Source organism: Desmodus rotundus, chromosome 4, assembly GCF_022682495.2.
Source record: "Desmodus rotundus isolate HL8 chromosome 4, HLdesRot8A.1, whole genome shotgun sequence".
NCBI lineage: Eukaryota > Metazoa > Chordata > Mammalia > Chiroptera > Phyllostomidae > Desmodus > Desmodus rotundus.
This window is the reverse complement of record NC_071390.1, coordinates 144,758,485-144,830,573: the sequence shown is the minus strand read 5'-3', so window position 1 is coordinate 144,830,573 and position 72,089 is coordinate 144,758,485. Positions and strand designations below refer to the sequence as shown.

The 72,089-nt window shown below is 41.3% G+C and overlaps 1 pseudogene; it reads left to right on the top strand.

Annotated features, from left to right (window-relative positions):
* The first annotated feature begins 38,404 nt into the window (after positions 1–38,404).
* LOC112319614 (cyclin-dependent kinase 2-associated protein 1 pseudogene) lies at positions 38,405–56,457 on the top strand (annotated as a pseudogene).
* The last annotated feature ends 15,632 nt before the right edge of the window (positions 56,458–72,089 follow it).

Here is a 72,089-nt window from a genome sequence, read left to right as displayed (position 1 = left end):
GAGTGCACATTGCACATGGCAAAATACAGTAGACACAGTCTAGTAAAAGAAGAGAATAGGACCCTGGGTCAAGCTTTGATAAATGTGCACACATAAATAGAATGAAAATAAGAACACATCAGAAAAGGAACAGAATCTTCATCTGTCAAATTTATGACAACAATTACATAGCTTCAGATTGCCACCACCTCAACGTATTCAAAATCCATCTCAGAGAGGTGGGCACAATGATAAAAAGCAAGAGCTCTTACTCCCTTCACACCCCATTTCTACCATCTATTAGCTGATGACCAGAGCAAGGCACTTCACCTCTCTGTGCTTCAGTTTCCCCGTTTGTAAAATGGGGAAATGACAAGACCAGTGTCAGAAGGCTGTTGAGATTAAGTGAAATGATATGTAAAGTGCCAATAAGTCCTGGCACATAATACGCATTCTTTAAATTTTATATAAAAAAAATAAAACTTGTCCCCAGTCTGGTTCTGCTTCCTGTATCTCTGATCTGGGCTAAGAGCATTTCCCCTCATGTAGGCAATCTTTCTAGAAACCTGAGTCATTTTTTATTCCTTCTTCTTTCTCTTTCCCCACATCCAGTAATTCACCGAATGTTATTGATTCTAACTCCACAGCGTCCTTCAAATACAACCACCTCTCTCTGTGACCTCTACTGCTGCTCTCCAGTCCTCAGCACTTTGCTTTCACTTGGACCATGGTCATGTTGGACTTTCTGTCAGAAGTGTCTGCCCTTCCAATGTGTTTGCTACACCCACCCACTCTCTACACTGTCCCCATGGAGGTGCTTACAAACCCTAGGACATTTTTCACCTTCCCCTGGCAGTTTCTTTTTGCAGACAGGGTTAAGTTGATATTTCTTAGCATGGTATTCAAGGCTTTTCACAACCTGCCCCAATCTACCTCTCCATATGGAGTAAAAATATTTCACCTTTTTACTTTGAACCAAGAACACATCAGTATGGATCAGTGCATTTTAAAAAATTCAAATGAATAATTGTCTTGTGACTATGTATGGACCTGGAAGGAGGAAGCAGTGGTTTTTTTATCTGACTCCTAGAGAAAAATGCAATATAGTTCATTGAACCTTGCAGACAGATTGCTCACCAGGACCTCTTACAAATAGGGGGATCGTGTGTCCTCATTTGCCCGAACAATCTTTGTTTATTAACTGCTAATACTGTATAATTCTTAAGGGTTCCCCTGCTTTATTCTCAAAAGTGTCCTAGTTTGAGGAATAAGTTATGCGGTTACCTACAACTCACCTTGCCAAAATCAGTCAGTCCAAGAGATAATGGGCAAAAATGGAATGATCATCCCCTATGCTTCTCTGTTTTATTAGGCAGTTGACTTTGAAGGCCCTCTCACCTCTCTCAGCACCTCCTACTTCCTCCTGAACCACTTCAGGGCTGCTCAGTCCTTGCTGTCGCATCTCTCCCAGAGCACTGCTTCATAATCCCAACCCCTTTATTACAAGTCACCTCATGGCCCTGTGATCTGAACCTAGTTGATGGGAAAAACTAATAGCTAGAAAGTGGTTAGATGTACCACCTTCCCAGAGAGCATTTATGAATTTTAAAAAGACCTTAAGAGCCCTGAGCAAAGGAATGACTAATGGAGGGATTTCTGGAGAATTGTGTAGGTGTCAGCAATGTCATTAAAGTGATGCATCAGAGGCCAAGGATGGCATGAGGGGCCAAGAATGACGTGGGCTATTGCTCAGAGCCCAGAATGAGGAAGGAAGAGATGCGGGCAAGGGGCAGGGAAGCACATAAGTAATGAATGATCTTGGAAACTAAAAGCAATGTGAAAATTAAAGAAAAGAGTGACTCAAAGAAATGACAGCTGGTGACTCTCTGAGCATGTATTTTGAAACTGAACAAGAGAAAAAAATCAGAAATAGAGAATATCTAAGCTATTACAAAGAACCAGGAGTATTCCATCCAGGCCAAGTAAGGCAAGCAAAAGGCAGGATGCATGGGGTGACCAGGGGTCTGGCTTTTTGGGTTCCTCAAGTTCCCCTATGTTTGCTCAGGACTGAGGGATGCTCTAGCACTAGCTTCCCAAGTATTACTGGTCAAGAGAAATAGGTAGGAAAATCTTTCTCAAATGGGAAAGTGAAGAGCTGACTTTAATCAAGAGAATTCTTAAAGGGTCCAGAAACGGAAATGAGAAGACAGGATAAATCCTGTCTTGGGAAGACCTTACAGAGCGAACAAACACTTTTTAGAGTATTTTCAGCAATCTTTTTCTTTCCTTTCTCCGTTCCCTTTTTCTTCATCATCTCCTTCCCTCCACCCTTCACTTCCAGGTTTCCTATCTTCATAGTGTAGATGTAAACTTTTGGCTGGTGTGCCTTAGTCTGCAAACTGACTTGGGATGTAACATAGTATATGCAATGACTTCTAGCAAAGTGGGACTTTCTCAGGGAAGGGGGTCAGATAATAGAGAGGCTATTTCTAGAAGCCGAAGCTCAGTCTTAAATATGACCTTATTCATAGTTTAATTAAAAGATTTATTATATCTTTTTGAAGATCATATATAAATTGGCCAAAACTGGGTCATCTTCTGTGTAGAAGGTCCAGAGAGGCTGGGCTTTTTCAGTCTGGGAGGACTACTCTCAAAATAGTGCTAATTCATGGCTGATAACTCTATGGAAGAAAAACTCAATCTCATTTGTAATCAAGGGAGCAAAATAAAACAAAAATAAATGCTATTTTTGTGTTTATGTTAGTAAAGACTTAAAAATCAAAAAGGAAATACCAAGGTTTGTGAAGAAGGAGTAAAATAGATAATCATACACTATTTGTGGAATTATAACCATTTGGGGAAGATTAGGCACTAGATATCAAATCTCACAAAAGTTTATATAAAGAAAGCAATCATAAATATGTCAAAATAGTTTTATATGAATATATTTCTGTTAGTATTATTTATTATAGTAAAAAAATTTAAAAACCTAAATGTTCAACATAAAGGTTTTTTATCTTATTGAAATATACTTGACATATAATATTGTGTAAACTTAAGCTATACAACATGTTGGTGTGACACGTCTGTATTGTAACATGATTGCCACCATAGCAATAATTAGCACATTCTTGTTACAGAAAGCAAATCAAAACCACAATGAGTTATCACCCCACATCTGTTAGAATGGCTAGTATCAAGAAGACAGAAGATAAGTGTTGGTAGGATGTGGAGAAAAGGGAAACCATGTACACTTTTGGTGGGAATGTAAATTGGTTCAGGCATTCTGGAAAACAGTATGGAGATTCCTCAAAATAATTAAAAATAGACCTACCATATGATCCAGCAATTCCACCTCTGGGTATATACTTAAAGGATTTATTAAATAAATTATGGGGCATATCTAGAATATTCTATTAAAATCAGAAGAAATTAACATGAGGGATATTCACATTATATTTCATTTTAAAAAGCATTTTATATAGCAATATGAAATATAATTATATATGACATAATTTCAATTTGTGTCATATATGTACATAGTAAAAAGTGAGATATTATACATATATATGTATACATACATATGTATAATTTATAGGTAATTCTTTTTAAGAGTGAGCTCACTCCCTATGGCCAGGATTATGGTACAGGTCTTGATGTGCCACGTCTTGGCTCAGGACTTGGCACACACTGTTCCCTCTGACTAGCGGCCTAGAATGCTTTCCCCACCCGTCCCACCCTCCTTCCCCTGGTAAAGCTCTACTCATTCTTCATTAGACAGGTAAAAGATGCCCTTGTCCTAAAAGTCTTCCTTGACAACTGGCCCTGGTCTGATTCCTTTATTATGTGGTTTATAAGACTAGTTTTACTTTCTTCAGAGCAAGACCCTAATTTGTAGTAATTCACATGTTCATTAGTATAACTATTTTTTCAATGGCCATCACTCCCCCTTGAAGATAAGCTATACCAGCCCCCAAATCATATTGCCTTTTATTCACAATCATATCCTCATATTTAGTGAGTGCCTGCCATGTATCCTTATATTCAGTAAATAGCTGTTGAATAAAGGAATTAATATTTGAATATTCATATTTAAGTATAAATAACTAAATGAGTATCAAGGTTTACCCCAACTTGACCTCCTGAAAATCTTACAACTGAAATAATGCTCAAAACTGGTAAAAATCAATATGGCTCTTCCAGGTTTTTCTTTCTTACTAAAGGTTTTAATTTATCCTCATTGAGAGAGAAGGGGGAAGGGAGAGTGAGAGAGAGAGAAACATTGATATGAGAGAGAAACACCTGCCTCCAGCATGTGCCCCAATGTGCAGTCAAGCCTGCAACCTGGGCATGTACCCTGACCAGGAATCAAACCAGCAAGCTTTCGGTTACAGAACTACGTTTCAACCAACTGAGCCACGCCAGCCATGACAGTCCTGCAGGTTTGACGTGGTCTGAAGTCAAATAGTCTTTATCAGTCAAGGGTTACATACCTAACATTCAACACACACTTATTTATTCATCTTTTATATGGTCTGGATGTTAAGATCACAGGTTATAATGTCAATATCCTGGTCATATACTTGCTGTATAACAATTAGGAAGTGAATGAACAATTCTATGCCTTAATTTACTTATCCAATACCAGGAATTTCAATAGTACATATCTGAAGGGTTGTTGGGAAAATTAAGTTAATACAAACAAATCACAGAGTCTGGCACATGGCCTCAGTATATGGGCTCAATAAACGTTAATTATTGTCATCATTATTATTAATTTTTACATCTGCAAGCTCTGGTACTATAGGCTATAAAGGATGGGAAAATAAATCAGGCAAGTTAGTGCCCTTTAAACGCTTGTAGTTAAGTAGACAAGATAAAGAATGTATTAATGGAATGAGCACAGATTAAATGAAAGTGCTAAGAGCATTCAGTGGAAAATTCAATGCTAAGGATGCAGGGCGCATTCAAACTGGATTCTTCTCTGGGTATTAGATCAAAGACAAACTCTAATGCTGTTTAAACAGCAAGGTATATCTTGCTTATTTTTAAATTATCTCAAATAATTATTTTTAAATTATTTTTTAATTATCTCTTATTTTTTAATTATCTCAATATGTGTTCTTAACCAAGTTAGACAAACTCTCCATCAACCTAGTTAGTCACTCTAGCTCATTTGGGATGTAGTCACAGCAAAGGGCAACCACAGCTTTGTGCACATTTTGAAAGGATTCACACAAAGACACCTCCACTCGGGTTCTCCCAAAGACTAGCTGGCCAATGAACTTGAACATCAGACTCAAAATACACTTACAACTAGCCACCATGGTTCACTCTTCTACAGAATATATTCTCATTTTTGCAAAGAATCTTGAACAAGGAGCCTTCCCTGAACCTTTGTTATTCTGCTGCTCAGCCAGATAGAATAAGAAACTACTCTTTCTCTTGCTTAGCAATGCAAGTTCTCTGCCAAGGTAAGGTCTCACCACAGAAGATGATGATTACCTAATAAAATTATCTAACTCAATATTAATCATGACTAAAGTATCTTACAAACTGCTTAGAGAACTATAACTTCCTACACCCCAGTAAGATCCCTTGCATACATTTTCTCTTTCAGTAACGACAATCATCAACAATCAATGAAGAGCCATTTCCATGGGATATTGCTTGCAGGCAGATAGTCCCATCAAACCCTTCTCTGGATATTCCCTACTACCACCATCACCCTCACCCTTACCATCACCCTCACCCTCACCTTTTATACATCCTTCCCTCATTCTACAAACCACAAGGAAATAACACTTTACACTCATTAGGATGGCTATTATTTAAAAAGAAAAAGGAGGCCTGGCCAGTGTGGCTCAATTGGTTAGGCATTGTCCTGCAAACAGAAAGGTTGCTGGTTCAATTCCCAGCCTGGTCACATGCTTAGGTTGCAGGTTCTGTCCCCAGTCAGGACATGTGCAGAAAGCAACTGATGGACGTTTCTCTCTCACATCAATGATTCTCTCCTTCCCTTCTCCCCTCTCTAAAATCAAAAAAAGAAAAAAAATAAATAAATAAGAAAAAAAAAGAACAGATCTTGATAAGATATGGAAAAATTGGAACCCTGGTACATTGCTGATTGGAATATAAAACGGTGCAGTCACTATGAAAAACAGTATGGCAGTTCCTCAAAAAATTAAACATAGAATTACCCTATGATTCAGCATTTCACTTCTAGGCATATGCCCCAAATAATTGAAAATAGGGTCTCAAATAGGTATTTGTACACCAATAGTCTAACATTATTCATAATAGCCAAAAGGTGGAAACAACCCAAATGTTCAACAGAGAAATGGACAAACAAAATGTGCTGTATATACACAATGGAATATTATTCAACCTTAAAAAATGAAATTCTGACACATATGATGACATGGATGAGCCTGGAAACAGTATACTGAGTAAAATAAGCTAGACACAAATATTGTATGATTCCACTTATGTAAAGTACCTAGAATAATCAAATTAACAGACACAGAAAGTACAATAGTGGCTACCAGGGGCCAGGGGAAGAGGGAAATTGAGAGCTATTGTTTAATGAGGATAGAGTTTCAGTTTGGGATTATGAAAAAATTCTGGAAATGGATAGTGGTGATGGTTACACGATACTGTGAATGCTCTTAATGCCACTGAATTTTACACTTAAAATTGTTAAAATGATAAATTTTATATTTATATCTCTTACTACAATTAAAAAACATATTGGAAGGTATCAAAGAGCTTTAAACAGGAATTTTTGTGATCTCAATTACTATATTTTTTTAGAAATCATTTTGTTTGTTTTATAAAGGACACATTTTTGAAGAGTTGAAAAACAAGATAGAAATGCATGTGAAAGATGAAGGGTTAGTGACAGTAACAATGGAGTAAAATAGGTAGGTTTGAGATTTTAGAGAGAGAACCACAAAGTTAGGTAATGGCCTGGATGTGGAGGATAAGGAAATGGATAAATTAAGACTGACACCCAGGTTCTTGGCTTGGACAACTGAGTGGTAACATTAATAAGATACTGAAAACTTCAGAAATTACACATTTGGAATGAGGTAGAATCAAGAGTGCTGCTTTGACATAATTTCATGATGCTGTTGAGTAGAAAGTTAGATATGTGTGTCTGAGGGTGAAAGAAGTCCAGGCTCTCCCATCTCAGTGAGTCTCTTGATGATATTTAAAGCCACAATACTGGGTAAAATCAGAAAAAAAGGGAGAAGAAGAGGGAAAGGAAGGAATGGAGGGAGGGAAGAAGTGAAGGAAGAGGAGGAAGAGGAGGAGGTAGGGGACAGGAGAAGATAGAGAAATAGAGAACAGTTCTAAGGAATGAGTTCGGGTCCACTCTGACATTGGGAGGTTCCGTATAAAAGGAGTCAGCATAGAAGACTGAGATGGAGTGGCTAGGGAGGCAACACACACACCAGCAGAGGAAGATGCTTTCAGAAGAGAAGTGTTCATTTTCCCATGAAGGAAAAGCAGAGATAAGTCCTCTGTCCTACAGGACCCACCATCTGTGGACCTCATCTTCTACCATTCCTCTCACACTGTGCTCCAGTTCCCTTCCTCCTCCTACACCAAATCACATTTGTTCCACTTTGGAATCTTTATATTTGCTATTCCATCTTCCAGATTATTCTTTTCACAAATTGTAATATGGCTTTTCATTATTATTCAAATCCCTATTTAAATATTATATTACTTCTTCAAAGAGATTTTCCTTGATAATCCCCCCTCACACCACACTCCTCTCAGTCCCTATCCCAATATATTTTCCTCATAGTGCATCATCACTATGTGAAATTACACTTGTTGTTTATTTAATTATTCATATTCACTCTCCCCAATAGAATATACATGAAAGAAATTTGATTTGTCTTTTTTAACTCTGACAACCACAGGGCCTGGTTGTCAGAAATCTTCAATGAATATCTGTTACAAGGATGAATAAATGAGTGTGGATAGAGGGAGGTATGTAAGGATTTGCTGGTAGAAATGCAAAGAAGATTCACTTCTTTTTGGTCACTTTTGACTCAGAGTTATTGGCTGAGAATTAGTTTGTAAGAAAGGTACATTAAGAGAGAAAAAATGTTAAGGTATAAAATAAGATTTTGGAAAAATGGAAAAGTGGAATTGTTCAAAATTGTTAAGTGACCAGTTCGGTCTGTGGTTACAAAGTCAAAGCAAATTCATTCAACAAATATTTGACTGCTTGCTTTTAGCCAGACGCTGTGCTAGCTGCTGGTAATTTAACAGGGGAAGAGTCTGGCCTAGGGCAAGTACTTTATATCCCAAACCTTGACAGTGTTGTGGGAGTGTCCTTTCTCCCCAATTGCTAGAAGTTGTGCTGATGGCAGTGACAGGAGTTGAATTTACTTGAGTTCAACTCTCATTTTCTGAGTATTTATATGGTGCAAAACATTTTATTCATCCCTGGCTGCTGTGGCTCAGTGGATTGAATGCTGGCCTGTAAACCAAAGGGTCACCAGTTCAATTCCTAGGTTGTCCACCAGGTCCCCAGTAGGGGTGCGTGAGAGGCAACCACACATTGATGTTTCTGTCCCTCCTTTCCCCTCTGTCTAAAAATAAATAAAATCTTTAGTTAAAACAACAACAACAACAACACTCTATCGAGCACTGTAAGATTGAATTCAAGTCACGAAATACATTGCCGCCGCCCTCAAAGATACTACAAACTACTTAGAAAAGCTCCATATTTAGACAGGTCAACACACATGACCTAGAATTTGAGGCTTTGAACAACGGGTTAAGCTGAGTCAGAAGTATTGAGTAAATCCATTGATGGAGGGTCTTTAAGCTAGTCTTTTGAATTCTTCTTGGCAAGAGTTTTATATTCCATTTGAAACTGCTCCTTTTTAGGAAGGTCAAGATTAGGACTTCATAGGGGAGGTCCTGTGTAGAGGAATCAGCCTCTACAGGACATGTGTTTGATTGCAAGAAACAGAATTGTACAGGAAATACAACTCAAATTGTACAGTAAATAATAAATGTATATATGTATTGCATGTGTCACAGAAAACTCCAGACAGTGAAATGTAGCAATGCTGTTTGTTAGGACTCTTGCAGTCCTGGTAGTAGTCTCTGCTCTGCCCTCTTCTGTGTGCTGGCTTCATCCTTAGGCCTCCAATTTCAACACTGCATCATTTTGGAAGAGAGGGAACTTTTATTTCTCCAACCACCAAAAGTCTTCCATTTTAATTGACCCAACTTAGTTCTCATCATCCTACCCCAGGGAACTAATCACTGAGACTAGGACAATGTCAGGGCCTGACTGGCAGAAGTTTAGAAATAGGAAAGTCATAATTGCTAAGCCTGTCACCATGGTAACAGGAATGAGGTTGTGCTGATTGGTTTAGGCCAGTCAGGACCTCCCCCAACTTAGCTGAGGGTGGAGGTGGTCAGGAGTCAATCCCACTCATGAAAATTGTGTTAGAAAGCAGGAAGAGGGGATTTTGCCAGAAAGGAAAGCAAAATATAAACCACAGGTGGACCCTCCCAAACCAGAAAGATTCAGACCGATTCACTAAAAGAAGGCAGTGATATGGTGAGTGTCATCTGAGGATGTGAATCGGTGCCTGTAAAGCATTTTGGAAGAGTGATCCACTGAACAAGAATGTTGTCATTGGAATGCTTTCTGCACACCCTAACTCTGGATTGCCTGAGCTCAGGACTGTCTCACTGCTGCTTTCCTGGCAGCAGCCCTCCCAGCAAGACTTACTGTAGAACCAGCTGAGCTATAGAAGCCTGAGGACTTTAGCTCCTTATTTATCTCTGTAATATCTATTACCTATTGCATAGCCCCCTTAGCATCAAAAGAAAAAAATGGTAGGAAGGTCAGCAGTAATAGAATTCACACACCTCCTTTCACTTCCTCCTCAACACAAATAGAAACACTTTTCCAGGAATGGGCAGGCTCTTCATTGGCTCAATATCCTCATTACTCTCTTCTCGGAAGGGAACAAGTTGATTACCACCTGCTTATCAGTCACATCCCTCTCATCAGGGTGGCCACACCATGAGGACAAGGACCCAGGTTTAGGAGGCACCTCAGCTGGGTGCCAGACCTAGCCATACTGTGGTATCTACTGTGTGGCCTCAGTCCTTCCATCTCTCTGGGTCTCAGTTCCTCCCCTCTCAATTAGCTAATGTTGCCTTGTCAAGTTTTAAGATGCTAGATTTTTATGATCCAAGGTAAACTTTGCTGGTTCAAAATTTTTAAAAATGTTCCATCTTGATTCAAGTGCTCCAGAAAACAGCCTCCAACATGGAGATTTGTGTGAGGAAGTTTATGGGGAGTGCCCTGGGATCAACACTCGTGACGGAGGGACCAACTGATCCGCAGTGCAGGCTTATTGCAGGCTTCAGCCATCCTCACACAGGGAGCAGCAGAGCTGGGTGGCCCTTCAGAGCCCAAAATGGGGTCCAGGGCTGGGTTTCTATCATCAAGGAGTTGGATGCATCTCCCCCCAGAGAGAGGTCCTAGCCTTGGGCAAGGCAGTTCTCTTAAAGCTATTGGTAATTTCCTAGGAAGGACTCAGTAGTGAACTTTTAACAATCAACACTCCTGGACACCCAGGAACTGAGTGCTTGAGTCCTGATGGGAACTGGGGGATCTGAGTGATGGACCACAGCACCCACTACATATCCTACCACCACATCTTCAGAATATGGGGACAGAGCAACCAGGGGCTATGTCTCTTCCTTTCCAAGTCTCTGCCCCATGTGATAACCCAAGGTATCCAACATTTCCTCTAGTGATTTCTTTTTTTTAAAAAAAAAAAAGATTTTATTTATTTTTAGAAAGAGGGGAAGGGAGCAAGTCAGAAAGGGAGAGAAATATCAGTTGGTTGCCTCTCACATGCCCCCAACCAGCGACCCAGCCCACAACCCAGGCATGTGCCCAACCCGGTAATTGAACCAACGACCTTTTGGTTCACAGACCAGTCATTTCTTGAGGGGAGCACTAATCCTGGAATCCTCTTCACCTTACTTTCATCCGATGGTGTGACTGAACAAAACTCAATTATGCAAAGAGCCCTCAAAGGAAAGCCAGTCTCCCTGGCATTACAAAAAATAAAAAAAGTTATTTTGACCATTGTGAGGTAATGCACTGCTTTTTGAAGGGCATTCTAATTTATTCCTCTCCCCAAAAATCTGATGCATTGAATGTTTGAGAACAGCTCTATTCTTACATGCCCTTGTGATGGTTGATAGCACCTGTGTAATATTATTAACATTTCCTTAATTTATACCTGGGGAACTAGAGGTCAGCAACCTTTTTCTGGAGGGACCCTATATCTGAGGAGCTCTCTCCTTCCCAATGCTAAGAGTGAGAGAAAAACCTTATTTACAAACTGAGATGGCCTAGCTAATTTTAACATTTATTTTTCCCTTACCTGCTATTTTTCTCTGATTTAACCATTTTAGAAGGCACATCTTAAAAATGTCTAATCAATAAGAAAGATGCGATTCCATTATGCATCACTTCCCTTAATAGGACCTATTTTAAACTTGGACTTCCTGGAACTAAGATATCTAGTGGTTTATCAGAAATAATTAGACAGTTTGAATAAAGCATATTTGCAGGTCCATACTGCCTCTATGGATAAAAATTGATACAAAGCCATCATAAAAACTCTCTGGAAATGACATCCTCATTTAAGTAGAACGCTAGGGTGGCTGTTTGGGAAAAAGGATATAGAGACAAAACTCCTAAAATACTGGTTTTAGATTCAATCAGAAGTTTCAGGAATTCAACTTTCCAAATGTAACTCTATGTGTTAGAAGACATTTTCCTGGCTGAGGAAATTCTCACCATTATAAATCATTGTGATTTTTTTTGCTGAGAGTCTATACCCAACATTGCTGGTCAGAGTAGGGTATAACAAGAAGTATAAAAAAATATTCCTGCCCTTGAGACATCTCACTGGGGAGAACAGACTAACATGTGAAATAATTAAAGCCCAGTTAAATCTACAATGCTCTACGTCTGGTGGTAATTCAGGGAGGAGAGGGCTCAGTCACTGCAGGCCGGTGTAGATATAAAAGCTTTTACAAAACAGTTAGGAGTGAAGCTTTTGAAAGCCCCAGTTGAACTGCAAAATATTTTCTGGGAGGAGCAGTGTTTTGAGTGTTCATTACTCTTTAATGCCTTGTCTATAAATTATTGATTACAGTGCTGAACACTGAGTTATACTTGAAAGGAAGAGCCGGCTGTGGGTCAGGTAAGCATAGAGGAAGAAAGGGCCCAGAGAAGGTCAGAGAGTGGGTGCTACCACTTAAGGGAGGGCAGGCCTGGATGAGATTCCCTGGGGCTATTGACCCTCACTCAGTCAGTGTGGACAGAGAGACTTAAAGTAGGAAAGACTAGGAAACCAAGGGGACAGTTCCCCCAAACAATCTCTATCTACTTCAAAATTCAGGTCCAAGTGTAAAGTAGGTTGAGAAGTATGGTGGCTGCTCTGGTCATTTCAAATAACCCCTGGTCCCAGGCATAACTTCTATCTGCAGAGGAAACTTGATGGTACCTCCCTTCTTTGCTAATTCTCAGCCTTTAAAAGTGGTGGAAAGAAAAAAGAGGGAGATGTGAGTCACAGAAGCATGATTCAAGGCTTCCAAGGAGAGCCCTGGCTGGTGTGGCTCAGTGGATTGAGTGCCGGCCTGCGAACCAAAGGGTCATTGGTTTGATTTCCAGTCTGGGGCATATGCCTGGGTTGCAGGCCAGGTCCCTGGTAGGGGTCACGTGACAGGCAAACATACATTAATGTTTTTCTCCCTCTCTTTCTCCCTCCCTTCTCTGCTCTAAAACAAGTAAATAAAATCTTTAAATATTTCCAAGGAAAAACCCAGAAGTGTATGTAGTAGGTAATTGATAACAATAATTGTATTAATTGAGCAGATATTGTAACCTATATACATTTATAATCAGAACCTCATTTAATCTTCAAAATCATACTGTGAGTCTTTGGTTATCTCATTGCACAGATGAGGAAAATAACCCTACTGGAGGTTGTGTCACCTGCCTTAAAGGAAGCATTAGAATGAGCTCCATAATCCTTTCACTGAATGAATAATTGGATGAACCAACCAATTAAGAATACTCCATGAGAATGAAAATTACCAAAATTGTCAAGATTTGTAAAGTGCCTGAGTACTGAAAAACTGCTTTTACCCTTATTATCTCTCTCCATTCTCACAATTCTGAAAGGAAGACTTTACTTTTTCCTTCTGCAGATAAGAAAATAGACACCCAGAAAGGGTATGTGATATGCCTGTGATTTCTCAGCTAGTTAAGAATAGCGTGAAACAGGATTCAAACTCAGGTGTTTGAACACCAAAGCCACTTTCATTCCCATCAAAGGCTCCAAGTCCAGAAATAGGAAACTAATCTGAGGGCTGAAGGGAAAGGGTGCCCTCACATGGATAAACACAGTTACAACATATAGAATTGGTTGGACTTCCCCATGATTATTTTTCTTCTAGTTCCCCTCACTCCCTGTTATTTTGCATAAAATACCTACCTTTTTTCAAAGGAGAATTTGTGTGTGTGTGTGTGTGTGTGTGTGTGTGTGTGTGTGTGTGTGGCTCATTCTGGTAGACAGCAGCGAAGGTAAACAGAAGCAAAGACAGAATTCTACGCTGAAACCAGCAGAGGAAAAACGTAATCACAGTGGTCTCAAGAATTAGAAGAGGAGAGGCCTTGGGCCTTGTGAAAAAGAGGAAAGGGAGCAGAAAGGAGCAAGAACAGACTGGCATTGTGGCTTAATTGGTAAGAGGCCTTCCTGGGGCCATGCCACTGGGGATGTGACCACGGCAGCCCATCTATCCCGCAGCTGCCGCCCCACAAAGTCAATTTCTCCCTTGGAAAGACCACGCTGAAACCATTAAGATAATGCAGTTCCTTGCCGACTTTGCCATTGGGAGCACCGGGCCCATCCCTTGAGCCAGGCTTTCTTGGAATGGAAGAACCAGAGGAGTTGCTGCCATGGCAACACAGTTCCCCTGCCCATTTATACACCGTCTTCGAGCTAGGCAGGATCCCAGGAGAAAGTTCCCCACCGACTTCTCCAAAGCAGGGAAATCGCTGAAGTACACACAGATGAAGAAGGGTCTTAGGGAATGTTCCCGCTAGCCTGAAATGGCTGCTGGAAGTTACCATGGCAACCGGATTCCTCACCCACGAAACCGCGAAGGAGGGAGACCGCCTGCGGGAGAGCTGCAGGAGCCAGTGCAACTCTGGGCTCCCTCTCAGGCTCTGGTGGGAGGAGGGTCTGTCTTAGGTCAGGGGCATCCCTGGGAGCCCAGCCCTTTTCTGTGGTGTCTAGAAGAAATGAGTGGGTATTAATTGTTTTTGTTTTGTTTTGTTTTGTTTTTCATGAAAGGACAGTGTTAATGAAGCAGGAAAACAGAAACATGAAGAAAACAAATGTACAATGGCTGTCATTCTCAACAGCGACTGTGTCGTTGGGAGATGTTGATTTGCATGTGTCCTACATAGATTTCCTTATCATTGTCTCTCTTCTTGAGCTCCCACCAGTAAATCCCTTAAAGTAATGTATCTAATATTCAAACAGGTGAGTTTTGCTTCTTGGGGTCAAAATGAGTGGAAAGCAGAGTTGAGAGTGGTTATAGCAGAAACAGGTTTCGCGGGTTCAAATTTGAATATTCAAGTTATGTGATCTATATGATTGGAATTTAGTCTAAACCATGGAAGAAGTGGAAAATGAACAGAAAAGGAACTGTTTTAGGAGCTAAAAGGCATGAGTTCGAGAGTTCCAACACTGTTGATAACAGGATGTATGTGACTCAGTCAAAGCACAGCCTTTGGGGTTAGACACCCCTGGGTCTGCCTCCCTGCCATTTATACCATCTACTCATAAAACCCAAAGACAAAGATGAGTGAAAGATGAATAAAACACACTGATGTGTAATCAGTTGGGCTTTTAGGCAGCTTTATTGAGATATAATTGACATATAGTATATGTGACATTTAAAATATATCATTTGATAACTTGCAACATAGCCCTCTGGAAACTATCAATGCATAAGGAGAATATATCCATCACCCTCAGGTCTCCTCGTGCCTTTTTAATTTCTTCCTCCCATCCTTTCCTGCCCTCCCAAGGTCAGCAACTGCTGATCTACTTTCTGTCAGCATAGGTTCATTTGCATTTTCTAAAGTTTTATATAAATGGGATCAGACAGTATATTCTTTTTTGGAGAGTCTGATTTCTTTCATTCATTATAATTGCCATGACATTCAACCATGTTGTTTTGTGTTTCAACACCTTGTTCCTTTTTATTGCTGCATGTACTCTGTTGTGCGGATGTACTGAAATGTGTTTACCCATTTGTCTGTTGATGGAATTCGGGTTGTGTCTAGTTCTTGGCTACTACCAAGAAGCTGCTATGAACATTTGTATACAAATTTTTGTATTAACACATACTTCCTTTGTTCTTGGGCAAAATTCTAGAAGAGGAATGATTGGCTCACATAGTAGGTGAATGTTTAACCTTTTAAGTAACTGCTAATTTGTTTCCCAGAGTGACTCATTTCTTGATTGTACCATCAAGACAGTAGGGGAGCTTTATTTTCTCCACATCCTTGTCAACAGATGGTACGGTCAGTATTTTTTAATTTTGGCTCTTCTAATAGGTGTGCATGGTATCTTGTTGGGTGATTGGTCTTTTTTATTTCAATTTCTCTAGTCAGGTCATTTTTGTTGCCTTCTGGGTTCAGAAAAACAGTATCACTTGAAATATCATGGGAGTGTGTGGGGATTAAACCAGCTATCAGGCCACATGGCTAAATTTGCATTAATGAAAAGAATGAATTAGATTTACTTCACTATCACTTTGCTGTCCAGGAATGACATAGAGACATGCACAGTGACCTTTAGTATAAGATGCTGGTGGCAAATGATGACAGTTGTAGCTACTATTTATCAGCTTCAATTATATGTCAGACAGGGCTTACATAAATTCTTTCTTTTCATCTGCACAACAGCGGAGTGAAGTATGTAGGTATTCTTATCCTCTTATAGAAGTTGATGGAACTGAGGCTAAGCGTGGTTAGGCAATTGTTGCCCAAGGTCACTTCAGAATAAGTAAAAAATGCCTGGCCCAAAGCGAGCCTGGGCGCAAAGTCCATGCTCTTTCTTAGCTGCTCTGTTCTAACTTCCCAGGTGCTTATGTAAATAGAAGCTGCCTACCTCTTGAGAGCATCTGGATTCATTGGAATAGGATAATAAAAATTAAATTGAGGCAATTACTAATTTCCTTCTCACATTTGTCATTTAGAATTGAGTGCTCCGACAATACCATTGTTTCTTTACCAGTATCTGGCCCTCCCTCTCATCCTCCCCTTCTGCTGCTATGTCCTTTGCCGGTAATGGTCTGATTAGTTCTTAAATATCACAATGATTCTGTGATTTATATTTCATCTCAATATATGTATAGAGTACCTAGTCCTGTCTGTGCAAAGCTAGTTTTATATCAGCTGCTGTAAGAAAAACCATGAACACAAAAGATATATAAAATTTGGTTTTAATACCCTTACAAATCTGTTGGGAAAAATTAATATAATTCAGGTCAATATCTGATCATTTGATCTTTCTAAATATGTAAAAGTACTCAACCTTACTAGTTATAAAATACGCAAGTTGATATCTGACACCATGAATTCTATATCACTTATATCTCAATAAAGCTGGGGGGAAATTTTTCTAAAAAATCAGACACCATATATTTGTATGTATCTCATTTTATCTATTCACTGAAGTATGTTTACACGCACACACACATACACAGTGCAATGGAATTATCACACACCACAGGATTTTAAAAAATTGCAACCACCTTTCTCAATAGAAATATATATGTGTATGCGTGTATATATTTCTGTAATTTGGCCCAGTAGTTCTCCTTCTAAAAATTTATCTGACAGAATAAAACTGAAAGCATAAGATTTCCCTAAAGGCTATTAATCATTGCTCTGTAATGTTAAAAACTATATAAACAACTGAAATATTGACCAGTAGACCAGTTAAATAAATCTTAGTACAGTCTTATACTGCAGAGCATTTTACAGCTATTAAAAATTATGTTTTTGCAACATTTAAAGACTTCAGGCAATGCCAACTTATGCTAAGTGAAAACACGCAGTGTACAAAATTGTATGTAGAAGTCATACTACAGGATTCTAATCTTGTAGGATTCTAATCTGGTAATAGAAATTATATATATACATACATACACATATATATAATGAAACCTTGTCAAGTATTTATATATATTTTTTCAGATATTAAGGTATGGGAAGAAAGACACCAAAATTTAATAACAGCGATATTTTATGGAAGTTTAATTTTATTCCTTTTTATTGTTGTTCAAGCACAGTTGTCTCCATTTTCACCCCAACAGTCCCCCCCACCCCACCCATTCCTGCCTCCCACCCTTGAGACTAACCCCTTTGGCTTTGTCCTTTATACATGTTGCTTGATGGCCCTTCCCCTATTATTCCCCATTATCCCTCTCCCTCTCCTCTCTGGTTACTGTCAGATCATTCTTTATTTCAATGTCTCTGGTTGTATTTTGCTTGTTTGTTTGTTTTGTTGATTAGGTTCGACTTATAGGTGAGATCATATAGTATTTGTCTTTCACTGCCTGACTTATTTCACTTAGTGTAATGCTCTCTAGTTTCACTCATGCTGTTGTGTAGGGTAGGAGTTCCTTCTTTCTTTCTGCAGCATAGCATTCCATTATGTAAATGTACCACAGTTTTTTGACCCATTTATTTACTGATGGGCACTTAGGCTGTTTCCAACACTTGGCTATTATAAATTGTGCTTCTATGAACACTAGGGTGCACAGGTTCTTTTGAACTGGTGTTTCAGGATTCTTAGGGTATAATCCCAGCAGTGGAATTGCCAGGTCAAAAGGCAGTTCCATTTTTAGTTTTATGAGGAAATTCTGTACTGTTTTCCACAATGGCCGCACCAATCTGCATTCCCACCAACAGTTCACTAGGGTTCCCTTTTCTCCACAACCTCTCCAACATTTCTTGTTTGTTGATTTGTTTATGATGGCCATTGTCACCAGTGTGAAGTAGTATTTCACTGTGCTCCACTTTTACCACTTCTTTTCAATATAGTACTGGAAGTCCTAGCCACAGTGATCAGACAAGAAAGAGAAACAAAAGGCATCCAAATTGGAAAGGAGGAAGTAAAACTGTCACGGTTTGCAGATGATATGATAGTGTACATAGAAAACCCTATAGACTCCACCAAAAAAACATTGGACCTAATAAGCAAATTTGGCAAAACTACAGCGTTCAAAGTCAATATTCAGAAATCAAAGACATTTTTATACAACAACAATGAAAGATCAGAATCAGAAATCAAGGAAAAAATCTCATTCGCTATAGCAACAAAAAAATAAAGTACTTAGGAATAAATTCTACCAAGGAGATAAAAGACCTATACTTATAAAACTACACAAGACTGAAGAAAGAAATTAAGGAACACACAAATAAATGGAAGCATATACTGTGTTCATGGATTGGAAGAATTAACATAATCAAAATGTCCATATTACCCAAAGCAATTTACAAATACAACACAATCCCTATTAAAGTACCAATGACATATTTCACAGATATAGAACAAACATTTCAGGTATTTATATGGAACTGTAATTTTATTCTTTGTTTCACTTATATTTTTGACATTCAGAATCATTACTTTCACAGCCAAGAAAAAATGTTTATTTTTTAAAAAGCAAAATAGTAAATGAGGCAGGCTATGGCAATTCACTGCCTGATTTCCTACCTCACCTCATCCACGTTCGTGAGACTAACTGAGACTTGGAAGAATCACCCAGTTAGGAGTGCCATCATTATTGTGTTAAATGAATGACTTTTCTACCTGGGCTCAGTGGCATAGATTTTTGCCCTTTAGAATCTGTAAAAGAAAGACTTGTATAAAAGCACTCCAGCTTCATAAAAGCTGTATTGAATAAGGTTATTACCCCTTCAAAAGAAGAGGAAGTCTGTGTCATACCCTGAAGAACCTATTTGTAGCACTGTCTTTTGTGTGAGTACAGCATGACTAGATTATCAGCAAAAGAATCTTAGAAAGAGGCCCTACCAATAAGTAGTCAAAGTCCTGTGAAAGGGTCAGAGGAAGAAAGATGAAGGACTCTGTGTGGGAGGGACATCCCAGGCATATGGCACAACAGACAGAAAACAGGCATTTGCTTATCAACTGCATTCCCCACCATCATGGGGAGTAACTCATATCCTGTAACATTGCTCTCTGTCCTTCATTATCTCAAAAACATGAAAATATTATCAATCAGCCTTTCTGAAAAATACTAACTAATGAGCCACATTTCCTCTTCCTTCATTTGTCTGTGTTAGCAGTGTCAATGTAAACCTCCCTAAAATAGAAGCCAGCAAACTTCTTAAAACATTTGTTTGGTGAGTGGCCCTCCCCACTTTTCATTTCCTATTATTTTTCATGTCTCTCAGGAGAAAAATAAACAAATTAATCAAAATTCTTTCCAATTGATTATGCTTTGGTTACTTACTGTGTTGGGTTTTTTTTAAGCTACCTTCCTCAGTTGGGTTTATTTCTATAACAAACTAAAAATAACTTTATTGCCGATATTAAGTACTTGGATAAAAACACCCTCAATCTACTTTAATAACCTAGTCACAGGCATAAAGAAACAGTCAAAGAGGTTAATCATTGTCATGAGATCAGAAAGACTATCATTTTCAAATGCAGTATCTATTAAATACCCCCATGATTTAATCATCCCTCCTGCATTCAGGTTGGACAAATTTACTTTAGTCAGCGGGAGCATTTATGGAGCACCACAAGCAAAGCCTCTAAGAAACAGAGAGGCAATAGGGTGAAGGAGTTAGCTTTGTATGATATGCCAGCCCAGGCCTGCTGGTGGAAAGTCTGTAAAAGGACATAGTGGGAAATTCCTATGTCCTGAAATCCCAGCACAGGTAGAATTTGCATAGACTGCAATGCAGGTGCACAATAAGACAGGTTACATAGTAAAGCAAAGAAAGAATTCTGGAACCCATGCCCCAATAACCAGGCCTGGAAGAATGTGCTTTTGCTAAGCAGCAAAATTGATGCCTTATGCAGTAGGTAAAGTGTTTCTGGTTGCTGATGGAGCCTATTGGGGTGACTCTCACCCTGGACACGCTGCTGCCCATCACAGCTGACTTGAGCACAACCATATGCAAAAAGGATAAAACCAGGAAGTCTAGGCCTGTGTCTTTAGAAGGAAAACATTGGCCTTAGCCTGGTAGCTCAGTTGGTTAGAGCATCGTCCTGATATGCCAAAGTTGCGAGTTCAATCACTGGTCAGGGCACATATAAGAAACAACCAGTAAATGCATAAATAAGAGTAACAACAAATCAGTCTCTCTCTCACACACTCTCTCTCCCCCTCCCTCTTTACCCCCTCAAATCAATAAATAAAATTTTTAAAAAATAAAAGAAAGAAAAACATCATACACAGAGAGTCTGGGAAGCTATTATTAAGCAACAAATTTACAGGTATTGCTATAATCTAAAAGCCAATTTCATTTAAAATCTTCAACTGTAGGAAACCTTAGATATCACTTCCAGATCCTCACAAATCCACATACCTCAGAAATTATTCTAAAAATATTCTAGTTCTTTGGAAGAAATCTGGAAAATCCTTAATTACATTTTGGGATTTGGATGATGAAAGAATGCAGAATAAAGACAGACTCAGGAATCTTTAGGGTTCCTGAGGAACCCTAAAGTATGGAGGAAGTGGTTTAGAAATTATATTGTGAATGTGTTGGGAGCTTATTGGCAGAGAAAGATGAAGATGGCGTGGCTGTCTGTAGCTGCCATGGGCTGGAGTGATTGTACACACCTGGTGAGGCCACTTTACGCACAATTTGGGAAGGAAGCAGTTCTGCAGAGTTGCAGCCTTGGATTTGAAATCCTGGCTGCTCTCAGTCAGATTAGGGGTCCCCAGTCGTTCTGAGTTCAAATGAATTTCATTTCTGAAGCAGAGTCTGCCGCCTTCTAGGAACCTGAGCTCTCTCAGAGATAACAGTTGTTTAAGGGAGACCCTAGGATGACTGGGATTAGAGCATTTGGTCAATGGGTCTCAGTCTTTGCATTCATACTTGGATGGGAATTCAGTTCATCCAAAAGATGGGGATAGGAAGTCAAAGAACAAAATGAACAATTTGTAATGCTCATAAAAATATATGGAGATGGGGTGGGCAGGGAGGAAGCATGTGGCAGAGGAAAGCATCTGTGGAGGGGAGCAAAGGGGGAAATGGGGGACATCTGTAATAGTGTCAACAATAAAAAATAAATAAATATGAAGAGATGAAGGTAGAATAGTAGGATTTGGTTTATTATTTAAATTAAAGCCAGGCAATTAGAAATGAAGGGTAGAGTCCCTAGTCCTTCCTACCTGTATACATTCATAGGCACAGAGTAATAAAAAATGCACGTGTCCTCTCTTGTAGTTATCAGACTAAATAAATCTAAATGAAGAAGAAGTGCTGCCTGTCTGTGCAGATAAGGATGAAGAAAAGAAGATCAAGGCAAGCAAGATAGGGTTACCTACCCTTCCCAGAAAGGCAGCTTTATCGTGGCCCACCATTCAAGGTGGCTGATACAGACTAAAGGAGTTTAATTTAATAGACCAATATTTAGTGAGAGCCTACTAAGCACAAGAGCTAGACATGGAAAAATACCAATGAATAAGATGAAATTCCTCCCTTCTCCAGTTCACAACCATCTAGTAGGAACCAGATCAGACTAGGAAGCAGGTATAAGTAAACCCAGTCTTTAGGGTTACAATAAACCAATATTAGAGATGCCAAACCATTTGTTCAGGAGGAAAGCAATGTGTTCCAATGTAAGCCAAAGACAGTCTGCCAAGTAAACATCATTTGTGAATTTTGGGATCCCAGTTTACAAACACATCAAATCACAACCTCTTTGCCCTTTGGAAACATGCAGTCCAGTTTTGAGCATCTCTGAAGCTTTTTAGTATCTAAAGCAAAGTATAATACCTGAGAGTACAGGCTCCATGATAAAAATCTCCATCACCAACTAACTGTGTAGCCTTGGGAAAACGTCTTCATTGCCTTATCTGTAAGATAGATGCCTTCATCACAATATACCTGAGAGAAGCAAGTGGGCCAGTACTTGTAAAGCATTTAGAAGACTGCTTGGCACACAGTAAGGACTGACTAAATGTTAGCTACTTTTATTGTAGAAGCTCCTGGTTAAGAAGTCCTCACTAATCCTCATCCACCAATTAACAGGAATGAGCAAGAAGAGATATAGGTTTAGGAAGATGGAAGTAAAAATAAGTGGAATGAGAGGTTAAAAGAAAACAAATAGCTGGCTGTTTTTCAGTGCTGCTGGGTACCTCCCATATTCGCAATTCCAGGCTGGGACTAGGGAGCAGGAAGAGAGTTGGCTGGGGCCCAAAATGACAGGAGGCATCACTTGCTCTCAGGCTATGCAAGCATGGGGCTGCCTAGAGGCCTCACTCGCACCTTAGTTCTCGTTCTGCTTAGCAATCTTTCTGGTTTCCTCCTATGGTTGGTTCCTTGAGTTTACCTGTCATTATCTCTGATGGAACAGGAAAGGATATGGATAAATATGTGAGAGAAATAAAGAAAAGTTAGCCAACTTGGTATTCACCAAACATCCAGTGAAAGCTCCCAAAAGTGATGTCCACTCCCAACACCATTGCCCCACCAGTGATCCAGTAGACAGCAAGTAGGGACTCTGTTGGGACCCCTCAACCTCATCCATCCATGCCCAGCTAGAGAGCTCCCCATGGAAAGGTGAGTCTGAGGTTGAGCTTGGGAGGGACTGTTTGGTTGGCAGCAGTGTGAGGAAGAGAGTTGTTGAGTCTTTTGGAATGGATCAAGCTGACCTCACTTAATCCTGTAGGATTTCTTCCATGTTGATGCTTAGAATAGCTAGAACTATAACCTAAAGCTTATAAGCAGGAATCCATTCAATCAGAGAACACTGCACAAGCCCTGAAAGGGCGGGCCTCTTGCTTAGGAGCTATCTGAAATGTCTAGGCACCCCCTAGTGGAAAAGCTTTATTCCGTGTCTGCAGAGAGGACTCACCACTTGGAATGAATGATCCAGAAAGGTGATGGGAAGGATGTTGAGAAATGTGTCTTCTCCTCTCCCCAGTGCAAATGGACATGCCAAATACTTGCTATACCAAAGGCCACATCGCCTCATCTCTGCCAGGCAATACAGGGCAAGGATACGTTGCGTGCCAGGCAAAGAGACCATACTAATTTTTCTGCTTGTTTTCTCAAGTAAATTTCCTATCCCTTACCAAACCTTCTCCTTAAGCAGTTTCTGGGTCAGGGTAATAGAAACAGCCTCTATTAGTTATAACTGTAACTGTACTGATCACTTGAAGGAGTATTGCACAGTTTTTAAACACATGGTGTCTAATGCCAGACCCCCCAGAATCAAATTCCTTCTTTATCTTCCCAGCTCTTGGACCTTGGGAAAATTACTTTACCTCTCTGTGCTTCTGTTTTCTAATATATAAATAGGGATAATAAGAATAACTACTTAATAGTATAACCCAGAGGACTAAATGAGTTAACATCTGTAAAGCATTTAGAATAGAACCTGCTATGTTGTAAGTGCTGTGTTAGTTATTACTGTTGGTTTATTTTTCATTGTATGTGCTATGCATATAAATTATGATGATGACGATGATGATACATTATTACATGTATCCTTCTTTAATCTCTTCCACGATCCTATTATCATCTCCTTTATACAGGAAACTGAAGTAGAAAGTTGCCACACTGTAAGTAGTTATGCCAAATAGAGGCCTAGCACTGGGGCCTTGTGCATAACATACAAACACAGGATCTCAGAGATTTGTAGGGTAAACTAGTCATCGGAACCAATATGTATAAGAAAGTGCTATCAGTACTCAGGTAGAAATCCAAATAGGGTATTGTGTGATGGATAAAAAGGAAGATCAACTGGGCAAGAAGGTTTCAGGAAATACTTTATTGAAGAGGAAAGGCTGGAACTGGGTCATAAAGGATAGAAAGGAGGAGAAAAATATAAACACCTTGAGAAAAGGCAAAGATGGGTAAAGCAGCAAGACACGTTCAGAAGCCACAATGAGTGTGGGTTGGGATGAGGAGCAGGCTCAGGTGGGACTTGGAGAGGACAGGAGGCAGTGGGGGAGGCCCTGCCTGCCAGGCTGCACTCTGCTCTAACAGGCACAGGGAAGTGCAGAGCCATCAGAGGGGCTTAATCGGGGAGTGACATGAGAACCAGAAAATCCATCTGTCTGGTTCTTCTTTTCACAATAATTTTTAAAAATCCTGATGTGGATGAGTAGTTTTGGTTTCCTTTTTGGACTACCCTGGCCCTGAGATTCAGAAGTATGGGTGGTCAGCATCTCTGCACCACAGACCTGTTTTTCTAGTTGTTTCTGACCAGTTCCAGCCTGGCTAGAGATGAAAGTGGAAATAAAATAGAAAAGATCAACAAAATTACTAGCCTCCTTTTACTCTTCCCCCCACCAGACTGAATAAAAGCTACATAGTATAGCTGCCCTTTAAAGTTACTAAGGTCCTAGGTTAACAGTGGCTCGTGGCCTCTGTCACGTTTTCTGCTCAATACTATCACAACCTAACTTGTTCACTAGTACACGTGGGGAGGCCAATTCTAGGATCAAAGAATCTGCCCTTGAGGACTTTACAAACATACAAGTCCAGGTCAAAATTGAGGACAGAAGAGACCGGGACATCTACTGCTACACTGAAACTCAGCACGTCATCATCCGAAGGAAGGGAGCTTTGCCACCTGGTATCCTAAAAAGAGACATGAGCACAATTTAGAAGGTTTTCCAAAACTGTGTCTAGTTGTCACTAGCAAAAGAGTGGAGGTACCAATGACAGAGGCACTTAGGCTTCCAGACTGAGCCTGCCATACCACATCACATTCCAAAGCCTTATGACTAGCCAGGGAAGGTGGCAGGTTCAGGCATCATCGCATTTCTCCACGAAGTAAACATCCGCAGTAAGATAAATATAAAGGCAAAAGAATCATAATGAGAGTGTGCAGCACCAGAGAAGAGCTAACCTTTTTCTTGATCTGGTTTTAACTGTATGAGTATGGTTAATAGCAAAAGTATGGATGGTAATGATGAAAAGTACCACCTGGGAATCCATGATCAGCTGGGATTACGGAATAGTCACTGGCAGTAGTGTTTCTCCTGTCTTTAACATCCACAATAGCTCTCAAACCTCGCTGAACATTAGAATCATCTGGAGAGCTTTGAAAAACTTTCCCTGGGTACCAGCCCAGACCTATTACATCAAAGTATCTGCAGGAGGGGCCTAGGCTTCAGTATTTTTGTTACAAGTCATCTCTCTATAAATTGGAGGCAAATATGTGATAAGATATGTTGGCCATTCTGATAGTGACAGGATTGTTCTCCTTGGAATGGGAGTGTGATGTGATGGAAAGAATAAGTGCTAAGACCATGGGCTCTCCAGCCACCTCTGTAAACAGAAGTCCCTGATCTGTCACTTACCGGTTGCAGGGACAAGTTACTTAACCTTACTGAGTGTGGCACCTTCATCTGCAAAATGAGAATAATGTGACCCATTTTGAGAATTTTGCTGGTGACTAAATGCATGTGTAGCACTTGGCACGCAGTAAGTGCTCAACCGAAACTCATGGTAATAGTAACCATCACTAGAAAACAAAGAATGATGAAGAATCAAGATGTGTGTAGAGGCCCAGGCACTGCTACTAACAAGACATGAGAATTGTAGCCTCACCAGGCCAATTGCTTAAACCCCCTGGGTCTAATCCCTCCTAAAATTTCCATAATTTGGAAAGTTGGAGCTGGCTGTTCTCTGAGGTAACTGTTATCTCTACCATTCTATTGTATTCATAGAGCAGCAGGAGGCTGAATAGACCACCTCTCATCAGGAACTTAGTGAATACTGTTGTGTGGTGACAGAGGAGAAGAAAGAACTGGAAGACAAGGTAACAGGCAGTTGTGAGAGGAAATACTTTATTGAAGAGGAAAGGGAATGGTTCAAGCTGACCTCACTTGAGTGAGAGGTCATTCAAGTGAGGTCATAATGCGTGGCCCCTGAGCTGAGCTTGACCCTTCCCAGACCACCTCTGAAATAGATGTCGACATCCCTTCTCCAGCTCCAACCAACACCTCCATCTATTTGCCCATATTCACTGGGCATAACCAAGTAGTGACCTAGTTAGGGGGATATAAAAAGTGCTTAACTAGAGATCAGAAATGAAGATTCTACCTGTTGCTCCCTCACCACTTTTCTCCACAAAGATCCACAGTAAGATAAATATAAATGCAAAAGAATTATAATGAGAGTGTGAAGCACCAGAAAAGAACTAACACTTTTCTTGACCTGTTTTTAACTGTATGAGTATGACTAATAGCAAAAACAGGAATAGGGACACATTCTTGAGCTTCCGGCCAAGATGGAGGTGTAGGTAGACACACTGCGCCTCCTCACACAACCAAAGGGACAACAATTTAAAAACAGAAAACAACCAGAACTGACAGAAAATCAAACTGCACGGAAGTCCAACAACCAAGGAGATAAAGAAGAAACATTCATCCAGACCAGTAGGAGGGGCTGAGACAGGCAGCCAGGGCGGAGAGGACTCGTGGACCCAGAGAAGTGGTGGATTGTGGAACAAAAGGGGAGGGCAGTGTGACCTCTAGCAGATCCTGCGGCCCCACATTTGCATATAGATAAGCCGGGAGGAACGGTGGGGGTGGGGGGAGGGGGAGGCGAAGCAGACCGTGCAGCCCAGGGCTCCAGCCCCAGGAAATAAAGCCTCAAACCTCTGATTGAAAACACCCATGGGGGTTGAGGCGGCAGCAGGAGAAACTCCCAGCCTCACAGGAGAGGTCATTAGAGAGACCCCCAGGGGCCTAGAGTGTGCACAAGCCCACACACTCGGGAATCAGCACCAGAGGGGCCCAGTTTGATTGTGGGTAGGGGAGGGAGTGACTGAGATCCGGTGGAGAGTGGAGCAGGTGCAATTGCTCCCTCTCGGCCCCTCCCCCATGTACAGCACCACAGTGCAGTGACCAGCATTACCCTGCCCAGGTGCACACCTAAGGCTCCGCCCCTTTACATAACAGGTGCGCCAACACACACACACATACACACACAAAGATGGCCCAAATGAAAGAACAGATCAAAGCTCCAGAAATAATTCAACTAAGCAGCGAACATATAGCCAACCTATCAGATGCACAGTTCAAAACACTGGTAATTAGGATGCTCACAGAATTGGTTGAATTTGGTTGCAAATTAGATGAAAAAATGAAGGCTATGCTAAGAGAAACAAAGGAAAATGTACAGGGAACCAATAGTGATGGGAAGGAAACTGGAACTCAAATCAACAGTGTGGGCCAGAAGGAAGAAAAGACATCCAACCAGAAAAGAATGAAGAAACAAGAATTCAGAAAAATGAGGAAAGGCTTAGGAACCTCCAGGACATCTTGAAACGTTCCAACATCCGAATTCTAGGGGTGCCAGAAGGAGGAGAGGAAGAGCAAAAAATTGAAAACTTCTTTGAATAATGAAGGAGAACTTCCCTAATCTGGCAAAGGAAATAGACTTCCAGGAAGTCCAGGAAGCTCAGAGTCCCAAAGAAGCTGGACCCAAGGAGGAACACACTGAGGCACATCATAATTACATTGCCTAAGATTAAATAGAAGGAGAGAATCTTAGAAGCAGCAAGGGAAAAGGACACAGTTACCTACAAAGCAGTTCCCATAAAACTATCAACTGATTTCTCAAGAGACCTTACAGGCAAGAAGGGGCTGGCAAGAAGTATTCCAAGTCATGAAAGGCAAGGACCTACATCCAAGATTACTCTATCCTGCAAAGCTGTCATTTAGAATGAAAGGGCAGGTAAAGTGCTTCTCAGATAAGGTCAAGTTAAAGGAGTTCATCATCACCAAGCCCTTATTGTATGAAATATTAAAGGGAGTTACCTAAGAAAAGGAAGTTAAAAAATATGAACAGTAAAAATGACGGCAAACTCACAGTTATTAACAACCACACATAACACAAAAACAAAAGCAAACTAAGCTAACAACTAGAACAGGAACAGAACCACAGAAATGGAGATCACATGAAGGGTTATCAATAGGGGAGTGGGAGAGGGAGATAAGGGGGAAAGGTACAGAGAATAAGTAGCATAAATGATAGGTGGGAAATAGACAGGGGGAGGGTAAGAATAGTATAGGAAATGTAGAAGCCAAAGAACTTATAAGTATGACCCATGGACATGAACTATAGGGGGGGAATGTGGGAAGGAGGGGGTTTGCAGGATGGAGTGGAGTGAAGGGGGGGAATGGGACAACTGTAATAGCATAATCAATAAATATATTTAAAAAAACAGGGATGGTAATGATGAAAAGCACCACCCGCTTCTCTGTACCTCAAGTTCATCTCAGCAAAATGGGAACTGGCAATGTCTACTGTTAAATAATAAAAATTCAACTGAGCAAATTTGAAAATCTAATAGGCTTCATTCAGCAATTCATTGTTATGGAAGCATCCCATCTAGCAGATAGTAAGAAGCTGTAAAATGGAAGGCAGAAGGAGACAGAGATGGGAAAAGATGAATTATTTCATCTTTCTTTTGGGGATGGAAGAGGTCCATCAGATGGATTATGTCACTACTCCTGACCAGGAAATATCAGACTGACTAGTTGAAGGTCACATTTCTCAGAGAGGCTGAAACTGCAATTAGGTTACTGTACAGAGCAACAGCAGAGCAGACTTTGGGGGCACCTTTGACAATCCAATATGGAGTCACTGTCGACCATGACAGTTATGTGAAGTGCTATTTCAAGACTAAGGTAATGGGGTATAATGGGAGCACCCAAAACCACAAGTCTGGACACTTGGATAAGGGCTCCATCTGGATACCAATATGAGAGGGACCACTGACCCTGATGGGCTATAAGAACTCAGAGCTCCGACCACCCAAGCTCCAGCTTTGCTGTACCACAGTCATGCTGGGAGCCCTGTCAGACTTACACTCCACTGGAAGCATGCTGCCACTGTAGCCACCTGGCATTTCTGGTCTTTTTTATTTCCTTAAGTTATTTTTATTTATTTAATCTTTATTGTATTTTCTCCATTATCACTCAGTATCCTTATGACACCTCCCACCAGCAATCACCACCTTGCTGTCCACGTCCATATGTCCTTTTAACTGTTTGCTCACTCACTCCACCCCCTCACCTCTCACACACTAGCTGTCATCCTTCTCTCCATCTATGAGTCCATCCCCATTTTCCTTGTTAGTTCAGTCTGCTCATTAAATTCCACAAATTAGTAAAATTATATGGTACTTGTCTTTCTCTGTCCAGCTTATTTCACTTAGCATAATGTTCTCCAGGTCCACCCATACCATCACAAAGGGGAAAATTTTCTTCTTTTTTATGGCTGAGTAGTATTCTATTGTGTAAATGTCCCATAGTTGTTTTATCCACTCAGCTACTGATGGACACTAGTTGTCATCCAGGTTGTCCAGTTTGTTGGCATAGAGTTGTTCATAATATTTTCTCACAATCCTTTGTATTTCTTTGGTGTCAGTTATTTCTCTTCTTTCATTTCTAATTTTATTTGAGTCCTTTCTCTTTTTTTCATGATGAGTCTGGTTAAAGGTTTGTCAATCTTGTTTATCTTTCCAAAGAACCAGCTCTTGGATTTTTTGATCTTTTGTATCATTTTTTAGACTCAATTTCTTTTATTTCTGCTGTGATCTTACTTTTCTGCCTTTTATTCACTTTGAACTTTGTTGTTGTTTTTCAAGTACCTTTAAGTGTGACATTAGATTGTTTATTTAAGCTTTTTCTTGTGGGTGTTGTTTTGTTTTGTTTTGTTTTTGCGGTAGGCCTGTAATGCTATGAATTTCCCTCTTAGGATTGCATTCCCAGTGTCCCACAGATTTTGCATTGTTGTTTCCCCATTTTCAGTTGTTTCAAGGTATCTTTTGATTTCTCTCTTGATCTTATTGTTGACCCATTCATTCTTTAATATGTTATTTAGCTTCCATGTCTTTGCATGTTGTTTAATGTTCTTCTTCTGATTGATTTCTAGTATCACTGCGTGGTGGTCAGAGACAATGCTTGATATGATTTCAATCTCCTTCAATTTATTGAGACTTGTTTTTTTCATAACATGTGGTCTACCATAGAAAATGTTCCATGGGCACTTGAAAAGTATGTATATTCTGTTGCTATGGGGTGAAATGCTCTGAATATATCAATTAAATCCATTTGATCTAGTGTGTCATTTAAGGCTGCTGTCTCCTTGTTGATTTGATATCTGTAAGATCTATCCATTGAAGTCAATGAGGTGGTAAAATCCCCAACTATGGCTGTATTTCTGTCAGTCTCTTTGTGTTCATCAACATTTGCTTCACTTATTTAGGTATTCCTATATTGGGTGTATACTAAGAAGTGAATACTAAGGCTTTATCCATTTGTTGGATTGTTCCCTTTATCATTATGTAGTATCCTTCTTTGTCTCTTACTATAGTGTTTGTTTTAAAGTCTATTTTGTTGGATATAAGTACTGCTACCCCAGCCTTTATTCCCTTTCCATTTGCATGAAATATCTTTTTCTATCCCTTTACTTTTAGTCTATGTATATCTTTTGATCTGAAATGGGTCACTTGGCGGCAGCATATATATGGAGCTTATTTTCTTACCCATATAGCTACCCTCTGTCTTTTGGTTAGGGCATTTAAGCCATTTACATTTAAGGTGATTATTGATAGATACATATTTACTGCCATGTTATTATTAGACTATTTTCTTCTGTTTTTTGTTTGTTTGTTTCTCTTTTTCTTCTTCTTCTTAAAGCAAGCCCTTTAATCTTTTTTTGCAGTACTGGTTGTTTTGCAGTACTGGTTCAGGGGGTTTGGATAAGAATGACAATAACTAATGCCATATGACTGATTGATAAATAGCTTTTTCTTGTCTTGGAAGAAAAAGCTATTTCTCTTCCAATTTTAAATGATAGCCTTGCTAGGTAAAGTAGCTTTGGTTAAAGGTCCTTGCTGTTCATCACCTTGAATATTTCCACTCCCTTCTGTCATGAAATGTTTCTGTTCAGAAATCAGATGACAGACTAATTGGTGCTTCCTTGCATGTAACTACCTGCTTTTCTCTTGCAGCTTTTAGGAATCTCTCCTTGTCTTTAAGCCTTTTCATTTTCATTATGATGTGTCTTGATGGAGGCCTCTTTGGGTCCAACTTTTTTGGGACTCTCTGAGTTTCCTGGATTTGTGTGTCTTTTTCCTTCACCAGAATACGGAAGTTTTCAGTCATTATTTCTTCAAATAGGTTCTCAAAGCCTTGCTCACTCTATTCTCCTTCCGGTATTCCCATGATGTAGATGTTGTTACACTTCATGTTATGCAAAATATTTCTTAAGTTCTCCAATTTTTTTTTTCTTTTTGCTGCTCTGCCTGGCTGTTTCTTCTACCTTGTCCTCCAAATCACTGATTCAATCCTCTGCTTCATCTAACTTACTGTTTATTCTTTCCAGTGCATTATTTATCTCAGATATTGCATTCTTTATTTTTGACTGGTTCTTTTTTATGGTTTCTATGTCTTTTTTCATGCTGTTGAGTATCATTGTTATCATTACTCTAAACTCTCCATCTGATAAATTGGTTGGCTCCATTTCATCTAGTTCTTCTTCTGGAGAATTCTCTTGTTCTTTCATTTTGGCTCTGTTTCTTTGTCTTCACACTGTGGCAACCTCTTTGATTTTCAGCATTAGTTGTTAAAGTAATTAATGATATAACCTCTAGCTGTAATCAGTGGCCTGGTGTGGGAATTTCCATCCAGTGGAGTCCTCCCAGCGGTCACAGATGAAATGAGACTTCCAAGACAAGATATTCTTGGGGAGAGAAGGCTAGCTAATCTCTCAGAAGAGAAAAGCCTCAAGCACCTCTTTTCCTGCATATTTATTGAGTTCAGCTCACACAGAGATACATAGTATGCACATAAAGCTCATCAATCAATGTCCAAAAAGCTATTGGACTGACAATAAAACTGACATCATCTACAGATAATAATTGAAGAAACACAGGGATTGTCTCTGGTAAGGGTTGGTGAGATGTTGACAGCTGACACCAGAAGGTCGTTGAGGAGTGTATCATGAAGTAGGGAGTTGCACTCCCTACACTCTGAGCTCAAACGTTTACTTCATACCAACAGGGCTGTCAAGCAAGCCTCAAAGGAAACAATGTACATTCTTTCTCAGGCCTGATTGCCCTCGGGAGCCGGTTGTTCCAGAACAAGGCCAAAGCTGCCTCTGGCATTGTTTTCAGGCTGAATCAGGTCGGGGGAGCAAAGCAACCAAAAGATTAGGAGACTCCTTACAGATAGAATAAGGACTCAGGCTATGAAAAAGCTGAGGGGTGAGGGTCTTTCTGCCCCTTCTCTATAGTCCCCTAAGTCTTTCCCTGATGGCCCTTTTTGCAGCTGTGCCTGGCTTAGGTTATCCCTCCCTTGAGGGATCTTACTCGTCATTGACTAACCAGCCACCTTTTGGGGCCAAGCAGGGTGAAGTGAGGGAGGCAGGGGCTGTGCTTCTTCCAGGAGGATAGGTTCCATCTCCTTAGTGGCTCATAGCCCCAAGGCCTTTTCACTCAGCCCTAGCTGTGGGACTCTGGTTCGTTAATGAGACTACAGTCCCTGAAACCAGGCAGGACAGCTCCCAATAGCCTGGCTTAAGCATCACAGGGTGGGGCAGAGTAATGCCTGCAGGCATGTCTATTGCTTCCCCTCAGGCTGACACCACTTGGAGAGTAGTGCTCTGCCTGAGAAAGATGGCTTCTGAACTTCCAGCCAAGATAGAGGTGTAGGTAGGCATACCGTGCCTCCTCACACAACCAAAAGAAGGACAACAAAAAATTTAAACACAAAAAACAACCAGAACTGACAGAAAATCAAACTGTATGGAAGTCTGACAACCAAGGAGTTAAAGAAGAAAACATTCCTCCAGACAGGTAGGAGGGGTGGAGACAGGCAGCCGGGCAGAGAGGACTCACAGCAAGGTGGTGGCTGGCAGACCTGATGAGGCGTCAGCTGGTGGACCAGGTAAGGTGGTGGCTGGCCGAGTGAGCAGTCCTACATTTGCATGCAGATAAACCAGAAGGAACAACTGGAGAGCAAGACAGACCACGCAACCCAGGGTTCCAGCACCGGGAAATGAAGCCTCAAAACCTCTGACTGAAAAAACCTGTGAGGGCTGAGGCAGCAGGAGAAACTCCCAGCCTCATAGTAGAGTGTTTTGGAGAGACCGACAGGGTCCTAGAATGTACACAAACCCACCCACCCGGGAGTCAGCACCAGTAGGGCCCAATTTGCTAGTGGGTAGTGCCACAAGTGACTGAAAGCTGGCAGAGAGCTGAACAAGAGGCATTGTTCCCTCTCGGACCCCTCCCCCACATATAGTGACACAATGCAGCCACAGGGGTTGTCCCACCCAGGTGAATACCTAAGGCTCCGACCCTTACTATATAACAGGCTCATGGAGACATGGAGACAAAAAAAATACAACCCAAATGAAAGAACAGATCAAAGCTCCAGAAAAAAAATACAACTAAGCGATGAAGAGATAGCCAACCTATCAGGTACAGAGTTCAAAGCACTGGTAATCAGGATGCTCACAGAAATGGTTGAGTATGGTTGCAAAATAGAGGAAAAAATGAAGGCTATGAAAAGTGAAATAAAGGGAAATGTACAGGGAACAAACAGTGATGGGAAGGAAACCAGGACTCAAGGGTTTGGAGCAGAGGAAGAAATAAACATTCAACCAGAATAGAATGAAGAAATAAGAATTCCAAAAAATGAGGAGTGGCTCAGGAACCTCCAGGACAACATTAAATATTCCAAAATCCAAATCATAGGGGTGCCAGAAGGAGAACTGGAAGAGCAAGAAATGGGAAACTTATTTGAAAACATGATGAAGGAAAACTTCCCTAATCTGGCAAAGCAAATAGAATTCGAGGAAGTCCAGGAAGCTCAGAGAGTCCCACAGAAGTTGGACCCAAGGAAGCACACACCAAGGCACATCATAATGACATTAGCCAAGATTAATGATAAGGAGAGAATCTTAAAAGCAGCAAGAGAAAGGGAGACAGTTACCTACAAAGCAGTATCAACTGATTTCTAAAAAAAAAACACCAAAAAAACCCCCACCTTACAGGCAAGAAGGGGCTGGAAAGAAGTATTTGAAGTCCTGAAAGGCAAGGACCTACATCCAAGATTACTCTATCCAGCAAAGCTATAATTTAGAATGAATGGGCAGATAAAGTGCTTCCCAGATAAGGACAAGTTAAAGGAGTTCATCATCACCAGGCCCTTATTATATGAAATGTTAAAGGGACTTATCTAAGAAAAAGAAGATCAAAATTATGAACAGTAAAATGACAGCAAACTCCCAACTATCAACAGCTGAACCTAAACAAAAACAAACTAAGCAAACAACTAGAACAGGAACAGAACCACAGAAATGGAGATCACATGGAGGGTTATCAGTGGGGAATTGGGAGGGGGAACAAGGGGGAAAAGTTACAGGGAATAAGTAGCATAAATGGTAGGTAGAAAAGATATGGGGAGATTAAGAATAGTATAGGAAATGTAGAAGCCAAAGAACTTATATGCACGACCCATGGACATGAACTAAAGGGAGGGGGGAATGTGTGAGGGAGGGGGTATGCAGGGCAGAGGGAAATAAAGAGGCGGGGGGAAATGGGACAACTGTAGTAGCATAATCAATAAAATATATTTTAAAAATTAAAAAAAAAGATGGCTTCTGCAGTGTGGGGAATGACTCAGCACAGAGGCCCTGGTGGCTATTTCTTCAGTTCTCTGCTCACAGCCACCAAACCCAGACTCTCCTCAAGCATCCCTAGTCCACTCTGCCCACCCTCTGCTGGAGCCCAGGGTAAGTAGCTGCAAATGAAATTTGGTGTTTTGGCCCTTTAAGAGGCTCTCTGTATCTCAAGCCATCTCTCCCTATAGACAGAATTCGTGATGCTTTTCATAGCTGGATGTTATCTGAATTCCTTTCTGGCTCTGTTGCTATAGGTTGGGGAGCCCAGCTTGGGGTTTAGACCCCACAATTCTCAGAGAGAAGCCCCAAGCTATGGAAATATCCCTCAGAACTTCAGCTACCATCTGTTGCAGCCAAGTCAGCCCTCTCACGCCTCCTCCACACTCCCTACAAGTCTCATTGTGTTGAAGTGGTTTCTTCTGTCTGACATTGGTTATAAGGCTTCCCTCCAGCTAGTTTTCAGTTGGTTATTCAGCTAGTTTTAAGTTTTCAGGATTATTTTTCTGTAATTTAGTTGTAATTCCAGACCTGTCCTGGGAGGAGGTTATTGTAGCTTTCGCTTACTCTTTCACCATCTTGGATCCTCCTCTCTGGTCTTTTTAAAGACCAGAAGTATACATAATTCTACCTTCAGAAGCATCCATTGACTGGGACTTCATGTCTGATGCTCACTCTGCTCACTTCTATGGAGTAAGCTTCCTCTCTCAGTATGTAACTTCCATATGACTCTATTGGCTTATTGGGATGATCGCCCCTAATAAATCTGGCGTTGTGGAAAGACATAAACATGTGAGTGACTCCTTTCAGGGATACTCCGTTGTTCACAACAGTTACATATTAAATATTGGGTTGCTTACATGGAGCTCCAATTGGGGCCCACTGTCTTTTCGTTTCTTTAATCCTACTTTCAACATACTTCCCAGCAATCTTGTAAAGATAAATGGTTGAGACAGGCCAGTAAGCCAGGACGAGTAGAATAGGGAAACTGAGATAGCGAAACAAAATGGCCGAGCAATTTACAGCCAGATACAGAAGGTTACCCCTCTAGAGATAATATCTAGGCCTCAGTTGTATTTCAGCTCCAGGCCCAGAATAGCAATAAAACCAGGCAGGCAATGCCAAGACCAGCTGCAATGACTATGGAACTCTTGCCCTGGCACTGATTAATCAGTAGAGACCATGACCCTGAAGGACCGCACCTGGAAACCTGATGAATATCTGCTGAAATCTTCCTTAAGACATCCCCCAAGATTCCTGCCTGCATGAGAGAGATAAAAGCCTCAAGACGAGGGACCCACCTGCATGCTCTCCCTCTGGGGAGCAGCCCACACTAGTCCCTTCCCTTTCTTCTTCCCCCACAAGCATACATCTCCTAAATTCTAAAGGTCCCGAAGGAGAGACTTGTAGCCGGGGGAGCAATGGGCAGCTGTAGCTGCCCATTGTTTATAAATATCATGCCAGGCTAGCCCCCTCAACCTTTCCCCAAGGCCCCATTTTCTCTGATTTCCCAGTGAGCTAAGGCAGCCCAGCCTAGGCCTCTCCTGTTGTTTCTTCTATGCTGGCCCTTCCTTGTTTCACTGTCCCCAGCTTTAATAAAGTACATTCATAGTCACCTGGGCTCGTGTTTTGAAATTTTTTCTGCAGTTAGTCAAGAACCCACACACTACCGACTGGCCCTCAGCAGACCCGCTCAAGGCCATGTCCTGTGTCTGGTAATAATTTCGATTTAATAGAATGAACTTTAGGAACTTTGGAATATCTGAAGAAGAGAAAATGGAGACATTCCACATATACTTCAGACAGACATTTGAAGACCAGAAATGGACACAATTCCCTTTAAACGAGATCTCTAATTTTTAAAAATACCACTGTGAACTAAAGGTGGCCTCAAAAAGTTGATAATTGTAATGCCAATTAATAGAACTGAAAGCTCAATGTAGATAATTTACAATAAACACATAATGTGTAAGTATCACATACCCTCCCTCTGAGAGCTTCACAAGCCATCCCAGGGTTCTCTACGTCCCCTCTACTCATAGCCAGCCCTCTCATCCACAGCTAAGGAATGTATTAGTGGTAAATTTACATACATCAGCATTACCAAGAATACAAAGTGTTCCTATTATTATGTAAGCAGCCTCAGTTTAAACGGGCTGTCAGTCAGCTGCTTCCAGGCTTGGCAGCATCTAGTTTGTTGGCAGATAGAAATTCCAGCCTGCTTTTTCCTGTCATGTTTTTGATAAACATTATCATAAACCAGGTGCCTTTTTGAGCTGTCACCCTGTGCCCAGCATCTGCCTTCTCCATCAAGTGCAGCACCTATTAAGAACCGGGAACATTAATTCAGCAGTTAATTAAACAAGCTAAAATGAACATGTAAATTCATTTGCAGTTCAACTTACCATTACTTTTTCCAGCTGCTAATAGAGGGAGCAGAGTCAGTAATGTGTTATGAATGGATGATGTGTGAGGTTATGTCTTAATGAAAAACATATGTCCAAGCTGATTTTTATAGCCAACAATTATGAGAACTCTGACCACTTTAAAACTTCTACAACACATCCCAAAACATGCTATATTACATCTAACAATTATGAGAGATTGTTTGTAAATATAAACCATTGAGGATTTTTTTTAAGTATTTTTAAAATGTCTGCAATCGGAGCCAAATACACTTTGAGAGTCACGGGATGCCTCCCCTAGCAACCCCTGGTGAATCTCAGCACCTGATCATGACCTCATCTTCCTTAAATGCCCCAAACCAGGACATTCTCCAGGAGAATGAACTGAGTATCCCATGTAAATACTTTTCAACATTCTTTACTCCAAAATAAATAGGAATGAAAACAGTGTCTATAAGTTTGGACTTACTAGGTTTTTAAAAGAAGAGGAATTTTGGGCTTTCAATCTTCCCAGTCATCCCCTTCTCCCTAGCTGCAATCCAAACTTAAATCACGTGGACTATACATAGCATTACGCTTAAGACACGGAGTTTTCACTCTGAGCAGAAAGAGCTCTGTGAAATGAGAACGACACCCCAAAGACGAGAGAGAGGAATCAAGTTGTCATGCTAGGCTGAGGTCAAGAGTCACTGTCCACATCATTATAGATGAGACAGCTTTTTGTAAATGAAACTCTAATAAACATGAGTGGGGGGAGTCTCTAAATGGTTAGGTGTTACCACTTTCCCCACCCTCATGCTGGGGCTGGATGTGAGCACCCCTGCTTCAGAAGATAACTTCTCCCTTTTATGACAAGTTGCTTGTTGAGTGCAGACCGAGGGTGAACACCAGGATGTGCAAAGAAGAGCACAGGTGGAGTGACTCCTGTCAAAGCAGAAGCCAGGTGTCATTTCCTGGGCAGCATGGCTGGTCAGCCAACACGTACCCATGCGACATGGCGGTAAATAGGCACAAGGTGGACAGCTTGGCAGCTATTCAAAGTGCTCTGATTCTGCGGGTCCCTGCCAACTCTGCTAAAGAATTGTGTTAATTAATAGGAAATGTGTGTGAAGGAAAAGAATATCACACAGTAAATGCTACTCTGCTCTAAAGCCAACAGAGTTTGGTCTTCTCTAGAGCCAGGTTGGGGACAGAACCTTAGGAATAAAGCACAATGCAACACTCCCTGTGCCGACTTCCTTACCCTCTTCATTGGCCAGGTGACCTGACTTGACCATTCACTCACTGCCTCCGGCTACAAAAGCTGATGGAATAACTAAAATGGCCCATATGCTGTGTTCCAGGCCTGCTCCTATGCCCTACACCTACAGAAACAACTGCAAGGCCCAGTTCTTGGCCACAGTTTCCCCAGAGAGGCTAGTACTCTGCCTGTGAGTGATTAAGAACGTGAGACCTGCCCTGACGGCAGCAAGAATGTGTAGAGGTTTCTGGGAGAAAAGGCTCTGTCTACACTCCCTTCTCTGAAAACTGGCCATTCCCCACAGGCCCTGGTTAAGGGACGGAACATCCTCTGGCCACCACTGGTGGGATGCAAGCTAGATATAGGACCCATGATGAGCTAAGTGATTCTTTGTCTGGAGAATTTGAATCATAATCCTAATACAGGACCCCGAACATTGTACTTAGAGATCCAGGAAGCTGGGGTTAGAACAGCCTTTTCCTATCACATGCATCTTGATAAGCAGGCACAGGTGTCTGGCTATGGAAGAAGAGCAGAAAGAATCAAATACCCAGAAGGAAGAAGATATAAGAGGTTACCTCAGTGTCCCCACAGAGACAGGGGAGCAACTTCAGGTTCTGACTTGTTTGGTCTAGTGCCATCAGGATGTATATCCTACAGTGAGGCCCTTTGACTTGGGCTGGATTGAGTGAGCCAAGGGGCCCCTTAAATGGGCCGAAGCTCACAGCACTGAAGGGGGTGGGAGGGGAGTAGGGCTGGTCCTGTGAACAGGTGTGTAGGGCCAGGAGGTTGGGCACTGATCTGTCAGCCTTGCAACTTGGCTGCACTCATCTCTACGAACCTTCCTGGAGGGCCTCCACATGGGCCTTCTGGCATTCTCTCACCCTGCCCTGGGCACAGAGGTTCTCTTCACTGCCCAGCACAGAGGGCACAGTGTGGGACTGACGACCGTTTTTTAAAAATCCTTGTTATAGACATGGCTTTTATGACCTTGGCCTCATTCATTCCAGTTTCCAGCTCCTGCCACTTTTATTTTCCCTAAAAAGCTCTGGGAATGTTACCTGGTAGAAGCTTCCTGAGCAATGAATCAGCACACTGTAATCAGTCCCGCTGTGAATTCCAAGAAGCTGTTCTTTCAATCACTCACTCCACTGGTACTCCATATGACGCTGCCTTAGGAGGGCTTGGAAGCTGCTTTTTAATCTTGAGTGGTTTTCTTTTCACATACATATATACATATGTATATACATATATCATATGTATATACATGTATATACATATATATGTCTTATTCTTACAGTTATAAACTCCTTGAGAGCAAAGACTATATGCTGTCCTTTTTTTCAAGCCTCAATATATAATTACTTTGATGAGAGAGTAAGTCCTTCATAAACAAATGGGAACAGAGTGCCCTTGATGCTCGTCAGCTTGTCAGAACACATAGAGATGAAGACATCTCTAGACTCCAGCTGGCCCATTCGTTTGCTGAGTCCTTCCTGTTCTGCAGCCCAGAGCAGGACTGGACTTTAAGGCCAGTTTCTCAGCACAGGAAGAGAGAGCTTAGGGATTAAAAAGACCAATTCATATTTCAGAGGAGGAAATGAAGTCACCTGAAATTTCACCCTCTCTACAGCATCTGGCTAGTGAGTGGCATTTCCCTTTCTACTGGCCCCTGTGGCCTCTATCATATGGGTGTCTCCCTGTTGCTTTATGATGAAGAGGTGGAAGCTACTCTGATGATTACCTTCCTCTACTTCTTTTTAGAAGCTGTGGGGAGCCTGGATTCTGATATGTTTCCTTCCCCTGCATTGAGATGTTAATTAGCCTGGCCCACTTCATCTTGGCCTCACTCCTGGTCAGAGAGTCCAGTCAGGCACTGACCTGAAATAACTGGCACAGGACTTCTCAAGACTTTTCAGATTTAAACCCCTTTCCTCCACATCTTGCCTCATCATTCCCTCCAAGAAAACAGCTCCAGGATTCATAATACAAGGTGAGCTTGCTCACTGTAGCTTCCAGCCTTACCTTATAAGAGCATTCTGGTTCCCTGACTAACAACCATTTACATACCACACCTGAAAACTCTGCTCCGGGGGGAGGGGTTCACAGACCTACTTGTTCTACCCAAGTGCAACTTCAGGCAAGGCACATTATGCAAAGCAGGCACAAGACAGACAGTTTGGCAGGAGTTCAGTTACCTCAGTTCATGGAAACTCTTGCCAGCATCTACGCAGAGGAAGTAGTGTGTTAATTAATGGGAAATTTGTGGCACATTTCTTATCAAAGCCTCTCTCAGGAAACAGGACTCTGAAGACAGTCACAGCATGAGGCACCTTGGGGGTGTTTGTGAAGGAAGATTGGTCCTGCCTTTGCTCTAGAGAATCACACAATCCCTCTGTCTCCACCACCCCTCCCACGCTATGAGGCACTTTCCTCTTCATTGTCTCCCTCAACATCGGAAATGAGTCCTTGTCAGAGTATTCAGCACCAGCGGAACCCACCTCTACAGTGATGCATAGGCAACAGTCACAATTCCTTTGGCTGCAAACACAGGCTCTAAGTACACTGATCAGAAACCTGGGCTTCCTGCCTCCTCCTGCCCACTCCCAAAAGGGTGTTTCTCCTCCATTAGCTTCCCCTCTACTAGCCCCCACGGAGCTGTGGCTTCTCTGTGAACAGACAACCAGATCCCTGGCCCTGATCACACTGAATGTCAATTGCCGCTTCACATGTCTGTCTCTCCCACAGAACTGTGTGTTCCCTTAGGACACAGTCTAGCCGTATCCGTTGGCCTATATTGTGGGCTGATTAAACATGTTGAATAAATGAATGGAACAATTAGTGACTGACCTCTCAGATAGGCTATGGTGAACTCAGATTAAAGTGAAAATTATCACTGGGGCCAAGTGATACTATTTCAGAATACATTTGCATTCTAAAAGCCTTTCACCCACCTCGTGAAAGGAGTAAGAATTTTAAGCACCTGGTAGTTGGGATGGACACGAGTTTGGGGAAAATCCAGTAGCAAATCAATGGCAAAAGGTGAACAAGGGGAGCCCTCAACACACTATTTGTAGAGAATATAAAAGCAATAACAAATCTGACCAAAATCAGTTTAGTTTTATTATCACTTTTATTATAAAATTGCATCAGCAATGTAAATGTCATTGATAAAATACCCCTCCCCCCAAAAAAAATCTTTAATTGGTTTAAGTTTTAAGCAATCCCTGCAGTTGGTGGTTGATATTAATAATGTGTGTCCAATGATCATATTTTTATAACTCATCCTGAGCCAGGACTCCAAAGTGAGGACATGGCTGCCTTTGACAAAGGATTATGAAGAAGTTGGTATGGATTCTGTTGAAGAAGAGGGTAAGGAAGGAGAAGAATACTAAAGGTAAAATGTCACAAAGGTACTGCTTTTACGAGGAAACTTATTCTGTTTTAAACACTGAAAAACTGAGGTCTGATCAGTTAATTTGCAGGTAGCAGTGTATACTCTCATATACAGTTACTGGCCTGTGCTTTAAAACACCACGCTTTGTTACAGACCCAACCAGCCCATTTCTCTGATGGGTTAACAAATTGTTTTAAAATGTTTATCCTCACTTTTTGAAAAATGTACTTGATAATGACTTAGATACTTGAGGTATAACTGTGAACACGCAGCTCACCAAATCCCAGCTCTGTCTCCCAACCTTCCCCCAAGAGCTGCCTTTGGCCACTGGAGGCACATCAGTCCTCAGACCCAGGCAGGAGGCTGTGCAAGCCCTGGAGGTGAGCTTAGAGCCGTAAGAGAGGGACCTCTGGGTTTCAGGCACCCAAGAGCACGCTGTAGATGAGAATGTCAGTTCTCAAGCTTGAGCAGGCCTCCACATCATCAAGAGGGCTGTTAAAACACTAGTCACACCCTCATAGTTTTTGACTCAGTAGTTCTGAGTTAGGGTCCAAGAATTTGCATTTCTAACAAATTCCTAGGTGCTGTGATGCAGATGTTTTGGAAACCACATTCTGAGCATGACTTATCTAGGAAGGATCACAGGCTCTGAATGGGCACAGCTCCATTGCCTTTGGGGAGGGCTTCAGCTGGAGGAGAGCCGGAGCAGGGTCTTCTTAAGCACGGGACCCTCTTGTCCAGGGCCACTTGGCAGCAGCAGAATGTATACCAGGCAGCCTGGGAGAGCACAGAGGATAATGCATAAGGGGACACCAGCACCTCTGAATGTAGCATTCTTCAATCATTTGATCAGGACACATACTCCCTAGCAACAGACCAGCCACTTTACTCCAAGTCCAAGTGCCAGGGGGCACAAGGATGCTGTCATTCCTTCTATCAACAGTCATGGGATGGCACAGCAGCAGGGTCAACTGAGGTTCCACAGAGAACAGGGGTTACTTTGTTCACTCTGAAAAACACTAACTAAAGTCATTTGAGCACAGAAACTTTTTCTGGTGAATTATCTATTAACATCACGTGCAAGTATTTTGGGAAGCACAAGCATGCCCTGTTTTAACAGGAAATTCAACAACCTCACTCATCAAACTATGAAAAAGGTAACCAAGTGATCAAGTAGAAGATTTATTTTCTTTCAAGAGTTGTCAAAGGACTAAGTTGTGAACAGCAGAAGAAAAGACTAGAAAGAAGATGACATGGTTAAATCAGTGTCCATTGTCTTCACCTAAAGAGGCAGAGCAGTGCTACAGGCATCCAAATAAACTCCCACCTGGCTAACTGCATTTTTGTCCAACGAATTGGTTATATGATATAATATACAGCTACAGTCTTACTTCACATTGGACGCACCAGAGCTGGAGTAAGCTATTTAAAAAAATAAAATAAAATAAAAGTCCAGCCCTGGCTGTGTGGCTTGGTTGGTTGAGTGTCGTCCCATATACTGAAGGGTTGAAGGTTCAATCCCTGGTCAGGTCATATACCTAGGTTGTAGTTTTGATCCCCTGTTGAGGCATATGTGAAAGGCAACCAATCAATGTTTCTCTCTCACATTGATCTCTCTCTCTCTCTCTCTCTCTCTCTCTCTCTCTTTCTCTATTTCTACCTCTCTCCTTCCCTTCCTCTTTCTCTATAATCAATGAGCATGGCCTTGGGTGAGGATTAAAAATAAAGTTCAGGCCTTCTTTCAACAGGATGGCTGTGACTAAGGTCTGAAAACACCACGCCGTGAACAAGCTGCAAATAAGCTAGTCAGCATCAGTGGGCCCCTCCCTCACCCACAACAGATGTTCGCATCTGGAACTACTTTTCCTTCCATGTTTGTTGGGAGGACACCATTAGACTTCTTATTTTTCCGAGCAAGAGCCAGCACACTGAGGAAGTAACTTTGTCAAGGCCACAAAGTATGTCCCCTCCACCCTGGCCCTCGGCCCCTGGTTGACTATCTCTCCCAGGCATCTGAGGGAGTGGTGTGGAGGTGATGCATGCTGAAGATGAAGGGTTAATGTTCAATTTAGCCTCTTGAAATAAACACCCCTGAATTCACTCAAGGGCATCCTTTAAATTCCTTTCCTCCAGCACTTTGTTTGCAAGCCCATAAATAGCTCCTCTTCAAACACATACTGAAAGCTCAACCTAATAAAAGAGGCAAAAAACTATTTCTGAGCCGAAGTGCATATTGTATTTGCACAGGTCAGAGCTATAGTGTTCACTCTGATCTTAGTTTAAGTGAAAGACAAAGAATTTGAGTACAGCAGTCTCATTCTTGAGACTCCCATGCAATGGGGACATTTTACTCTCCCCAACGCCACTGCACATTAAGTACTAGCAGGCTGCCTGCTCCCCAGCAAGAACAGTTAGAGATGCGTGGAAGCCCTGGGTGTAACAGTGACGGAACATCTGGGGACACTTAAGCTAAAAATTAGAAAAAGGAAATGTCTCCTGCTTTGTTGTTGGAATTCACCTTAGATCACTAGCAAACAGTGATGGTAGTGGATGACAGAGGTAAGGAATCTTCTTTTGGGTTGCCCTCTAGAAAGAGGCTAAATGCTATTTTTCCATGCCGACATAATGCTGAAAGAGATGCTTACAAGTTATCTAATTCAATTCTCTAATTTTACAAGTAAGAAAATCTAGACCAGAGCATTTGAATAGCTTGCCTTAGGTAGGTAGATGGTAGGTAGGTAGAAGGTAGGTAGGTAGCTACCTAGCTGGGAGGGAGGGAGGGAGGTGGTAGGTCGGTAGGAGGTAGGTAAGTAGCTGGTAAGAAGTAGGTAGGAAATAGGTAGGTAGTAGGTAGGTGGGTACTCTGCCAGAAACCAGGTCTCCTCATCTGGCTATAGACTTCTTTATATGCACATAACAAGATCAATCAAGGATTTAGACAATTCTTGTATGAAAGCTTCTCAATTCATTCTCTTTTTTAAAAAGATTATTTATTTTTAGACAGAGGGGAAGGGGAGGGGAGAAACAGCAATGTGTGGTTGCCTCCTGCATACTTCCGATTGGGGGCCCAGCCTGCAACCCAGGCATGTGCCTTGACTGGGAATCAAACCGGCGACCCTTTGATTCGCAGGCTGGCACTCAATCCACCCAGCCAAACCAGCCAGGGTTCAATTCATTCTTAAAATAGCAACTTGGCTATATGAGGTGATTGGCTAAACTGTGAAAAAGAATATCATAAAGACTTCAGAGCCCCTAATAAGTGACTAGCCAGTAACTCTTGTGATATTCTCTCTCCTGTTTTTCCTCATCGTTCCTAAAATTTTACATGTACAAAAGGGCAAAATAAAGTGATTTTATGACTTTTCCAGTAGTTTATATGAGTTTCTCAGGTTCCCAGGTGCTTTATTCTGGTCTCTGTTCATATTAGCAACACCTCCTGCCTGTGACACATTATGAAGTGAATGTGGACATAACAAGTTGCTAACACTGGTAGATTACTGAATTAATTAAAAGAAAAAGAGACTGGGACATTGCCCTGAAGGAAAAAATATATTCCCTGATGTCTTGTCTTGTGGCAGCAGTAGACACAGATGGCCTGTTAGAGACAAAAACTTCTCTCCATTGGAAAGAGTCTCCTTCAGAAACACAGCTTCCATTATTTCAGGAGGGCATGTAAGGACACGGATTCTTGGCTGGCAGACCTCGCTTGGCAGACTTAGACGGTTTGCCTAGTGCTGACGTCCACTAGAGGGAGTCAGGTTCCTTCTTTGTTTAGCTACCGGGGGAAACGTCCAAAAGCTGCAGTCCTCCGAAATGCGTACAGAACGACGATATGGAAGCTGGGAGAGGATGAAGGTGTCACTTCCGCCTCCAACACGTCTTTATTTGGAGAACACTTAATGCGTGGATTTAGCTCTTCCTTCAACATAGAGTTCTGAGGGACTATACGATGTATGTTCCAAGTACACAGTGGGAACACTGGACGTCACTGCACACAAGAGGGCCAGCCTTAAATCCATCTCGGAGTGGTGTGTGGGAAGTAGAAGCTAGGAACCTGCGATAGTGACTTCCGAGTGGAAAATGGTCAATTTTCACCTCGTGTTCATCTGATCTCAGTGATAATCTAAGCATATGGAACAACTCAGTAGCATTTGCTTCATCTCTTTCTGGCTTTGGCCACACCCAAAGGTAGTTAACTTTTTTAGCAAGAAAATCAAGCAAGAGCCTCTTTCACCTTAAAAATTATAATTCCTTCCTCTGACCAGTTTCTACAATTTAATGTTAAAGACACATTTTGGGGGTCTTCAAGGTTTCTTATTAAATCACCACAGATATGTGGGGGAAAGGTATGTTGTAGTATTACTTATAATACCAGATAAAAAAGATTGGATGTGCCATACCCAGGGGACAGTAGAAAAAATCATGATGAAGCCACAGGATGTCATATGATGACTTCTTTAAAATCATGCTTTAATAATAATTTTAATGACGTGAGAAATGATTGCAATTTTCTGTTACATAAAATATAGCACATTGTAGATGTGATGTGCAAAATTATCTCAATCTTTTTAATTTTAAAGAAAGGCAGCAAAATGCTAAGACCTGTTTCTCTGAAAGTTACAAATGGACCTATATTTTCTATCTTATTTTTTGTATTTTCAAGAAAACCTGTTTATATGAATACTTACTAATTTTATAATCAGAAGGAATTTATTTTATGTGCCATTATTCCTAAGAAAAGTGATAGCTTACTTTTTGTAACTGTCAAAATGGAGATTTAAACTGCTGGCAAAGAACAAGGGATGGTTGATAGGAGACTGTAAGGGCAGGCATGGGCCCAGGGGTTGGCGGGGCAGTGAATGGACAAAAAGGGAGATTGAGCAACAGGTGGTATTAGGATACTAAGGACTCCTGTCACCTGCCTCCTTGGTAAGAGGGCAGTTCTGTGCCCATCTAATGACTGTTCTCCAGCATCAGAAACAAAAAAAGAATGACAACATTATTGAAGACATTGCCTAATAAAAACAAGCCATTTCAATTTGAAACAAATTAATATTTGAACTTTGAGATCTTGATAGCTTTGTGAGGCAGAGAAAACAGAAAAATCAGTTACCATTTAAAGTTTTATTCTACTTAGCTCAATTCATTGATTATGAATAGTCCAAATAATGCTTAATAAGCTCTAAATGGTTCTATTTCATAGAATTCATTTGGTCATTTGCATTGTGTTTTATACATAGACATTTTCATTATATGCCATGGAGTGAATATATTTGAAATGGAAGAAAGGGAATATTACTTGGGAAAGTGATATTAGCAAGAAATTAGCACCTGGACGAGTCAGTATTTCAAACACAAGTTATTATTTGAAAGGAAGCTTAGAGGTGTCTCTTCTAGGTGCTGTAAGTCCTTCTTTGACCTAATTTCTTTCCAAGACTTTGGCTAGGCTATGGGCAATCCAAAGAGGTCTTGTCTGGAAGGAGAATTGTCTGGGAAGAAAGGCAAGAAAACTAGAATGGGTGGCTCAGAATATCTGGAAACATGCATATGATACCCAAGATATTGCTATCGAGCCAAGGAGTCTAAATAACAATTGTACCAGTTACTTTAACAGTCATGTGTATCTCATCTGGCTGTATGGAATGAGAAAATGTTGTCAGGGTCTGAAAGGAAAAGGAAAAGGCAAGATTATGAAAATTGGGGGAATAATTAAAGATTTCTCAATTGACAGATCTGTGAAGTTAAAGAGATTAAGTAATCAAAGACTATAAGTAATGAGTAAAACAAGACACAGAAAGTTGTAGAAGACAAAGGATTCTATCATAAATGTCAGAAGGCCTAACAGCTTAGTAAGAATTTGATGCCATTCAAGGATGAATCCTGAAGTCTCTCCCTGTTCTCACGCTGCCTTCAAGCCAAGGCCCCCACGGTGGGGGAAATGGAAACCATAAACTGTGGGAGGAATGGAAACCATAAAATTGATCATTTGGGCCAGGTAGAATAATCTCTAGACTTTGAACTTGTAAATGTTCCTATGTTGCTCTCCAACTTTCTTATCTCTTTGTAGTGGATCTTGTTGATCTGCGTATACTTGTAACTGTAAATGATTAACCGCTAACCCTCCTGGCAGTTTCCCCAAACAGATACTTTCCCTCGACAGCAAATATTCTGCTCTTTTTTTCAGAGAAACTTTTTCTTTCAGATTGTAAGATTGATCCCTTTGGAAAGTGTATTTTTATTTTATTTATAAATTCTTTAGCTCGAAGAAGAGCCGTGTTGTTGCTTCAGGGTGACACATAACAGCCTCTTCGTAGAGCCTCGCTCAGGGCAGCTAGCAGTCTCCTCGGAGCCTGACTGAGGAACTGGTGTGCAACCAAGACAGAGAGAAAGTCATGACAGGTGCTTTCCCTGGAGAAAGAAACAAGCCAGACATTTCAGACACATTTCAGTGAGAAGGGGAAAGACAACTATCTTTCATATGCCTGGCAACCCCAGGGAATCAGAGCTACAGCAATCATAGTACACCAAACAGGAACCATATGGTAGGTTCTCTGAGAAGACATTGCAATATTTTTGTAAACATTTGACAGAATCAGAGACCCAAATAGACGATATTAAGCCATTGTCTATGTTCACAATGAGAGAGCAGAAACAGCCTCTGCCCAGTGACTCCTGGATTGCAACAAAAGTTCCCCATATCACATCTTTAAACTAAGAGGATCCAAAGGAAAAAGACAAAGGAAGAAACCGGAATTAGATTCAAACAACAAAATTAACATGAATAAGCTCAAGAAGAAACTGTATTTATTTAATTTTATTTAAACATTTTATTTATTTATTTTTAGAGAGAGGAGAAGGGAAGGAGGAAGAGAGGGGGAGGAAAACATCGATGTGCCAGAGAAACTTGGATCTGTTGCCTGTGGCTTGCCCCAGCCCAGCCAGGGACCTGGCCTGGGCATGTGCCCTGACCAGGAAAGGAACTGGCGACCTTCCGCTTTGCACGATAACACCCAGCCCACTGAGCCATGCTGGTGAGGGCAAGAAACTGTATTTGAAACTGTATTTAAATGAAGGTGTCAGAGGCATGGAATTCTTTAAGAAGTGAGAACTATGACTGAAAAACAGAACAATGCCGAACTGCCTTAGCTCAGGTTTTCTAGACGCAGATCCTGAAATGGGGATTCTTGATGCAGGGATTTATGGCTTGTGCTCTCCAGATGGGGGAGTGAGGGAAAATAATAAGTCTGGGGGCAGGAAGCTAAGCAAGAACCTAGTCTCAGCAGGAGACCACCTTCATATGACTCCCACTGGGAAATCCCCGGAGCACAAATTGCACCACCTTGACCTGAAGGGTCTGGCCTGTGCCCGTCCATCATCTGCCAGGGTCTATTAGGGTGAGTAGGTACACTACATAAAGATTACAGGCTGGGGGAAGGTGAGTGGAGGATTCTCCAGAATGCAAGCAGCTGTGAGTTGTTAGCAGCTACAGGATGGGTGCACTGGCTGGTAAAGATGAGCTGGGTGGGCCAGCAATGGCATGTGCTATACCAAGCAAGTGTTATAAGAACAGCATCAGGCCGTGATCTGATTCACAGAGCAGGATGTTAGCCGGGCAGAGCAGTGGCTGGACATGATAGGAAGCTACTGCAGACATTCACTAAAATCTATTCCCGTCTCACCAGAATGAAAAGGTTTTGTTTGCTTGCTTGCTTGTTTGTTTGTTTTTGAAATGCAGAAGATAAAGTTAAAACAATAGTAACATTCCTGATAATGAATCAGAAAAATGTGGGCCAGATGCCTACTAGCTCTTTCAAGCTTTATAACATAAAGTTACTACCTTTCTGCAAGGTCAGTTTCTTATAAATTAATAATAGATATAAATAAATTTATTATTAGAGATAATAATACTCCTTTACTTGGAGGGTAACTTATTAAACAAGATTTTATATTTTATTTTGTTTTTTAAAAGATTTTATTTAGTTAGTTTTAGAGAGAAGGGAAAAGAGGAAGAAAGAGAGGGAGATAAACATCAATGTGTGGTTGCCTCTTGTGCAACCCCTGCCGGGGACCTGGCCCACAACCCAGGCATGTGCCCTGACCAGGAATCGAACTGGCAATCCTTTGGTTCACAGGCCAGTCAGTACTCAATCCACTGAACCACACCAGGCAGGGCAAGACTTTATATTTTAATGAGTTTAGTCCAGTATCTGGCATATAGCAAAGGTTCTATAATTAGGAGTTAATTATTATTAATTTGGAAAGCAATTCTCCAACAGTATGTATTTGATTGGAAGTGTAAAATAATGCCACATCCATGGGAAGTCCACAATTATACCAACACCTGGCATTGACCCCATTTTACAGCTGAAGAAACAAAGACTCGACTCAGAGAGCACACTAGGGAAAGGCCCTGGAACCACTACTGCTAGCTGTGGGGGCTCCTGTAGATCTTGATTTCTTGGTGCTCACAAGTTTCAACAACTCCCCAGGGGCATATCTGACAGCTTTTCCAAAGGATTGGGAGACATCCAAATTTCATGCTGGAAAGTACTCCTCAGTATTTTATCCAACCTGGAATGAAAGATGCATTGAATCAACAAGGGAACATCACATATTCAATGGCTTCCCAAAGGTTTAAATGTTGATTTGTCTGTGTTGCTGGCAGAGCCAGGCTCATTTCTGACTGTTACGCATGTGGGCTTAGCACGTGACTGGAGAGATTCATACCTTTTAGTCTGAGAACTAGGATCCGTAATGTAAAAGCAGCAAGGGGCAGCAGCAGACTCAACCCAAATAACCTCTACTTAGTCTTCCAACTCAGAAATTGGCTAACAGGAGTCAAAACAAAACAAAACAAAACAAAACAAAAACCAAAAATGTGAGTACACATTGCTTTGCAATGTGCCAATTGATGTCACCACACAGTCATTAGGAAAAAGTGAGGTGGTCCCAGTTTCCAAATAACTAGTTCAAAAGCAAAAACAAAACTTTAAAATTATTTTTATTTTTAAATTATATGATAGTAAGAAAACAATGTACCTGATTTTTTCCATACTGAATGTTTTCGACTATCCTGTAGTCAAAACCACAAATTAGTTCACAGAGGTGAATAAATGCAAATGAACAGGATGTCTTTGCCTACGTGAAATGTTGCTCTACTCTCAAATTCTTCCATGCAATTCAAATACTCACAAATCCCTAATATCTTCATTTCCTCCTTATAAATTGCTATTGATCCATAGGTGATAATCATTTCCAAAGTCCTAAATAGTTTAAAGATTGTGTGATCTGGGATTGGTGCTATCTTTTCATGTTTATGGTCAAAGATCCTCCACAGAGAGCCCAACTCAGGGCCACCTGGGCAGCAGCCACCCGGGGTATTTGGGGGGCCCAGTCTACTCTGATCATAGTGTTTAAGACAGTAAGAGTGGAGGCAGCGAGACCTGGTTTCCAATTCCAGCTATGTCATTTACTGGTTGTTCATACTTAGGCAGTAGTTAACACCCCTATGCTTATGAAATGGGGTTAATAATTGTATCTATTTCATCAAATTTTTATGAAGACAGAAAGAGACAAAACTCTGGTAATGAACTATAGAAATGATCCCTGAAAGTATAGTTTTAAAAAGAGACAAAACTCTGAAATGACAGACACTCCGACAATAATATTAGTGATTGTTAGAATAAACTTTAGTTCTTATTATCATTATGTACTCATCTGCCATTTGCTTGAGGTCTATTGATGGATGACACAATATAAGATTTTGAATTCACACATATTCTTTTCTCATCATTAATCTTCCCTTTTGAATGTGTTGATATAATGAATGTCACTAGCATTCCTGGGCCAAATAATATATCTTGTCTCCCTAGGGTCAGTCAGAGAAACTTCAGCCTCGGTCACACCTGGTCTGGAGTACACTAGTCATCTGAGTACCACAGTCAAAGCGTGAGACAGGCAGGAGAAAAAGCCAGTCTTCTTGGAAGCTACTCTTGTACTAGCCATGTAATTGATATCTGGCCCAAGTTCTGAAAGAAATTAGCTCACAGGAAAAAGTGTTATTTAGATTTAAAATAGTAGAATCCCCCAACACTATGGTGGGAAGAAATCTTAGAGTCCATCTCCACCTGAAGCATGCATAAATTCTCTTTACAGCATCCTTCAAAAGCATTATTTCAGTTGAATCAACTTGAGGCAGCTTGAGTTGGTAGGAATTTCTTCCATATTTTGAGCAAAAATATTCTTCACTATGATGATGATATCTACTCTGCACTTAACATCCCTACATCCCTGAAGATGAGTCACACCCCTCTGCCACAGGACAGATCTTTCCTATTGAAAACACCCATCTGGTCCCTCCTACATCCTCCTTGCCATCCTTCAGATCTTCATTTTCTTCAAAATAAATATCTCCAATTCTTTCATTAAAATGAAAAAAATTATCTCACTTTTAAAGTAATCACTGTGAGTATCATTGTAAGTAAAGAAAGGGTTATTTTAAAAAATGATTGCACACCTACACACGCACATATGCACAGTTTAACCCGGCCCCACCCACCATTTTGTAGCCAGGAGCCTATATTTGTCTCCCCCTGTATTCCTTTTGCTTTTTAACCCAGCAGGACTGAGAGAGAACTCAAAAATTTGGGGCCAAAAAAATATAAAAGAATGCACTGAATAGTGCAACTTTATGAGTAACTTCACATGCATTGTGTTTCATATAGAACAGTAGCTTGCTTGGGTTTGCCCAGTGTTCCCAGAATCAGTGGAAGTCACCAAACCATTTTCAAAGAGTCCCCATTTCAACGTTCTCTTCCCAGCCCTATGTAAAGAATAGGTGACTTAGGAGGCCATTATGGTTTGCAACGATTACAGAGACATTTTAGGTTGTACCTTCCTTAGCTTAACAAATGTTTCTGGTTTTAGGGGGAAAATTATTCCATGAAAAGAACTTACTGAGGTTTCTATTTTAAATATTATGATACTAATAAGCATATTTAAGAAATAAAATTAAAGAGGAGGACCTGGCCAGTTAGCTCAGTTGGTTAGAACGTTGTCCCCATATGCCAAGGTTATGGGTTCAATCCTGGGTCAGGGCACATACAAGTAGCAACCAATGAATGCAAAAACAGGTGGAACAACAAATTGATCCCACGCCCTCTCTCTCTCTCTCAAATTAAGTTTTCAACAAAGTACTATAGCCATGGTGGACATTTGTAGTAAGACACAAAGAATCACCACAGAGTAAAGTGTTTCTAAGTAGTGGGATGAGGTTTCTTAATTAGTATTCAACTTCAGATATTTTTGAGGAACAGTAAATAAACTGGAAGGACCTTGCGTGATCACTATCCTAGTGTTCTGAATGAGCAGAGCATGTAACTCGTACCCTATGGAATGGTGCTCAGCAGCAGAGCTGATCCATTTGGGATATGTCTGCTTAAAGACACACTGATGAATTTTTACCCAAAGTGTGCCGTTATGTAGAACATCTTAAAGGCCACGGCTTTTTTGATTTCAAGATTTAGAAGAGGTGGCAAGTATTTCAGATACTTGACTTCCTCACAGCTACAAGTATTTCAGAATTCTCACAAGATTGCGTAATCTAAGAAAATTCTAACTTCTTGAGCATTACCCCCAGGTAATTTTTTTTTAAATAAATTCAAAGACATGACGTTATTCCTCATATAGAATTATAGAATCTTTTCCTACTACTACTTTCATAGACAAGGACTTTTTTAGACAACAAATGAAATTCTAAGTTTATCCCATGCTAAAAAGTCAAGACTTGATAAAACACAGATGCAGCTTCTTTTTTAAGTCCATGCTATTTCCCTAGTTAAAAATATTGTAAGCCTGATATTCCTTTAGAATTCCTTAAAATTATCCCATTAAAAATCATAATTACATATAGTTGTCAGTGAGGTACTCTTATAAGATTCATTTTATTATCTAGATGTTGAAATGCTCAATGTCCTTTCATTCATTCTATTTTTGACATGTCACATTAGAAAAGAAAATAAAAATGGAATCTCACTATAAAAAGATTGAGCATGTTATTATCTCATCAACCTAATCCAGTAGTGCTCCCACCATTATCCACAGGGGATATATTCCAAGACCCCCTGTGGATGCCTGAAACTGTAAATAGTACCAAACCTTGTATGTGTTTTTCCTATACATACATATATATTTAAAATAAAGTTTAATTGATACATTAGGCAATTTAACAGATACAAAATTTGTTCTCACTGCAGATCTTTGCAACTTCAGCATACATTTTTTTCTTTCCTTATTAAGTTGAGAACTTTCACCTTTTCACTAAAAGGAAGCACTTTCTGGCTTCTCTTTGGCATATCCAAATCACCAGCATCACTACTCTTGTGCTTTGGGGTCATTATTAAGTGAAATAAGGGTGACTTGAACACAAGCACGGCGATAGCACAACAATCTATCTGATAACCAAGACAGCTTCTAAGTGACTAACGGGCGGGGAATGTCTACAGTGCGGATACACTGGACAAAGAGATGATTTACATCCTGTGGGGTGGGGCTGTGTGGGGAGGAAGTGAGATTTCATCATGTCACTCAGAATGGCTCAAAATTTAAAACTTATGAATAGCTAATTCTAAAATTTTCCACTGAATATTTTCAGTCCTTGGTTTACTGTGGTCAGTGAGACAAACCCTGGAAAGAAAACAAGGCTAGACTACCACACACCGTGGTATTTTTGAAGAAACTTAGCAGAGTTTAGTGTGAGTCTATCCCAAGCAGCATATGGTACATATTTTCAAATAATGTAATACCTGCAGAAACCTTATAATGGGTTATTTTGTCTGTAGCTATGAAGTCTCTTAGTTATTCATAGGCTTTTGCCAGGAATTTTAGTCTTCCTAATGTGATCTATAAGGTGTGAACAGTTGTCTAATTCATCACCAAGAACAACAGCAGACTTACATTTTGTTAAAGCCAAGGAAAATTCTTGGGAATGAATGCTAGTAAATCCTATCTACAGGTCCGCAAGTGCAGTCAAGATATAGCAAATGTTCTGTCCATCTGACCAGAACAGGGAGCCAAACTGGCTAATTCCCAAATCTGTTCACATTTCAGCTGCTTATTTTGTTTGGTCTTCTTTCTACTTGGTGCTGAAAAGAGACACCTTAGTCTTAAGGCATAGCTTTCATCCTATCTTAGGCATTTGCCAAATTGATGCAGAGAAAAATCCATGAGGTAGTGAAGAAAAAATGCTGATAGGATATAAATACTTGGAGTGATGTGGTTCTTTCCTAAGGTAATATGAGTTTCTCTGCTTTTCAAAAAAAGCCTCAGGAAAAAAAATGGTTAAATGTTTAATCCAGTGTTACTAATAAAAACGACAAGATCATTCTTGATGAGGGGGTGAGATCTATTTTTTACTCATTCACAAGATATCTACTTAGTGAAAAGCCCCCCTCCTGTGTCCCTCCGTAAGTTGAAAGACTTGCCCAAAAGCAACATGGGAATTTCCTAATGGCATGTTTGTACACAAGCTGTCACTGAGAATATTTGATGATTAATTGGCTACTGCAAATTGGAAAAAGTAGCTCGGGCATTGGATTTATTTGACTTCGACTATTCTCTGAAGATTCAGTGGCACTCTGTAAATGTAGAGGTCTAGTTCGGCTCAAGATTTACCTGATGTTTTGTTTTAAAGCCATTTTTGGTTAAAGGTCATTCTGGTTTTCAAGCCAAAATGGCTTCCTCAGCATCCTTGTGCTTTTGGTAAATGGATTCAAAGTCCAACAGATCAGTATAAATAATTTTAAAATATTTGTAAATTATTTTCAATAGCCAAGCAAAACTCTCAAAGAACATATCACTTTATCAATAAAACTGTCCAGTATTAGCTACATATAAGATAAATACAGGGCCATATTCGCCGATGAGGCCTGAGCTGTCAACAACAAAAGGTGCGCACGAGGAGGATGCAAGGATGCTTGGCCGCTGGGGCGGTGGGGTGAGGGGGCCGGGTCGGGAGTGTCTCACAAACCTGACTTGGCCGCCTCCCTCAAGTCCTCTGGGGGCATCCACTTGCCTTCCATCTGTACGGCAGCCTCCTCACAGCTGCTGAGTGATTACAGGCCACCATCTCTACTGCACCCAGGGAACAAGAAACAACCAGGTGCCCCAGAGAAAATAGGCTGAGCTGCTGGCCGTCAGGGAAGAGCTGGGGAAAGAGAGCCAACCCACGTCTGCTGGCAGCAAGAGCGCCATGGAGAGACTAAAAGGAGGCATCACCCACGCTAGAGGAGTGATTCAGACGTGCTTGACTGAAAGGAACCCAAAGCCAGGTCCTAGCTGCCTTGTCAGCTGTCAGCGTGGAAGGCTTCCATCTGCTTCCATGAGGTTACAGTTTATCTCCCTGTTCAGATGAAACTTGTTTTCAAAATGGTAATAGTTTGGTTTCTCCTCCCCGTGTGCCTCCTGTGGTTCATTAGGCTCTGAACCTACAATCACTAAAATGGAAAGAAATTTTCAGTAGCTCAGGGTTTACGTATCAGTCACTAACTACCCAGGGTGGTTTTGTTTGTTGGTTTAAGCATCGATTTAAAAGATGCACGTCAGAGTTACCTATCTCATAGCAAACCGTAGTTTGCCTCCCAGATACCAGTGTTTCTCTTTTGAATATATTTATATTGCTCACTTTGTTCTGTGTTTTATTCTTTGTTTCTCCCATAAACTAATACAACTGTAAGGGTTCTGTTTCTAGTGCATGCTGACTGCAGGATGCTTTACTAGTAACCATTCCCGTGGGCCATACAGTATAGATTCTGCTTAAGGTAACTCCTTTTTTGCTTAAGCACTTCTATGACTATTAGTGCTTTGAAGTCAATATTAAAAATGCACAAGTTATAAACATAGAAGAAAACAACTTACCAAACCTCACTTAAAAGGACCCCTGAAATTTTTCCTAAGACTGTACATAAATTTCAGTTCTGCCTTTCCTGTAAGTTGATCCAAACTTCTGGGAGAAAATGACTAACATTGTTTGTGTCTTTTTATGTATTTATTACTTGATATAAAAAAGCTGATTTTATTAAAAAATAAATAAAAATGAAAAAATAAAGTCTGATTGGACAGCCAGCCACCAGGCTCGCTCTTTGTGCTTTGTGGCAGCTTTCAAGCTAAAACACCAGAGCTCTGTAGTGGTGACAGGGATCACCTGGCCCCCAAAGCCTAAACTGTCTACTATATGGCCATTTACATGCAAGTTTGCCAAATGCAGCAGTGGCAGGTCCGACATAAGACCAGACAGATGATAAGGAAAAATCCTGTGAACTGGATCGGGACACCAGTGCTTCCCTTACATGCTCCGAGTGAGGGTTCCAACAGGGCCTTGGTTAGAAGGAATTTGCAAATGATGACAACCAGCCTGTCAATTATCTGTTGGCCATGATGCATACATGCATTGGTAAGGTCTGCACAGATATGCACTCAGGTTAATTCTGCAGTTTTAATGCATAGTTCAAGGTGCTACTGTCTAACCTTCTTGATGTCATCTTACTCATCTTTGCATCTTCAGAACCTGACTTTAATAAATTGAGCGTCTAACTGATAAATATAATGTATTCTGCCATTTTTAAATATTCTCAGAGGAAGTAGATATGTAACTTGTACTCTTTTCAAAATCATCATTTGAGAATGGTTTTATCTGGCTTCTGAAGATTCCTGGACCAGCTATTTTAAAGAACCAGAATGAGAGAAATTTTATTTACAATTTTGTTTTAAAGAGTTAGCGCTGATTTTTTTTCTCACAGAAGTGTGCTGAATCTCAAGAATGATGACAAGTAAGCACCTTGTGGTGAAGGGCACACACAGGAATTCAGGTAATGAACCTGGGACCTGTGGGAGCCCCCTGCCAGAATGCCTAAAATAGATCAACTTGCTCCCGTGTCTGAGTGAGCCACTGCTCTGAGGAGGCTCCTAACCACCCACCGGCTAAGGAAGAGACAGGCAAACACTGAATGCCACTCAGGTAGGGTGCAGCTGGAGCAACAGCAAGCCAGGGGTGCACAGAGAGGGCAGAAGCATCTCCGGCTGGGGAGGCCCGTGAGCTTTTATGACAAAGTTTTAGTCTTGTATTTTGGAATGAAAGAGCGTGTGTGTGTGGATGTGTGTGTGGATGTGTGTGTGCATGTAAGTATGAGTGTATCTTTGTGGGCATGCATATGGGTATGTGTGTGCATGTCTGTGTATGTGTGTGCATGTCAGTGCATGTGTATAATGGAAATGCAAAGTACAAATACAGAGGGAGGGTTGTCATGGGAATTGGTGTTTGTTTGGATACAGGTGAAAGATTTTAGATCCTCAATAGGTTCAACAGTCCTGGATTTTGCTTCTCCTGTGACCAAATGATTTTCAGGGCCTCCCTAAAGCAGGAATAAAAAGAAAAGGAAAAAGAATACATATATAAATATGTTTAATATTTTTATGAAAAGTGAGAATAAGCAGACACTTGCAAGTGTTTTCATAAAAAGAAACTTGCAATGTTTACAGCAAGACAATCTAATTTATTAAGGGAAATACCAACTTTGAAACCAGGCAGAGCTCATTCTTACCCATGAATTAGCCTCAGTCCCCTCATTTGTAATTAATTATATCAGTTGTGTATGGTCATTGTAAGAATTAGAGAAGCACTTAGGAGGATATCTCACCACTGTGGCCCTCTATAAGCAAACCACACATGTGCCATTGAACTTCTGTTGGGTATTGTATTACATGGAAATGGCCTACCTCTGAGAGGGTCTGCTGCTGGGTGACCATCACCTGGCTTAGCAGATATCTCAGGGGAGGGTGTAAGACCCTGTCACTGCCCATTAAGAGCAACAGGCTGCTCTTGTACCCAAACACTGGACAGAGAACACAGAAAGCAGCTCCAGATTTGAGGCCTCAGTCAAGTCAGGAGGGTGACCTCCTCAGGCCAGGTGCACCAAGCACTCTGCAGGGGGTGGCTCTGCGCCTGACTGATCAGCTCGCTGAGTGTGATGTTGGGGGTGATTTCCCTATGCAACACTGGAAAAGCCCACTAGCACAGAGGAGCATTCATAGTGGATTAGGTGTGACACTCCTAACTGCGTATCTCCATAAATACATGGTTTCTTCCATTCTGAATGAGGCTGCACAGCTTTTTAATTTAATCATCTTTATTCTACTCTATATTGCTCAAAACAAAGTATAATATATTTAAATTTCCCCAGAAATATAGTTATGACTATGCAATATTGAAATCTCATTTCCTGCTGATATGGTAGACAGTGTAGGTGCTAGGAAAAATGGCTGGATGGGGTGTCTGGAGGCAGTGACTTAAGTTTCGGTCCAGCCATGAACTATTCTGCCACGTGCCAGTTGCTAATACTCTCTTGGCCATTGTCGTCCTATAAAATGTGTTCATGTCATCCACAAAAGCGTTGTAGTCATAATCAAAGGAGATAAAGTATAAGAACTGTACAAACTGTGCTTCAAGTGAATCGTACTCTCATTTAACGTTTCTTTTTTAAAGAAAGAGATGTTATTGTCATTGCTGACCACTGTCATTACAATGGATTTCTAGTGTGGAAATCGCACCTTTGGTGCACAGTCACCACCCCATGAACCAGGTCATCTTGGACAAGACATGTTTGACCTCTCTACACCTCGTGTGCAATAGGGATGATTACGGCTGCCGGAGTATTAGACACTGTGCGGTTTCATGAAGCATCTATGAAAGCTCACCCAAGTCAACTTCATTTCTGATCTTAGCCAAGCCCCGTGTCATGGGCCCTTGGAGAAGGACTGAAGAGAGTTGCCAAGAAGTTTCTCTCGGGCAGAAGTGTCAGCTTTTGAGTTAATGAAATTACAGTCAGGGATGGTTGATCAAAATGAATTTTTGGTTTACTTACCCAAAAACCCCTGTGTGGTTCACAGCAATGGTTTCCTCACTTTCTGCATCCAGTCACCACAGGTGTGAATTTCTCCTTTGCAGCGTGTTGTCTAAGTGCTGGGTTGGTATTTTCTTCATGTGTCCAATTGCTCTTGGACCAGCACAATGCTTGAAGTATATCTAGTCAATAAATCAAACAATTTCCTCACCGTGTGCGTCAAGGGCTGCACAATGATGGGCCTGATTTACTGTACATCCAGAGGGATTGTTTAGCTTTGCATAAAAGCAAAAAATTCTCCCCTGATTTCATGTAGAGGAAGGACTGAGAGCTTCCTAGCATTCGATGTATCTCTCCCAGCAGCCTTTCCCATTGTGTTCACCTGAATTCCTTTTTTCTTTCTAAAGTTCTTTCTCAGAGCAGGGTAGGTCAAAGCAATGCAAAACTAGAGAATTTTATAAACACTTCTTGAGTAGTAGCACCTAAGTCTCAGAGGGGACCCTGGAGGTAGCTTGGTACGAACTCCATGTTTCCCAGATTAAAAAAAAACAAAACTTGGTAGGTGGTTTTTTGGGGGTTTTGTTTTGTTTTGTTTTTAAGAAGCTCTTTCCCCAGATCACAAAGACAGCAGGAAGCAGCTCTATGGCCAGTTTTTTGGAAGCCCACCCAGCCCAGTGTGGTCCTTTGTAGCATTGTACAATGTGTTTAAGATGTCACTCTAGTTTAATAGAGTGATATACAAATTAGATTTCTCTCCCTGTGTTTTGTCTTAGGGGAGAATTGAAACTGGAAAAGACATTGGCGTTTGGTCTGTCTGTCACTACCAAACCCAATTAGCAATGACAGCGATTGAATCTTTATGGGTGCTTTATTTAGATAGCCAGCAATCTGAGAATATGGAGGTTCATACCCTAACAGACCATCTTCCCTTCTCTTTCCAGACCAGACTTTTTATAACGGAATAAAAAAGGTTTGGTGAGGGCTTTGAGATTCAGGGATGATTAGGTGAAAGAAGCTGCAACATTCCTGTCCTGGGCAGTTAGCTGTTCCCAGGGGCTGGTGGTCGGTCGTCTGTCTCTCCCTGGAACACAAAGGCCCGCATGCCTCCACTTGTCCCAGGTGGTAATCTATAGCAGTGCCCCAGGAGGTCAGCTGTTTTCCCAGGAGCCAGGAAAGGCCTTATCTGTAGTTTCTGAAACAAAAGCTTTAACACTTTTACAGGAACTACTATAAAGGACACATGGACAAAATCAAGGGGGAGGGTAGAGGTGGGGGAGGGAGGTGGGTTCAGCTGGGGTGGGGTGGAGGGATGGGGAGAAAAGGCATACAACTGTAATTGAATAACAATAAAAATTTTTTTAAAAAAGCTTTAACATATACGTTACTTGCTAGACTTATAACTTTCTACCTTAAGCTAAAATTTTCTAACTCTTGAGTCCCCTTATCAAAATCACTATTGAATGGCCAACTCAAGTCCTAATTTGGTCTTCTTTTCCAACGTTGGGTCCAACTCAGCCCTGCAGCCTGGGCCCCTGTGACTGCAGCTCACACCTGCTTTCCAGACCCAGACTGAGAGCGCCTGATCCAAGCTGTCTCACTTTGTTTTTTGACTTGGCTCCTGAAATTTCTCTGATGTCTGCTGGCTCCTTCTCTGGCTTTTATCTCTAATCCTAGCGCCGCTCAATTCTGATCTGCAGTCCTCTCTTATTTGAGATCGAATTTATGATTTCCACTTAGTCATCCAGTTTTTAAAGTCTCCCCCTTGAGCTCCCTAGACTGCAGTGAGGATCTGTGTTTCCGAGAGACCCTGGGAGGCTATGGGAGGAGCGTGGCTCGGGATCCAGGCATCATGCATTGTCTTGGAGTATCTACCCGGTGTAGAAAATCTCCTTTTTGAAAATAATTGCCTGTGCCCATGAGGGTGGGCCTTGGCGATCACGCTGATACCACACAGACCCATCCTTCAGCCACAGAGGAGGACATTGGACTTGGGCTCTGCAGCCATGTCATGCAAAATGACAAATGGATTCGTGTGCTAGCAAATTCACAATGGGTATCAGCAGGTTCAGCTGGTGTCTGCTGTGGGTTTAAACCCAGAATGTAGACAGAGGAAATGTGGGGCAGAGTCAGAGTTCTGAGAGAGGGTGAGGGTGGGGGAAGAGAGAGAGAGGGAGGAGAAAGCAGAGACAGAGAGATGGGGAAAGAGGAGGGGAGAGAGATGGGGGAGGGGGAGAGATAGAAGGAAGGGAGGGAGGGAGGATGGGAGGAAGGAAGGAAAGAAGGAAGGAAATGAAGGAATGAATTTTAACATTATACCAGGTTGTAGTGAAGTAATAACTTGGCTGGAACAATCTGTTTACTTCACAAACGTAACTACGTTGCTAAGTAAAATGTGAATGCATTTGTGTGCATATATTTGAAGATGATATATGTATATGATTACATTCATGTGCTTATTATATATGTATGCATGTACCCTGCCAATTAAATTCTTAGTTTATTCCATGAAAGTATTTATTTTAGATATTGTCCTTATATCAACATTTTTTAATAAAGAAGAAATTTCACAGCCCTAGGCCCTTGTAATACATGCACATTATTCATCTGTTTTTACATTATTATTTTATTTATTTTATTTTTTTACTATCTTGGAGACATATGCTGCTCTTGATTTGCATAACTCTCCCAATGAGACAGACAAATTCAGGATGATAATCTGCATTCATTACATGTTTTTAATTTTTTTAAAGAAACTGGCAAATTTACGTATTACAACCTTCTACTGAAAATAGAAGATTTTGTTTTCCCAAATCCTGACTCTCCATGGAGCAGTGGTTGGACACCGTTGTATAGTCGACCCTGGAAGTTGTCTGGGTTGCCTTCAGAGGGACCTTGTATGGAGGACGGGATGCAGCGTGGTCCAGTGTGAGAAGCACCTTCTACAGGACTCAGTATCTGGATAGCCTCTGAAATTTTTCCACATCTCTCTCTACATGCTTCCTTGTTTGGCAAATGTATTTTCTTGGGACTTTTAAGCACCTTTAGTAAGTCCTAGAGTTAGGCCTTGCCCAGTCATTTGTGGACAAGCAGTTGGAAGGAGCCTAGCCCCACAGTTTGCTGTACAAAGCCAGCTTCACCCTGGGTTACAACACTGAGAATCAGTCAGGCGCTCAGGGGACAGACCTGTCTTCTCCCAAGGCCTTCAACCCCACAAAACCCCACTGTCCTCCTGGGCTCCCTCACCTCAGTCAAGGAGTAAAGGAAGAGGCCCTGCCCAAGCGTACTGCATAGCACCACACCTACATTATGCTGGCAAGGGTGACTGAACCCAGCAGTCCAGACACAAACAGGGAAAACCCAGCTAAACATAGTTATTAAAAATCAGAGAGGCCGCCATGGCTGCTGCCATTTGGAGAAGCTTATGGCCACATTTCCCTTTCAGGACCAGTGGGGGGACAGTTGTTGACTATGATTTGAAACTCCCTCCCCTGAAGGCCAGGAGTCTTTATTCTCCCAACACAAGCACCACCTCCACTTAATTACTGGTGTGCCCCTGGGGTGGGTCAAAACTCTCCATCCTCCATGGGGGCGGGGTGTGGGTATAAAGTTCCAGCCACAGTTGTGTGGATCGAATCCAGATTACAGGGGTCTGGGGCACAGTGGGGGATGGATCTCAGTTAGTAAAGCAAGTGCATAAATGAGTAAATAAAGGGAGAATGCTTTCATGGTTTCTAGTTACTAGGATTCTCTCTAACATTTTTTTAAGTGAAACGATATCATTTATGCTTTTATTAGTCAGGAATCTGCAGCGTGATATTTCCTTTCCTTGTTATTTGCATATTTCCTAAGAGAGAGCCTCCCATCTAACCATGGATTAGGATTTGGAAAATCAGTAAATGTCATGCTTTTAGAATACTGTTTTCTCTGTGAAAATTGAAGCACTGGTAGCTACTGTTTGTAAGGACTGTGTTCTCCATACCCTATGTTTATTAAATGCACAGATACTTTCTCTAGATGTTTGTCAAAATAATCTGCTTGCAATATATTTTCTTTCAACATTTCTGCATCAGAATTCCTCAGAGAAGGAAAGATGAATTGGTAATACAGTGCAAAGAAAAGCATATATGTTCATACCTATTAATGGTAGAGCATATATATTTAGCATAAAATAAGCTATTTTTTACTTTTGTCTGTGCCTAATAATTCCAATTTTATTGTATTTTAAATATAATTTAGATACATATACATAATAGATAAATGCATTTAAATATTTAAAAGATGTATATATGTATTTTTGGTAGAAAGAGATTTCTAAGTACTGACTCAGAGACATTCGTGTAGACAATGAAGACAGCCCCTCGGGGTGTTCCAGAGCCTGTGGGATGGCTAAGTGCTTGAGTTACATGAGACAACTCTGGTTCCCTCCTCTGTGAAAAGCTGGACGGGACCAAGCCCTTCAGCAGGTCCTTTCTTGCATTGTTCCCCAATGCCAAATCCTCACAAATCAGAGGACTCCTCTTTCTATGTTAGATCAACCATTTGCAGGTAGTTATTATCAGTCTAAAATACAATACAATGAGAACTGTTGGGCACAGAAAAAGTAGAGCACATGTGCCTTGTGCCAAGTGCTTTTCAAAGCATTATTTAGTTAACCACCACGTGAATGCCACGTGCAAACTGCTGCTTTCTTTGTGCAGTTTAGGATGAGCATCCCCGGCCACCAGGTCATTTGTTCATGAATCAGCATGAATAAGATCTACATCTCCGTGTGGATCCCTGGGCCTCAATGAACTCAGGTGCTCTTGAGTGAAAAGCATAGCAAACATGGAAAAAACACACACAGAGTCCAGCCTTCCAGAGATCTTTGCAATTTTCAGAGACTCCTAAAACCAGGTAATTGCAAACACCCAAGCAAGGGTTCCACCTGTTCATTTTTGCTCATGCATCGTTGCATGAGAACCAATGATATAACAGCTCAGATGCTCTGCCTTCAGGTACAGCAGGAGAAATCGAAGCTGGATGAAACGACCCTGCTCAGCTCTGGAAATATGTCGAGGGACCTCACACTGACCTTCAGGGGCCAAAAAGAGCGTGGGTAATTATTCAGATGTTCCTTCCAGGGGGTAGCTTCTTTGCTGGCTGCAAGGCTTGGTGTTTTGGTCTATGTCTGGAGGATGTCATTCACCATCTCTCCCGTGAAGTTAACCAGAGCCATAATTGATGGCTCTCTAAGGACCCCTTTGTCTAAGCAGGATCTGTCTCCAGAAAGCCAGTCTTGGGGGACAAGCAGTTGAAGAGACACAACAGAACAAGGGAGACCCACTTTTCAACTCTGATGTGATCCTTGCAGGAGCCCAGAGCTGAACCCCCAGGCTTAGATTACATTTTAGAGACAGAGAGGAACATGAAAACACAGTGGTATCTTAATGCATTGTTCTGGAGACTGTGGGGACTCCATGAGGTACATGAAGATGTATCTGAGCTTGCAGCTTGTACATTAATTTCAGTCAAGGAAAAACATAAGCGAGTCTTTCTAAGGACTTTGGTCCAACCAGTTGGAAAAACATGTATGCTTTCACTTAGCATTTTTAGATGTTTCTAGAGATATTTCCTCATGAGGAAAAGCATTTTTTTTTTCCTTGCAGAATAGCAAGCTGACCTTCTCTATTTCTGGAAGCACATTATTCTAGGACTTGTATGACCCGGCTTTATCCATTTCCTCTCTCTTCAGCTCTTTCTCTCCGAGACTTCCTTGTCCCCAGTGTCATTGGCCTTCTGTTGCTCAGCCTTCCAAGACATCTTGCTCAAGACTGAGCTTTTGCAGTCTGAGGAGAAAGCAATGTGTGCCTCAGTTTGGAAGACACCAACATCCACAGAGGCCTCCCAGGATGTGTGGTCAGGGTGCCCTAGGATCTATGGCATGAAACTGCCTCTTGGGAAGGAGAGGGTTTTAACACAGGCCTTTTGGTCCCTTGACATCTGGGTTCCTTGACATAGAAGATGTCCAAAGAGTTCCCTTACGTTCTGTCCTCTCAGGTCACCAAAGCAAGATGATATTTATATAGATTCTAAAACAAAATGATTTTTAAATTTCAAGAAAATGAGACTTGGACAAGTGTGGATGGACTCCATGTGGCTCTGAGTTACAGAAATGCAAACAGCTGAGGACAGTAGGTGTTTATTTACTCTTTAGCCATGAGACCTGAAACCAGGATGAAGCACTGTGGGACTAAACCTAAATTTCCTGCCAAAATCTAAGCACATTCTAGTCATGTTGAGAAGAATCCTGTTGGCCCTTCCTGGAACTAGGCCTTAGCATAAGCCCCAAACTGAGACTTTGCTGCAGAGGAAGCAATTTTGTATGTGAGAGGCACCTATCACACTGCCCTTTTAATTTGCAAGTGTGGACTGTGCTGGGAAGCAGGGGTCAGGGTGTGTGCAGTGGCTCTGTGCAGAAGCTCAGCCACAACGTTGTCCCTAAGCCAGAAAATGATTTTTCACTCACTCTATTCCAGCACATTGCAGGCTCCATTCAACTGGCCAGACAAGTGTCTGTGGTAACTCTTCAGAAATAAAAGCCTTGCAACTAAAGTTAAAGTCACTGTGCATTTCCTATGGGGCTGCAAGGGAGGGCGGGACCAGGAGATGAGATGACCATTTGTTTCTGCTTCCTCAGAGATGAAATGTGTCTACTTAGGAATGCTGTAACCTGCCCCACCGCCAACCCCCCACGGAATCCCTGCACAGGTCAGTGGAGGCGGTGAGACCCTGCAGGGAATGGAGTAATATGACTGCAACATGGGAAGTCACAGCATTGAAACCTGAATATGGCGTCTGGTGGTGTTCAGTGTTACAGGATGATGTGTCTTGGGAAACAACTCATTCCTACCTGACAATATAGAGGGTGTGTGTGTGTGTGTGTATGTGTGTGTACACTGTAGGTAGTTTTTTAAAGTATTTAAAAAGTGGTGATTTCTGGATCAACAAAGAAATACTGCTTCCCAACACATGGACGCATGCTCAGTGCTAACAACTACCATGTAACTACCGGTTGAGATAGATTAGTAGCTGACACCTAGATGACAGAGAGACAGATAGCACATAGATGGAAGGATGGATAGATAGATGGACTTGAGGAGATTTAGGTATATCAGGGCCATCAACAGTTTGCAATGAGGAAGTGGGTGATTCGGGGTGTTTTCAGATAAGCACCAATGTAAATGTTGAGAAATGTGAACTCTGAGTTCTTTCCCCCCCACTACCTGTGTGTCTTCTCTCAGGGCCTCGGTTTTCTGTTTGTAAGTAACACTGCTAAATTATATAACCACTACACTTCCTTGCCTTAAAAATCTGAGGCAGTATCTTGGATTTTGGGGAAGGAAGATGAAGAAAAGGGGGAGAGAAGCTGAAGGTCAGAAAGTTTTCATTCATATACATTAGATTTTTGGAGGAAGGTAACAGCAAAGGTTGATTAACATAAGAAAAAAACTTTTGTCCATGCTGAAGAAGAACTGTAAGTAAAAATCAAATCACCAAAAGAAATGTTTGGCTTGTGTCTGAATGTGACTGGAGGCAAAAGCACATGGTGCATTGCCTTGACCTACAGATGAGGGATGATCTCATTTCCCTGAAAGGAGTAAGGAGATGCTTCTGGTCTCATATGCTTCCAGAACCTTGAGGTGGCCTATGTAGAGCTGGAGTTGGTTTTCTCTCCCACAGAAATTAGCAGGCCTCTGCAATGGCCTCAACGAATGAAATCTGTGGCAGCCACGCTTCCTGCTGGCTGAGGCTAGGTTAAAAAGGCAAAGCACTTCCAGGTGACTGTCACCCTGGGAACCTGAGCCATGTTGTGAGGAGGCCAAGACTGTGCAGTGAGGCCACAGGGAGGTGTTCCAGCCTGAGTTCCAGCTAGAGAGTTGACCAAAGTCAGCATCCCCCCCAGGTGGTGAGTGAGCACATGAATGTCCCCAGCTGAGGCCACATGGAGCAGAGCCAAGCTGTACCTGCAGAGCCCTACCCACGTTGTAGATTCATAAGCAAAACGGAACTGTGAGGTGTGGGGAGGTTTGTCCCATAAGCCATAGTAACTGGATCGACAGACTGGAGTGGGGACAAGGTTTCACCTCTTGCGGTGAAACAGCTGTATCTGTACATGTTTGATTATTATGGCAAAACAAAGTTAAATTGGGGCCAAGGGATAATTTAGATCTCTGTCACTTCCAGCAGGCAAAGGGCAGATTCAGTAAGGTTTGCTCACTCAGCAAAAGAAACGCTTAGAAAAGTGCCCACCAAGCACATAGGAAGTGTTATCTGGTGTTTATTAAATAAGATGAAAACCAATACACCTGTTATGCATAGTTCTGGAGAAGGAGATAAGAACATCTCCTAAAGCCATGAGTCCTGCTGAGACACAGGTGACAGTCACCTTCTGGGTGTCTGCTCTGAGGCCCTGATGGCAATAGCCAGGGTCCCTATTCTGACAGCATCATTTTAAAGTAGGTTCTAAATCCTGGGGCATGTGCCAACTGTACTGCCTAGTTACACCGTCAGATTTCAGAGGACAGTTCAGCAGACTCCCCGGGTGAACCGCAGATCTAACTGCTCCTGTGGAAATGAACACCAATCAGTCAATATCCAGAATGAAGTGTCACAACTGGTACCCAGGCCAATTTTACCATATGATTATCCACTTTTATCTGCTGAGCCTAGTGACGTCAAGGATAAAGCAGCTGTTAGAAGTGTATGAGCCAGCCTGGACCGCCAAGTTAGGGAGCAAATATTTAGGGGTCTCTGATGGATTAGAAAAAATGTCCCATTCCTGCAGAGCATGTTTGCAGCTGGGACATTGCAATGGGGGGAGAATTTGTGTGGCAGTGTCTTTCAATTTTTTAAAATTTCTTTTTAAGAGCATCAGCATCCATGCTTATATTCAGGCTTTTCTACATTCTGTGTTTCCTGGGAGCCCAGCACACACCAGGCACTGAGCTCAGTGTTGATACACAAAACCAAGGAGGAGTAATTCTCCCACTGAAAGAGATGATAGCCCCGGAGAGAGAGAGAGAGGCAAGTCAACGGAGAAGGACGATAAAGAATTAGGAAGGGCCCTCTGCATACCACGCTCATTTTTAGGGACTTTTAAGTGGATATTAATTTGTTATTTTCTGTTCAATACTGAATGAGAATGAAACACTATATATCTCAGTTTGCCTCTACTCAAAACAATTCATCCAGAAAGTTGATCTAAATTTCTAAATTGAAATATATATATATATTTCAAATTATATACATATGTATTTGTTGTTTGTTTTTTCCCAGCCTGTGTCAGCTCTGTGGGTCTGAGAAGCATCAGTAACTAGCAAGTATAACCTGTTGTTATGGGCTGAATTGTGTCCTCCAAAAAATGATATGTTGAAGCCTAACCCCCTGTACCTCAGAATGTGGCCTTGTTTGGAAATAGATTCATTGTTGGTGTAATTAGTTAAGATTACTGGTGTAGGGTGGGTTAGGGTAGTTCATAACCCGATATGACTAGTGTCCTTATAAGAAAGTGGTGGTGTAAAGACAAGGGCAGTGTTGGCAGGGATTGGGCTGCAAGCCAGGGTACCCAAGGATTGCGGCCAACCACCAGAATCTAGGAAGAGATGAGGGGGGATCCTCCCCTACAGGTTTCAGAGGAAACATGGCCCTGGTGACACCCTTATTTTAGACTCCCAGACTCCAGAATTGCAAGAGAATAAATTTTTGTGGTTGGAAGCCACGCAGTTTGTGGCACTTTGTGATGGCTGCTCCAGGACCCAAAGACCCCTGTGAGGGGATATGGCCCCTTGGTGACATATAGAGTATCTGGAATCAGGATGCCCATGTCCAAGTGTCTCCAGATTGGCCACACCGCAGCTCTCCACCAGTGTGCAAATGTCTTGGCCTCTCTGCACCTAGATGTCCTCTTTTACAGCTGGCGCTGGCAGTAACAGAATTAGGTAGCTCCCAGTAGTCTTTTGAACATGCACATGTTTTGCATTAATAGCACTTGACACAGAGTCCAACAAATAGTGGCCAGTGGAATAATCTCTGTCTCCAGCCCCCACCCCCTTTGACATTTTGATCATCCCCTGTGGTCCTTTCCCCCTGCATTATAAACATTGTCAGCAGCGGTGGCCAGAACAACCCTGCATTTTGTGGGCAAGAGCATATCAAGATTTAATCCAAAAGCAGGATAGTATTTTTTTTTCCTTTAGTACAAAAAGCCACGCAAATCCTTTGCTCATTACTGCTTAGGGTAAATTCAGCCACTGAGTACCTGTGCTGTTACGTAAGGGATGGGGTTGTGAAGCAATGGCTCCTGGGTAAGACCCAGCTGGGATTCAGTCGTAGCAAAGAATAAATCACCTGCTGTGGATATTTGAGTGATTTTTTTTTAATTTGTAAAAGTGGAGTTTTATTTGCTTTCCAAGTTTCCTACAAGAAATAACTGATGTCAGGATACAGGAGGTACCTAACCTGGGCCCAGCCTACAGCAGGCACTCCTAGTGTTTTCTATTTGACGCATTAAAGAAAAATACTTCATCCTTTCAACACTTTCAAGCTTACCAATTCGTATCACACTGGCTCACTTAGTCCCGTGATGAGGGCAAGGTGAAGTCTATCCAACTGGCAGCGAGAAGAGGAGGTTTGGGGAGAAGAATGACAGGCCTCGCTTCCCAGGGCCCAAACTGGTGGGGCCAGGACGCTAGCCTCAATGTGCAGAGGCCAAGTTCAGGGCTCCTCCTGTTGTGGTGCTCTTCTCTCTCAGGAAAGCATTTGATATTTCTTGTTCTTTTTTATCTTTCAAGTGGTTCTGGAGAACCTACATTAATTTGCTTGGTAATTGTATCCATTGCTAGAAAACAGACTGCCTATCTTTAAAATAAGCTGCCCTTGGAGTGTTTATTTGCTGTGGGTGAGTGTGTGTCTGAGCGTGTATGGGAGCCTGTACAGGAGTGTGTATGTGTGTCATTTTAAAGGCAGGGGGTGACAGTAAATGCTGATTATAATCACTGGAGCTAACCAGTATGGGTGCAGAACTTATCAAATTTAAATTCTATGATTCAGTAAAGATTAAAAATATAATGTTAAAAATTGACAAACATTATTTATAAAGATTGTTATTTGCAAAGATGGAGAAGAGATTTTGCAGTAGATTAGGGTTTGCATGTTAGTTAGGAACTACCCATGTGTTTTATTTTTTTCTTAAGCATCGATTTAAAAGATGCACCTCAGAGTTACCTATCTCACAGCAAACTGTAGTTTGCCTCCCAGATACCAGTGTTTCTCTCTTGAATACATTTGTTACTCACATTGTTCTGTGTTTTGTCCTTTGTTTCTCCCATAAGCTAATACAACTGTAAGGGTTCTGCTTCTAGTCTATGCTGACTGCAGGACGCTTTACTAGCGGTCATTCCCTTGGGCCGCACAGAATAGATTCTGCTTAATGTAACTCCTTTATTGCTTAAGCGTTCACATGACTATTAGTGCTTTGAAGTCAGTTTTTAAAATGCACAAGTTATACATGCAGAAGAAAGAACAACTTACCAAATTTCACCAAACAAGGATCCCTGAAATTTTTCTTAAGACTGTAGGTAGATTTCAGTTCTGCCTTTCCTGTAAGTTGATCCAAGCTTCTGGAAGAAAATGATTAACACTGTTTGTATCTTTGTATGTATTTATTACTTAATCTAATAAAGCTTATTTTCATTAACAATTAAAAAAGATAAGTGCATGCATTAGTAATATAATTCATCAAAAAGGGATACAGATTATTTAAAAACTCAAAACTGTACTTAGGAGAAGAGTGAAGAATATTATGATATAGAAACAACATGCACTAATAACTAAATATTCACTTGAGAATGTTTCATAAAGCTTTACTTCTCAGATGGAACTGGCAGAGTGTCACAGAATGTTAGATGGAACCTACTAGGTAAATCTTTTATCCCGAGAGTGAATCTAATTTACCATGTTGCTAACGTCTGCTGAAATAACTTCAGAGAAAGAAATACCACCAAGGCAATACGTGCCATTTTTGAATAGTCACATTAGTGCTTCTATATATCGAGCTGAATCTTGTCTGTAATTTCCAAACTTAATTTCTCTTGCACATGACTGCCATTTG